General features: G+C 38.3%; 1 long non-coding RNA gene across 1 annotated transcript; it reads left to right on the top strand.

The window, feature by feature from the left end:
• The first annotated feature begins 22519 nt into the window (after positions 1 to 22519).
• LOC108585838 lies at positions 22520 to 29404 on the top strand. The gene is made up of 4 exons (XR_001902339.3): positions 22520 to 22597; positions 24136 to 24314; positions 26692 to 26734; positions 29336 to 29404. It is a non-coding gene; the product is annotated as an uncharacterized LOC108585838 (long non-coding RNA).
• The last annotated feature ends 42685 nt before the right edge of the window (positions 29405 to 72089 follow it).

The following is a 72089-nucleotide window of genomic DNA, read 5'->3' as shown; positions in this document are numbered from 1 at the left end:
TGGTGTATATGTGCCACGTTTTCTTAATCCAGTCTATCAATGATAAGCATTTGGGTTGGTTCCAAGTCTTTGCTATTGTAAATAGTGCTGCAATAAACATGCGTGGGCATGTGTCATTATAGTAGAATGGTTTATAATCCTTTGGGGATATACCCAGTAATGGGATTGTTGGTCAGGGCAGGCCACCAGGTGCCATTGTGTCAGTTGTCACTAGTTTGCTTGCTTCCCTTGTTACCATGGAGCAATAGCTGGGTCCACAGATCCTCTTTCCTTCTGCCCTGCTGAATTCAGTCCCAGCACCAGATCCAGAAGCAACAGTATGTGTAAACTGTATGGCCAGTTTACCCAATTACCTAACATCACATTTCAATGACAAACATTATATTCTGTGTTATTTCTAGTAGTTCATTTTATACTGAAGAAACTAACAATGACACATGAATTCCTGATGTTGAAGCAGACTGAATGTTTCTTACTAAAATTAAAAAAATAGGCTGGGGTGGTGGCTTATGCCTGCAATCCCAACACTTTGGGAGGCTGAGGTAGGCAGATCACAGGGTCAGGAGTTCGAAACCAGCCGGACCAACATGGTGAAACCCCGTCTTTACTAAAAAATATAAAAATTAGCTGGGTATGGTGGCACGCACCTGTAATCCCGGCTACTCAGGAGGCTGAGGCAGGAGAATCACTTGAACCCAGCAGGTGGAGGTTGCAGTGAGCCGAGATCATGCCACTGCACTCCAGCCTGGGCAACAGAGCGGGACTTTGTAAAAAAGAAAAAAAAAAAAAAAATATATATATATATATATATATCTTCTGATAATTAGTCAGCATGGAAAAGAACAAAGAGCATAGTTAGTGCAGTCAGGGAATTGGTTTATATCCCAAATCTGCAATATTATAAAAGTTTGACCTTGTGCAATGCATCCTCTTGAAGACTGTATTTTCTTATTTGTATGGCAAAACTAATTGTACACATACCTTTCAGAGTTCTTGTGACATTTACTAATAATACATATAAAAGGCCCAGCATTCTATTTAGCAAAAAATAGATGTTCCAATAAGTGATGTCTGTGAATGCAGGGCCCTTTCCATTATACCAGGAGGAAATAAATAAAAGTATATTTTTAACATTGCGACAGAAAGAGCAATACTCCATAAATGTAGGAAACAAATAATTAATTGTATTAGATGATAAGGGCACGATAAAAGCAGGAAATTACCTAAAGATGAATAGTTTAAGAAAGAACATTTCTCTTTCTCTCTCCCCTCTCCCTTACCCATCCACTCACAACTACCACTATTATAACTATCCCAGTGTGGGAGTTTAACAACTATATTCCAGCTTTTCATTTAAGGCCATTTAATTGCCTTAAAGGTGTTTTTAAAAATCTTTAAAACCAATCAATAAATAGACAAATATCTTAATGAAAAAATAAGCAAATAAAAAATGAAAAAACTCTCAGAAAAACAGTAATACAAGAGCTACATATTAAAATATGTTCATTCTGGGCAGGATATATGAAAGAAGAGCCTGGAGCACTTTGTAGTGTCAGCAAATAAAAACATGCTGAGAAGGAAGGAAGGACCAGGCAAATCCCAATGAAGAGATATTCTGCAAACATCCGACAAATATGCCTCAAAAGTGTCAGGGTCATCAAAAACAACAAAAGTCTGAGAAACTCTTAAGATGAGGAGGACCCTAAGGAGACATGACTACTGAGAGTAATATGGTGTCCTGGACAGAAAATGGGCCCTAGGTAAAAACTAAGAACATCTGAAAAAAGCACGGGCTTTAGTTAATAATAATGTATCAGTGGTGGTTCATTAGTTTTAGCAACTGTGCCATACTAATATCAGATGTTAATAATAGGAGAAATAAGTGTCTAGGAATTTTCTATTTTCAAATTTTTTCTATAAATCTAAAATTGTTCTAAAATAAAAAGCATGTTTTTAAAAGATATTCATTCTCATTGTGCTAAGTAAATAGTTTGTTTAAAGTTATAATTTTTCCCATATTATACTGGCAAAAGGTTTTTAAAGGTACAGAAACTTAGTGTTAATAGAAAATGGATACTTAGTATACATTCACATAATTTTTCTAGAGTGCATTTTGTGTTAATAGTTCAATGAGGCATACACATTGATTCAGACATCTCATTTCCAAGATTTATTCCTGTGATGCTTAACATGCAAGTAAGAAAATATATAAGAATGTTTCTTGCAGTTAAAGGTTTATCAATTTGATAGTCATTAAATGAGGAGTGCTCCATCCATATATCCAATATTGTCTAGCCATTAAAATTATGCATTTGGAAATATTACATCTATATCACAGTTTTTATAAAATTGTAATGTGATTCTACTTGTGTAAATACACGCACACACACACAGGCATCTACATATATAGAGAGGGTAGTTAGTGGGAAAATATTAGGGTTCGATAGTGGAAAAAAGTGGAAAATTAGGTTATTATTATGTTTTTCTTTTTAGTTAACTTTATGAAATATTACAATCTAATTTTATAGTTTGTGTTTGTTTTTTAATTTTTAGATTCTTAAGGAATATCTTATCCTGGTGAATCAGTCAGTAATCATGAACTTCCTTTTTGCCTCTTAAGTTTAATGCCCAGAGTTAAAGGCGCCTAGATACAGCCCCATACTCAGGGTAAAGCTTTTTGGAGCTTTTTTTTTTTTTTCTTTTGAGATGGAGTCTCGCTCTGTCGCCCAGGCTGGAGTGCAGTGGTGCAATCTTGGCTCACTGCAAGCTCTACCTCCCCAGTTCAAGCAATTCTTCTGCCTCAGCCTCCCAAGTAGCTGGGATTACAGGTGCCCACCACCACACCTAGCTAAGTTATATTTTTAGTAGAGACAGAGTTTTACCATGTTGCCCAGGCTGGTCTTGAACTCCTGACCTCAAGTGATCTGCCTACCTTGACCTTCCAAAGTGCTGGAATTACAGGCGTCAGCAACCACACTCAGCTTAGCTTTTTGAGTCTTAACCAGCTGATTGGGGAACAAATGAATGCAAATGTAAACAGGAGAAAACTAGTCTTGAGTGGTTGAACAGCTTGGACCAAGGTCACACTGTTGGTGAGTAGACTCACCAGGATTCATGTACTGATCTGTTTAATTTCGAACCCAGCTTTACAACCACTCAACGTTGTTCTGGAAACAGACACACTGTAATTGCCTGTACTTGTTCAAGTCTCGATTCTGCTGTGTCCTACCTGTGTGAATATCGAGCAACTTAAGTAATCTCTCAGATGTTCACTTTCATCATCTGTAAAACCGAGGAGGCCGGGTGCGGTGGCTCATACCTGTAATCCCAGCACTTTGGGAGGATGAGGCGGGTGGATCATTTGAGGTCAGGAGTTCGAGACCAGCCTGGCCAACATATAGTGAAACCCCATCTCTACTAAAAATACAAAAGTTAGCCAGGCGTGGTGGTACACCCCTGTAATCCTAGCTACTCAGGAGGCTGAGGCAGGAGGATCACTTGAACCTGGGAGGCGGAGGTTGCAGTGAGCTGAGATTACACCATTGCACTCCAGCCTGGGCAACAGAGCAAGACTCTATCAAAAACAAATGAACAAACAAACCTGAGGTAACAACACCTACTTTCCAAAATCATGCAAGAAGAAAATACTGCCAGAATTTAGAATAGGTGCTTAATAAATATTTTTTGAATAAGTAGATGAACAAATGTAGGAACAATAAATGTTACTAAACAGAGTGTAACAACCAGTTTGTCAACACACTAGTTCCTAATTATGAAACATCTTTTATAAGGATTATTCACCATAAGATCTAGGACTCTATACATTTTGCTCACTACTAAGTGTTCCTTTCTTATCAGTTTAATCTCCCTCAAAAATGTTCATTCTGTCTCAAATGCATATTGTAAACTATTTTAAAAGTTGGATTTTCTTCCTTGGGAAAGATACTATTTCTTCTACTTGCCAAAATAATACATATATTATATGGGTAGTTAAAAAAAATATTTTTTAAATTTTATTAAAGGAGTTTTACTGATTTCATAACTGAAATATAAGACATTAACAATAAGGATGTTTTGACAGTAAGAGTCTGTCAACATTATATCTAGAAGTATATATAAATCTAATATCTAGAAAATCCAGAAAAAATAATCATAGCAAAACTACAGTCCAAACACTGGTGTGTCTTGTCAGCTGATTGAATATGATACATACTAAGAGAATGTCTGAAAGTCAGTTATTTTCTTATTTTTTAAGGCCGGTATCTGTCAATTACGCAAATGCAGCACAAGTAAATGCATAAAGATTAGTCTTTTTCATCAATTTAAAAATTATGAGAAAATAAAATTTTTAATTCAGTAGGGTCTCCAAAGATCTATTTCTTAAAACTAAATATAACCTGCTTTTAAAAGGGAACACAAAGATGTGAAACAAGAAAATGAATTAAAATTCCTTAACATTTAAACTTTCCTAAGTGAAGACTTTTCACAGGCCTGATAGTGAGGGATGAGCTGGAACTCTGTGGTGGGAAGAGTGCTGGGGGTTTATCTACAACGACGATGGTTAAAATCCGGGACCTTCTTGACCTGTTCAGTGGTGGGTTTACATTGAAACTGTTATAAATTATTACAGAGGTGAAACCAAGCCAAACAGTCCAACATAAATATATCTGCAGACATACTGGCTACTATATATTCTAAACACTGTCGGTAAATGAATAAACAGAGCTTTCTAAATCATTTAAGAAAATATATTTATTCACAAAATCAATAATTTTCAGTTTTCAGTTTGAGCCTCTCAAAAAAAGAGAGACCTATTATAACTAATTTTTTGGAATCCGTAAATATCATGGATTCCCAAGCTGCTCCCTTCCTGCGATAATGGCCAGAACCTCACACTTCTCTAAGTGATGTGTGAATGTTTTTCAGTGTGGATACTTGACTAATCTCTACCTGTTGAAATTGTTCCACTGCATTACACAAGTTAAATATTTGAGCTCCACAATTTCAACAGACTGACTCTGCATCTGTATAAAGGGACAAAGAAGTATAATATGACAGTCTGATTTTCCTAGGGTTGTTGGATAGCAGCAAGCCTGCTGCTGGCTTGCCCATATGGGTGAATCATAGCCAACCAGGGTAGACCAAATTCTGCGGTCTGGTTTTATTTGCCTAGTCATATAACTCAGGGCTTTAAGTCTGCACATTGTTGACCAAAACATTAATTGTGGCAAAATAGTTTGTGTCTGTACTGAAAGAGTAATACCAGGGTAACCCACATGTAGTGACCATGAATTAGTTAAAAAAAAAAAAAAGGAGGAAAAAAAAAGGCATGAGGCTGTGTTTTGTTGCAGGGGAGAGCTCCTAACCTCTGAAACTAAAGTCATTGGGAGGTCTCATGTTGAAGACAGTTTCAATAGAAAGGAGGTTGTTTTATGGGAAGGAGGAGGGGCTGCCGGTTAAAGCAATAGGTGCTTTTCTGGATAGTATTTATTTTCTCTTTGTGCTCCAGTATTAATCAATGTAAACATCTTTCTCTGTCACTTGAGTCTCCCTATCTATTAAACACAGCCAGCTGGTGATAATCTGCAGCCCACTTTTCCTAAGGGACATTTGCCTTCGCTGGTCCCTTTAGTGATTGGTAAATTGATAGATTGATTTTGATATCATCAATGAATGTTAGACACAGGGGAGAAAACCAAACCCCAAAATGTCAAACTGAATGTGACAAAATATGGAAGATTTCTAGGGAGAATATAAAAAGAGATCTCCTGAGGCAAACATATGAGTTCAGGATGAAGGTCTCAGCACAAGGATGAAAGTGAATGCTATTTTTTTTCTTCCTGCCTTAAGCATTATTCAGAATATCCACTTTGAAGCTAGGCTACAGAGAAAACATGCTTCAGACCCTATGTGTTGGTCCCATTCTATCCAGGCAGCCATCAAGAGAACATCAGTAAACTAATTTAGGTTTCTGTGAGCAAGGGAGGGCTGTTTTTCCTTTTAAACGGCCTCAGGACTCCAAAGAGTGAAACAATTCCCAGGGCCCTGGCAATGGTAACATCTGGTGGTGGAAGCCCAAGAGCTGCTGGGTAACGAGGATGGACTTCCAGACCCTGAATGTCTATCTCACCTATGGCTCTTTAGGGCAAGCTAATTGTGTTCTAATTGTATTAGTTTCCTAGTGTTGTTACAACAAAGCACCAGCAACTCATTGGTTTAAAACAACAGAGGTTCATTGTCTTGAAGTTCTGGAGACCAGAGGCTGAATCCCGGGTTGGCAGAGTTGGTTAGTTCCTACTGAGGGTTCTGAGGAGTCTGTTACATGCCACTCTCCTAGTATCTGGTGATGGATGGCCATCTTTGGCATTCTTTGGCTTGCAGCTAAAACCCTGCAATCTCTGTCTCCGTTGTCACATGACAATCTTTTTACAGTATGATTTTCTCCTCTTCATCTAAGGACACCAAACATATCAGAGTAGGCTCACCCCATTCTAGTATGACTTCCTCTTAACTAATTATATAGGCAATGACTCTATTTCCAAATAAGGCTGCATTTTGGGGTACTAGGGGTAGGAATTCAGCGTATCTTTTGGAGAGGGATAAAATGCAATTAATAGCACTGATCAATTCATATATTATGTTTCTTTCTGTCTATGAAAATACTTCAACCTTAAATGCTAGTAATACTTTCAAACAAAATGTAATCACATGTTCTGTAACACCCTTTCAGGAGACCTGTAAGGCCAAAACTATTTTTGTAGTACTATTAAGTTATTTGACCTTTTTATTCTCACTTCTGGGCAACTATACAGTGATCCTTTTCAAATTCTTCATAATATGTAATAATGTCATCACTCTGAGGACTAATGGAATGTGCATTTGTGTATTATATTTTCTAGAATTTTCTGATGTAGTGCTACAGAATAAATTTGTATATTTTCAGAGATAACTAGATTTATTCCTAGAACCTCTACTGTGCTCCTATTAGCTGTACTTGGTTGTAACTGCTAAAATCATTGTAACCTCACTATTGTCAAAAAAATCATTTGCTGAAAATTCCAAAATTTTTCTTATGATTATGTAAAACACAAGAAATAGTACACAGTTGTGTACTTACTTACACTTGTATTTGAAGATAGATCCTTTGCTTAAAAAGGGAGATTAGAAGACTATTTCAATCCACATCTAAACATTCTGAAAAAAAAATAAAATGATTTTTCAGAGTTCTCTGACCAATGCAAGAGAGGAATCTACACCAAAGAAACTGAGAAAACTATAATATAAAAAAAAGTTTAAAAAACTAAAATAAAAAGTGATATTATCACAAAAAGTATTTTACTTTATTGTGTCTTATGCAACACATACTTTTTAAATAGTATTATGGTGCCAGTTAAATTGAGGTGCCATTTAGAGATCAATCATTCGGAATTTAAGAAAACCAAATATTTTCAATGAATGCACGATGAGCTCCTTATGACAACAACTGTCTGTTACAGTTTTTCAAACTAACATGAAACAGCCGAGCCAGGTGCAGTAATGTGTGCCTGTGGTCCCACCTACTCTACTTGGGAGGATTCACTTAAGCCCAGGAGATCGAGACCAGTCTGGCCACACAGAACGACTTCATCTCAGAAACAGACAAACAAACAAACAAAGCTATTGAAGCATCTTACAGGATAAATTATATATTGCATTGGCTAAAGGAGGACACCCAATAACTAAGAGCTTAATAAAACTATGTAGAGTTGACATTTACAAATGCCTGCTGAATGAAAAGTCAGTAAAATAAATCATAGCACTATCACTTTCACAAGTTACAGTAACTTGTGAAATTAAAAATGTAGCTGCAAATATGAAAACTACGTTAGTCCGGGAGTGGTAGCTCACACCTGTAATCCCAGACCTTTGGAATGCCAAGGCAGGCGGATCACCTGAGGTCAGGGGTTTGATACTAGCCTGGCCAACATGGTGAAACCCCACCTCTACTAAAAATACAAAAATTAGTCAGGCATGGTGGCATGCGCCTGTAATTCCAGTTATTCAGGAGGCTGAGGCAGGAGAATCACTTGAGCCGGGTGACAGAGGTTGCAGTGAGCCGAGATCAAGCCACTGCACTCCAGCCTGGGTGACAGAGTGAGACTCTGTCTCAAAATAAAATAAAACAACATAAAATAAAATAAAATAAAATAAAATAAAATAAAATAAAATAAAATTGAGTGAATATCTTTATTACATAGCTGAGTAGCAATTTTTCACCATTATATATTTGCAAGAAATTTTAAAAGAGGAAAAGAAGCCAGTGTCACTTAAGAATAACCTAGAAAAAACACTAAAACATTAATTTTATTAAATCTCAATTTTTGATTATTAGCCATGTTTTAATATTTTGTGTGGTAAAATGTGAAGTATGCATAAAACACTTTGGCTACAGAAAGTCTGATGATTGTCTCCAGGACAAACACTGGTGCAGTTATTTGAGTTGCAAGCTGAGCTACTGCTTTTTTGGTTTTGTTTTTGTTTTTCACAGAATGCCATTTCTATTCCAAATAAAAACTGACAAACTATATTTAATCAAACTTGGGTATTTGGCAAACATTTTCCTGCAAGTGAATGAAGTGAATCTATCAAGTCAAGGTAAACAAATGACACTATTTGTTGTCAATAATAAAATTCAAGCTTTCCAGTCAAAATTAGAATTTTGGAAACCCTGTATCCTCCACCATGAGATTGACAGCTTCTAAATACTTACAGACTTTTCTGATGAGGTTGGTGATGATATTAACAAATATAAATCTTAGTGTTAATTTAGAAAATCTAAATAATTCAAATAACCAAATTTTCAAGTATTGAACAATATTAAAAAATCAAATACGGGTAAAAGACCCATTCAAAAGTCAAGATAAACGATGGCTTTTAGTATAATAGAAAATCAAAAGTTTATCAATATCATTTAAGATTACACACTCATCTTTTACAAATGATCCTTGGCAAGTTTGATATAGTACAAAAGAAGAACATCAATAATTTTTTGAAAAGCTGATTTTAAGTTCAACTATGTGTGTGTGTTTGTGTAGAGAGATTGAATTTTCTACATATATTTCAACTAAAACAATTTATCACACTGACTGAATGAAGCAGCAGATAGGAGAGGAGCTGTCTTCCATTAAATCAACCATTACAAATGTTTGCAATGAAAAAAAATAAAGTAAAAGGCTTGCAAAAATATAAAACGATGATTTTTAATAGAACTATGACCATACTTGTTGGTTTTGAATGTGTTAATAAGCTTTCAAAAACTCTCACTTTATATAGCAAATAAAGATAAAAAACATCTTTTTAAGGTCCTCAATATTTTCTAAAATTAAAAGGAATCTTGAGATCAAACAGTTTGAGAGCTATTGATCTGAAAATCATTGATAATCCTTTTATGCTCCTTTCCCCTGCTCTTTGAATCCAGCTTGCTTTAAGTTAGGCTCATATTATTTATTTCAAGATCATAGCTGGAAGTCCCTGCTAGTATAGTCCATGTGTGGGAGAACCATACTCTCACTCTCCAGAATGCTTGATTAGAAGGCAACGGGAAGTAGAGAAAAAAGAACAGACAGGATAAGAGGAGCAGGGAGGGGAGCAAAGAGAGAAGATTGGCCCAGTACGCATACTCTCCTTCTCACCCTAATTCTCTCCTCCACAGTCCAGACACAATAGGGCTAGTATCTGCTGTGGCACGGAACTTCCAGGACCCAGACCCAGCACTAAGGCAACATTTATTTTCACCCATTGATGCTATCTATGTTCTACTTGCTCTTAAATATTTTAAATATCATTCTGGCATGTGGCATCATTAGGAGGATTAATTACTACAGCACACGTAAAGTGCTAGCACAGTGCCTGGTGCATAAATATACTCAGTGAATGTTACATATTATTATCACCATGATTTCTTCACCTCATTTTTATGTCCCTGTCTTCCTTGACCTATCTCTTGTGTCATGACTGTATTTTACCCTATCTTTTCACACTGGGGCACTACCAGTCCTGAATTATGCAGTGAAGACCGAAAACAACTTCAGCATATTCCAAAACAGTGGTTTGCTTTGAGATGCAACCCAACACCTTTCAAAGGAGCCCAACAAAGTGTGCGGGGCATATGCATACCTTCTAAGCATTGGCTTTTGTTGCCCTTTGCCAATTGCAAAAGGAAAAAGAGCAAACTTGCAAAAATATCCCCAAGAGACTACTTGGTATTTGAACCTGGCTCAAGGCAAAAACTATGAAAAGCCCTGTGTGAAAATCGGTCTTTGGTGAGAGACTTCTGGCCAGCAAAGACTGCCTCAATACTCTTCATAAAGCAAACAAGCCTCTGCAAACCTGGCCACTCACTACTGAAGCAACTCAAATTCCAACACTAGGAATTTGACTTATTACTAATACAATTTCCTTCGTGAGCAGATGTTGGACACAGAGAATATCCCAACCAGGGCAATTCAGATTCCCAATCCTTCCTATTTTACTTAAGCTGTAGGTGTATTTACACAAAAGTTTGGGCAGCATTAAACCACAGCTAGTCAGAGAGGTCCTGGATGCTCAGGAGTAACTCATCCTTCCCCACTTGAAAGGCATCTTTTGCCCAAGAATCAGCCAAAGGAGTTTCCGGTTCATTTGGAATCCAGGTCTCCAGCACAACATGGCTTTTTGCTTTTTAAATTTTTTTTCCCTACCTGTTCAACCAACAAGCAAGCTGAGACATTAAGTATTTTTCCACGGTTCTCCACAAATGCAAAATGTTGCTTCTGCTCGCATATAAATGAGGCCTTACCATTTACAAAGAGCTCTCTTACCTGTTTCCTTATTTCATCTTTGCAGGAACCCCTGAAAGTGAGGTGGATGAAGGTTCCAGTTTCCATAGGGTAAAATAAAAACAACTGAATTTGGAATCAAAAGAACTGACCTTACGTGCAGCTCTACTGTTAACTAGTTGTGTGGTCTCAAATCAGTTAGGATTTAGGTCAACTCTGAGAGACAAAAAATAAATCTAAAATAATAGTGGCTCAGATGAAATAGAAGTCTCTTTATTTCTCATATAACAGAGTCCAGAAGTAAGCTGTCCAATGTAAGGTGACTGAACGATCATAAGAGATCCAGCTTCTCACATTTTCTTAGATAATATCTTAGCAGAGATGTGGAAGGGATTTTGTGAAAGAGCATTTGTATTTTTAATTCATAGAATATTTGCATCACTATTATACTGATCCTCAACATGCAGCCTCCACCTCATGTCTTAAGATAGTTGCTTGGACTCCAGGCCACCCTGTCCACATTCTAACCCTCAGAAAGGAAGAAGAGTGTGCAGGGCAGCTGTTCTCTGTGTCACCACATCCACCTGCCACTTAACAAAGTAGTCCTTAGAACTTAGCCATGTGACCACAACTAACTTCAAGGGAGGCTGGGTCTTATTTCAGGCAGGTGCCCAGCTAAAAAATCACAAGTCATATAATAAAGAATAATAAAAACAACAACAACAAAACCGGATTTCGAGAGAGAACCAACAAGGACAGCTACAATCTCAAGCAAGTTGCATGACCTTGCTGAGCCTGTTTCTTCATCTGTGAATGCATGAATTTTCACCCCACAAGCTGGTCCTCGACTGGGGCTGAGGCTGGCCTGACTGATCACCAGCCTTGGGACAGATGGTGCCTGAATCAGGGACTTTATTCTTTTCATATGTGAGCTTCGGAGGCACAAAGTACAGATGCAACTAAAACCCGGGCAGGAGAGTGGAGGTCCAAATGCTAAACACTGAGTCAGGAAAAGACGTATTTTTGGATGGGATGGAGATGGAATAAAAGTAAGCACTAAGAAGGTAAAAATCAAACCACAGGTGATGTGAGGAGTTGGGAAAGAGAAGAAAGGAACAAAGTTATTGCCTCAAACTGCAGACATTTAGTAGCATTGAATATTTGTTTGTAACGGATGTTTGTTTACAGAGGTATGTTTCTCAAAGAATCAACCCAATGTTAAAGTCCAGGGTCAGTGCAGGCAATGACAAAGATTAAATGAAAATATTTGCAAAACATCTTGTGAACTGTAAAGTGCCACTCATGTGTAATAAAAGTAGTAGTATTAATAACTAATGTTATCTTATCTTTTTTGCAATTATAAGTGAAGACAGTACCTTACAAAATCTCAAGTATCCCAAATGATTGTTTCTGATGATGAGAAGTATTTTTCAGGTGCTCTCCCATCCCAGGCAAGGGAGGCAGCTCTGTACTGGAGTTGAGGAAACCTGATTTCCTGGCACAGCTCCACAAATTACTATATCTGTGGTCTTTCTGAATTATTTAGGCAAACTGAGCCTCAGTGTACCCAGTTATAAAATGAAGCAATGTGTGCTTATCTCAAAAGATTACCTTCACCATAGATCCTGGATCCACATGTTAAATAAATATTAACAGAGTAATTTCTTTGTGTCATGTATTTTGCTAGAAGGCACTATCCAAACATAAAATGGTATGAAGTAGCGACTAGGAGTGTACATATGAAGGCAGGGTGCCCTAAATCCTGGCTCTGCCATTTGCTAGGTGTCTGAAACTGGCCAAGTTCCCTAACCTCACCTTGCTGCAGTTTTCCCATCTGCAAAAGAATGATGATTATAATGTATACTGCATAGAACTGTCATGAAAGTGAAATGGGTCAATGCATGTAACGTGCTTAGAACAGTACCTGGCATGCATCAGGTGTTCAATACATATTTATCTAATATTATTACTAAGGTAATTGTTGTTGTCACAATAAAAGCAATTATCTAGCCTGCATGCATGTCATTCTTACCCTTGGCTCCACCACCATATAGATCCTTCAGTGGATGTAATTCGGGGGCAACTGTTACTTGCCAGGCAATAAACAAGGACTTGGGTATCTATCATTTATTTCTTACAAATAACACTGGAATTGTTGTTGTTGTTATTAGAAGAAACTGATGCTTTGTCTAAGCTCACACCTGGGATCTGAACCAGGTCTCTCTGACTGTAATAATTTTGTTCTTTCTACCTCAACCTTTTATATTTTTATTTCTCCACCTGATCTTTGCTGATTATTTGTTTTTCTGCCTCGGTGATTAGGAGGAAAGTTCTATTAATAGGAATTAATAGTTGACCAGTAGGTGTTATCTATAGGATAAGGCCAGGCTCTTAAATATAACACTGAGTGCCTCTGTGGTCTGATTTTTGCCAATCAGATTGGCAAGATTCTTCCAATCTTTTCTCTTTTCCTCACTCTCTGCCACCACTTTGTCATCCATATACTCCCTTTGCCTCATCGAGCTCTTCACTGCTCTTCAAAAGACTCTTCCCCTCCTACAGCCAAATTTTTTTCTGACCTTGCCATCTATTTTGCCATTAATGTTCTGCTTTTCTTCTCTTCATCCTAAATGATAACTCAGGTTCCTTTAAGACCTATGTCAGAACGGAACCATCATGAATTACAGAGGCAAGGTGCAGTAAGCAGTGACTTTGTAGAAACCCATTCCAGCTTAAGTATTAAGGAATAAAATAAAGATGGTTTATTGATAGCCTCTCTATACTCTGTAGAATGAGGGTAGGATTTCCATTCCTACCTTTCCTACAATGTAGAAGCCTTCCGCCAAAATTTCCAATTGAAGTCTCATTCTTCAAATATTTGTTGACCCTGGACTCTGTTCCAAGCTTATACTAGAAAGAGCTGACTCTCTAGAGGGGCAGTGAATACAGACCACATCCCTAAAAATGTGCTATTATTCCTCTCCCCAAATGTAGTTTGAGTATTTATCAAGAAATTTGCATTTGGAACCATAGCCATAGATATGATTGAATATAGCAGTTCAAATCATTATAAATCAATGCTGCCAAAGATCTTCTATGCATCCTACTTCCTAGTTTCAGTTCAGTTTTCTCAAATTGTTCTGCTACAAATATGATGTTCTACTTTGTCACACGTTAACTCCAAATAACCACATGTAGCTGACCTCATGCCTGCTCTGGGAAAATGGGACAACTGGGCTTGGTACATTTGCATTATGTGTCTTGGAAGTGAAATAGACAAGTGGAGGTAGTTTTGCTAGTCCTTTTGACAAAGGATGTCTCTGAACTTTTGAAGAACAATTTTTAAGATCCCACACTAGAGTAATATCTTAGCAGAGTTATAGAAGGGACTTTGTAAAAAAATCATTTGTACTTTAAGGAATATTTGCACCACTAGACACAGAAACAGGATCTCAGTAAAATGTAAGCTTCATAGGTGCTGCAGAAAGATCACAAGGATGGAGCTAGACCTGAAGATAAATTCCAGCTTTGCGACATGCTGTGCAGCTTTGGACAAGTACCTAAACTCCACTAAGCCTCAGTTCAATCAGCTAGAGAATAGTAATAATTTCTAGAATTTGTAGATGTTAGAGAAGCTATAATTATTCAAAGACATTATCTAAGCTACTTGCCTTGGAAACCAGATCCTTAGAGATAATCGAACATATAAGTATAAGGAACTATGACAGAGAGAAGAGAGCCTATACTGTGAATGGCAGACAGTCTAGCCAAGGGTGAGTTGGACCTCAAATCCTGGATCTAGGCCCCTGCTCTGAAAGCCAAGTGATCTAGTCTATGACAGCCCTAGAGGTGATCACTTTATGAAAAACACACCAAAACATACAGAAGATGGAGGCAGACAACAGAATGCTACTGTAACTGGAAATCTGATCTTGAACCATATCTCAAAACTGTGCTGTAAAAGAGGACCTATTTTGAAAATATCCTCATTGGTAGATATTTCAAAACTTCAGTTGGGTTCTAGGTAGGTGCTGGAGAAAGCTAAAATATCTTCTCAAGAAAATGGGAAAGTGTGTGTGCCTGTGTGTGTGTGCTGGTGTGTGTGTCTCTCCAGGTAGGTATGTGGGCAGGTCTAAGACTGAAGGAGTAAAGAATGGGGGAAGCGGATTTCAAAGAAGATACCACTAGGATAATGAAAGGAAACAAGGATACCTAAGGCTCAGTTTAATGTTATTTGCTCCACCCTAAAGTCCCAATATCTCAAAACTTCAGGGAAGATCACATGGCTACTCTTGCCTTATATATATTGGATATTTTTTGTGTGTTTATGAAGAAAAGAGGTTGATTTTCCTGGATCAATGGCTGAGAAGATGTAAAGGAACAACTAGAAGATCCAAAGGGGGGAAATTTAGCAAATTAGAACCAAAGGTAATCCTATGAATGTAAACCTGCCCTCTCTGCCTCAGCATGAACTCATGGAAATATTAGAAACAGCATTAAACTTTAAATGAAGCATGATATGGGAGGCTGAAACAATCTTATCTAGATTCTAAGGGGTAGATGTAAGTGTAAAACTTTAATCAGGAAAAAAAATGTATTCCAGGCATTCAATTATTTGAAATCTTCATGATGAATGCCTACTTTCAGCCATCACTTTCCTTACAAAGCTAAGTCCTAATCAGAATTTTACTTAGGTGAGTGGAAAGTCAGAATTATAGAAATGTAATAATCTTGGGAAAAGGTATCCTCTAAGATATTTTCTGTTTATAAAATGGGGGTGACTTTGGCAATTTAAGAATGACCTACCCAACCTCTGTTGACCAAGATTCCCTGTCTTCCAGGCAGTGCTAGAACAAATTGACCAGGTCCTTATCTACATTCTCTTGAATGTACTAACTACACATATTCAGACCAACCTCAGATGGTATGTTTTCTCTCTTGGAGTTTATTAGTATCATCGCCTGTGATTCAACCTTATTGGGCAGGTGTAGCCTAGTCTTTGTTAGGTCCAGAGCTACCTCAAGATTGAATAACCTCCTGAGGCATTTCCACTCTGTTATTTTAGCCTGGTTCTTTTAGGGCTAATTTCCTCCATCATGTGCTGACTTTGTAGTTGACCCTTCAGAAGGTAATCTTGTGTTCCTTGTTCTGAAGTCCTTAGAAGACAACTTGCTGTAGCCTTGAGGATGGAAAATAAGTGTAACAAACTTGGCACCTAGTTGATGTTCAATAAATGTTAATTCCCTCTTTTACCTTGGGGTACAGAAGACCTTTGCAATCTATTTATGAACAAGTATTTAATAAGGGCTGGCAGAAAGTAGTGAGTTAATAACAGCGGCTGCTATGTAAAATGTATTGGCAAAGTGAGTTGAGAACTTTTATGCATTTTTTTGCAGAACACTAATAATGTGGATATAACTTGGTTTAATTGAGAGGAATGCAAAGGATGTTGATTATAATGGCAGCATATCTATGCAAAAGGCTTTAGATTCCAAAAGTTATCTGGAATCTAAACTCTTGAGTTAGTATGAACCTATGGAAATAAAGACTTGTTAAAACTACTCACACCACCAATATAATATATTCCTATCATACATTTACCTTTACATTTGTAAAATCCTTGAAGTGAGAAACCGTGTCTATTCCAAGCATTCAGCAGTGCCTGCTACACAGTGATATTCAATAGGTGTTCATGAAGTGTGTGTTGAATGCACAACTGATCTTTCCATTGAAAAAAATCACCTTGTCAATCAAACAATGATATCCACTTTATTTTATTACTATGTAAATATTCATCCCTCTTGCTGCATTTCTTTCTAGTGGCCATTATTTATCATCTTTAAGTTTGAATCTTTTGTAAAATAATGAGGAAATAAGGTGTGGTTGGCATGGGTAGAGGTTTATCCTTTGGGTTGAGGTTTTAAAATTTGTTTTATTTGGGGAGATCTATTTGAGATTTTAATACTAAAATATTTTCTAATTGTCAAAACAACCCCAGCAAACATAGTATACAAAACACAAAGTAAGTGTAGACATTTGCCTAAGATAAAATTCTACTGAACTCAGGTAATCTCTGTTTCACTTACTGTGCATGCTGATGCTGCCTGAACTTCATCCATGTTCACTGAAGAGAAAGGGCAGGGTCTTCCCATGAGTTATGGAGTGGTGCTAAGCAGCTAGCACAGAAAGGAAAACAGAAAACAAACACCAGGTTCCTGGTAGAGTGAAAGGAAAACAAATGTGTATTGAATGTCTACTTTATGTCATGGGTTGTCCGCAGGATGCTTTTCTATGACTTAAATCAATCCTATAAGAAAGGGATTTATGATTTTCATTCTAGAGAAATATAAACTGCTTTAGTTAAAGTCACGTAGCTACTAAGTGGCTGAGATTTTTATTTGGTCTGTCTGGCTCCAAACCTCTGTCTTTTTCTATTAAAGCAGTATTTCCTATGTATTTCTGATTCACAAAATCACCTGAAGCACTTGATAAAAATATACATTTGCAGGCCTCTGTCTAAGAGATCTCATCCGGAAAAGTCTGGGTTAAGTTTGTGAAATTTTAACAATCACACCAGGTGGTTTTTGTGAGCCAGCGAGGTCTGAATCCTCCACCTCACTATTCTACCTTCCAGAGATATCCAAAGTGTCAAAATATACAAGAGCTTCAAAATAGCCCCAAGAGAGACAAAGCGCTAAAAGACTTTAAATATCCTCACCATCATCTCCCTTCCCCTTCATCCTTTCATCTCTCCATTTCATTTTATGAACAGTAGACATATATTCACAGCATGTAACCTCAGCTTAAACCACCCCTTTCAACAGATTTATCCCACGAAGCCTCTCCTATATGAAAATTATGAAATCTGCTCTGGAAAGAGCTCAGTGTTGGTTAATCTCATTCTAGAAAGTCTAGGCAAAAAAACAAAACCAAAACCAAAACAAAACAAAACTAGTCAAATGATTTTCCAGATTAACATGGTTTGAATGAACCTGAAAGTTCTCTCTCCTAGCTCCCTCTCCCCATTTCTCTTTTGAGTTCTCAGTGTCTGTTAATGCATCTCTGTTTCTCTGTAAGTTGTAGGCATACTCTAAAATACCTGCATCTTGCCACTAAACTTTGTATGAGTCCTCACTTACGAAGACGAGGCTTCCAGGATTCCCCCTCTATAAATAGATTGTTTTTAAGGAGTTAATTCTTAAGCCAGTATTTGTAAACCGTTTTCGTTCAACTCTAATGACAGAAAAAAGTTACTTGTGCCCTTGGAAGTTGTGGAAACATAACCATAGCATCCTACAAAAAGCATGGAATTCATTTAAGCTTTTTTTTTAATCTTAAAATTTCATGTGAATTTGTTTTTTAAATGATGGACATAATTTAAAATTTGTCCATATTGATTTTAATATAAGAATTTTATTTTTCAATATCTATGAATTAAATTAAATATGTGCATATGTATGGACATCTATGGATGTATGTGTATGCGTGTGTGTGTGTATAGCTTTTCTGAAGCTTTGCCATCCCTGTGTACAGATGAAAATGCATAGCAGTCAATAACCACCATGCATTAACACTTCAGCTTAAATAAGTTTACTTGATTAGTTAACTTCCCCAAAACAATGTGACCCAAGCTGGAAATTTCTTAAATAGGAAATGGAAAAGAAAAGGCCCAAGCAATGGTATGAATTTGCACATTCCCTGAGGCTGATTATCAAATGAAAGATACCGTATTGTTGACTAGCCAATTTGAGTAGAAATATCACTTCGAATCAGATCCTGCTTCCCAAGTCTCTCTCTTTCTCTCTCAACTTCAGAGTGAATAAGCCCAAATTATTTATCAAACAGCATGTCACTTCCACATTCACTGTCATATGTGATCTTTACATTAACTTTATAGAACTAACAAGGCAGAAATTGTTCTCTGAATCTGACAGAAAATAAAGAAGGAACAGCAAGATTATAAGATTTACCTAGAATCACACAGATCATTGTAGTTTCCATTTCTCCATATTTCTGCTATGACATATCCAGTAATATCTTAGACATTTTCAGAAATATTAGACATATTCAATAAGTTATGGCTGAACTGAATTTATTATTCTAACATAAGATTGGGAGTGCAAAGCTTATATTTGCAGCTCAATTCTTTCACTCTTCTTAATCTGGTGTCATTATAAAAACATAAGTTGCATTGCAAAAAATGCCAGTAATTTGATAAATAATATTTATGTACCTCCTTGCAAACCAGCTTTCAAAGTAAAAATACGAAATTGTGCACTGCCCAACTAAAAAATACAAAAAACAAAAAACAAAAAAAAAAACCCTCCTGTGTTATCACTGAGAAATCAAGAGACTATTTTTTCTAAGTTTCAAAGGGCTCAACAGAAGTCAATATTTGTAAATATTAACCTTGTGAGCAAGCAAGGTTTGAATCTCCTGCTGCACCATTTTTGAGCAGTCCAACCTGATAAGAAGAATTCAAATTGGATTGTGATCTGTCTTAAATGAAACTCTCCATTTACATCAAATGTGCTCTTTAGTCAGAATAGAGGAGAGGGTAATAAAAAAAGAGTACAGTTTAGCTCAAAGAGGCCTTGACTCTTTATCATCCATCAGGCAAGGTGAAAAGCTCGCTGAAAACTCCAGTGAGATTACATTTAACATAAACTTCCTGAGCTGAATTCCATTATTGCTAAAATAACTAGAAGGGAACCATTTAAATATTTTCCTGAATGCCAGTATGGGGTCTTCCTCAGCTTCTGACTAACAACATTTTGAGAAGAGTTCATCCTCCCTCAAAGTGTGAAGAATTGCTTAAGTTTTATATATAGAAAAAAAAAAATTTAAGTATTATTTTAATCTTCCTGCTAATGAAAGATATCCTGATAGAAGTGAACCACTGCTGCTTCAGACATCCAGCAATAGACATCAGTACTTCCAAGGAAGTTCATTTCATTGTTGGACATAAAATTATGTTGGAAAGATACAAACCAGGGTGAAGTGAAAAACTGTGAGAGCATACTGCAGCCCCCAGCCAGAGAAAAGAAATGGGTGAGAAATTTCTCGGAGGCTTCTTGCAGTCAGGTTTGATAGGGTCATGGCAAAAACTGTTAACAGTCCAAACATCTGCTAGAAATCTCATTCATTTAAGAGAAAAGCATGCAATGAATTCTTAACTCATTCACTGATAATTTTCGCTTTCAGAATAGAGAGGAAAAGTCAGAATATTTGGGCATTATTCTTACAAAATTATTACTGGTCGTATGGAAATAATTTAAACTTGAAGAAAAAAGAGTGTATTAAATTAAATTTCATGTAATTGACAAAATCAGCATGGTGCAGAATTGGATATAAGACAACTCTCAAAAAGACAAGATCAAAACAATTGTGCCACTTTGTAGTATTCGTTTGTTTATTTGCTTATTCTATTACCTTATTACTATTTGATATTTATTGAACACCTACTGTATGCCAGGCTCTGTGAGGTCTCAGAGCATAAAGATAAATAATAAAGTCTCTGCCCAAAGGAGTTTGTAATATGGCAGACAAGACAAGACAAATGAAACAAGGATTCAGGCCAGTGATGATAAATTTAAAAAGAAGGTTGCGATCTCTTGACTACTCTTTTCCTGTGTACATTACAGGATTTGGGTAAGAGTACTACATGCCACTCAGAGTCAAAGCAGAGGGAGAAAGGAAAATCACGGGCAAGTACCTTTATGGTGCTTTCCATGGAAAGAAACAGGCAATACAGAGTACACGGGCTCCAAATTAGTGAGTCTGAATACCTTCAGCAGGCTCTGAGGCACAGGATCATCCCTGATTGTCTGGTACCTGGCCCTGGGGCAATTAGGCTGGTGGATAGTGTTCAGGCAGGTGAAAGCCTGATAAGGAAGTGGTTGGGGGTATGGAGTTAATTAACTGTTCAAAAAAAGAAACTGACCAGCCTCCAGCTGGGACTTCAAAACTAAATCAAGAGAGAATTTTATAAAACCATGTTACACTCTTATGCCATCTCAGAGCAGTATAGATAACTCATCACAAAGTGCATGCTGCGCTGCAGTTGCTTATTACGTCTCCTCTATTTTCTACCTGATTAAACTAGCTCTATGAGGGCAGGGACATCCCTAGCATCTGGCACATACAAGATGTCTGATGAATGTTTTGAATGAAACAGAAGGGCATTTAAGTTATGTTTCAAACAACGAACAGGAGTTCCCTAAAAGCAGCTGACTGGGGTAAGAAACCAAAGAAGAAAAAAAGGTAGACCAGTGCTAGAAAATGTTTTGGAATGGCAAACAGTTTTAGGTTTCTTAGCTTACCGTTTAGGGAGAAATATCAAGATATAATGAGATTAGAAAAAAAAATTGAGGCAAAATGAAGGAAAACGTGTTAGTGTAAGAAATTTTAATTTTATCCTATATGAAATGGTGAGGCAGGAAGTTCTAGCACAAGAAGATGGCCAGACAAGTGAGTGCCATGGGTTGCTTTTCAACATGGAAAATAAATAGGAAAGATAAGATTTTTCTTACCATAAGCGATGTCCCATGTTAACTGGCACCATTCTCTCTAAGCACAAATGCTTTCACCTCTAGAGCCAGCCTTCATGTTTTGTTTATGGCTGGGTCCCTGATGAAACACAATGATATGTAGTTATGACCTACACAATATGCTACAAAAAAATCCCTCAGCTATTATCACCAATAGATTTCATCTTCTTTTTCACATTTTTCCCCTTGTAACATGAGCAGATGAATTTTTTAAAAACCATATAGAAGTATACGCTTTTCCAAGAATATGTAATGCCTAAAATATAATTGCTAAAGTCATAAAAGATCTGGTCTCCAAACAAGTTATATTTATCTAATGACTGCCCAACTGTCTTTAAATTACTGTTTAATAACTACCCTGTGCTCTTATTAAGGAAAAACCATACACGGTGTGATATTGTGTTATGGTTTATTATTTTTATTCAGACACAGACATGACACCATAACATTAAGAAGTCATGTCTTTGGCCGTATTCAAATAAATAATATACACTAAAAGCCACAATCTGTGAAGGATCGCAGGGTTTCCATAAGAAAATGAAAATGTAGATGCAGACATCTGATTTGCTCAGTTCCTTCACAAGATCCTTGCAGCCTGTTCCATGTGGGACATAAAGAGCTTTTGTGACGCACATGCTGTGCATCACAAATGGAGAGGCTGGCCAAGAAAAATATACAGTAACCAGAAGAATAAACCCAGGATGAAAAGCACAGAGGTAGCATCAATAGATGTCTAATATGCCATTGGCCCCATCTGGTTAGAATCACATCATCAGAATCAGAGCTGGAGTAGACCTTCCAGGTCATCCCTTCCATCCTCTTACCAACACAACAATCATCTTTTTGAGGACCAAGTCCAGTTCAATTTCACATGTCTCAAGAGACAAAAATTCCACAGATTCTGGAAGCAAGATATTTACCATATTTAAAGAGCCAAAAGTAGACATAGTAGAGATTTCAGTCAGTAAAAAAACTGTATTCGGCCTTTGAAACGTAAGTATAGGTTTTTTAAAGTAAAAGTTCTCTCAATAAAAGACAGCTTAAGGCAGAGGGAGAATCACAACTGAGATGGAAAGAAGAATTGCTGTGAGCTGTTCACAAAAATTTAAGGGAGCCTCAGAATTGTTTTCAAGGGAGCTTCGAGAATCAGTCTAGAAAAATTCTCTGTCAGGGTTCAAATCCTTCCTCCATGCTACAGAGGACAGTGGAACAGTTGTCACCAGGAACGAGCTAAGGTGTGGAAAAAAAGAGGTAAGCTGAAAATCAAAGCTGTAGGGTTTTTTTGTTTGTTTTCTTTGTTTGTTTGTTTGTTTTTTGACGGTCTCACTCTGTAGCCCAGTCTGGCGTGCAGTGGTGTGATCTCTCTGCAACCTCTGCCTCCCAGGTTCAAGAGATTCTCATGCCTCAGCCTCCCCAGTAGCTGGGACCACAGGCGTGCACCACCATGCCTGGCTTTTTTTTCTTTTTCTTTTTCTTTTTTTTTGTATTTTTAATATAGACAGGGTTTTGCCATGTTGGTCAGGCTGGTCTCAAACTCCTGATCTCAAGTGATCCACCCATCCTGGCCTCTCAAACTGTTGGGATTATAGGTGTAAGCCACCATGCCCAGCCTCTGTAGGTTATTATAGATAACAGAAGACATTTGGCCTTTGGGAGGTGGTAGGGAGAGGAGGACGATGGCCTACTAAGAGAAAGCCTATGTGAAGAGCCAAGGGGCAGAATCAGAACATGTATTAAATTGTTAAGAGTCTGTCTGAAAGTAAGATCAAAGGTAGCCTATGGAGACAAGAGTTTGGGAGTGAGAAAATAAGATATAGAACAAACAGGTTTAGGCCAAGAGGAATGAGGAACTCCTAAATGGTTGTCTTTAAGAGTCATTTTTTGTTCAAAAGAAGTATGATGTGGTAGTCTAATTATATGCAGATAATTAGCCATATGTATACACGACAGATAAAGCAGAGATATTCTGGGTGAAACATGAGACAGGATTGAATGCGTGGGGAATGCTCTAGGCCTCCTGCTCAAATCCACCTATTTCTATGGAGGCCCTTGCTGCAATGCTGTGGAACTTCCAGGAAAAACACCAATTCTCAACTGTAGAATTAAGATTCCATTATATGAGTATTCTGTGGTGGAGCATGTCAAAAGGGAGATGTTAAAGCTCCTGAATGAGGAATTCTACCTGCAGAACTCTGAGCTTGTTTTATTGAAGGCAACGTTCTATCACCTTTCACATCCATGTGACTCGGTATTCTTCACAAATCCCACAATCATGTCTGTCTCAGCAGAGTATGGGATGTGCGGTCTGTGAACACTTTCTGTGGCTTCCTTTTCTGTACCAGTAAAGTGAGACAGCCCAGTCTAAAGAGTTCAAGGCAGGAAGTACAGCAAGGAGATAGAAGGTAAATAGTGTGAAAAAGAGATAGGAGAGAATCGCCAAACCACAATACAGGAAAGGAGTAGAAAATAAAGCCAGAGTAGGTAATGAGACCCTCAAGGATGAAACTGGGTATTGATGGTATAACCAACAGTGCTATTTTCTAAACCAAAGGTGCATACCATCATTTTTTCTTGTTAAGAGAAATGTTTTGTCTGGAAAATACACTCTCCTCTATCCAGCCTTGCATTTAACCAGACCAGTCATAGGAATTCCATCCCCCTTGCAATATTGATTAGGAATATGATGCCATCGTGGCCAAAGAAGAAATGTGAAAGGGGGCTTCTGTAGAGAATTTTCCTGCTCCGATAATGGCGCAGCTCTGATGAGATGGCCTTTCTTCTTATCTTAGGTATTCTGTCTAGACACCTCGAGTTAAAGAAGTCATCTGTGACTCACAAGGAACATATGGGGTGACAATGTTGACACAAACATCTTCCATCCTTGATGTCAAAGTTGCATCACTGAATTGCCCAAGTCCTACTTTGGGCTCCTCTTTAGAGAAAATATCAGTTTTTGCTTACTTCCTGGGTAAGTTAAGAAAAAAGTTTTCTTTAGTGGTAAACTAAGCATCCTAATTGATACTGGAAGGTAGAAAGAAGCCTTACACCCTAAGTCACGATTGCTATCCCCTGAGTATTTCTTATACATAGTGCTTTGTACCTGTCACTGAATTGAAACTTTTTTTTTTTTTTTTTTGGTTGCCCAGGCTGAAATGCAGTGGCGCAATCTCGGCTCACTGCAAGCTCCGCCTCCCGAGTTCACCCCATTCTCCTTCCTCAGTCTCCCGAGTAGCTGGGACACAGGCGCCTGTCACCACGCCCGGTTAATTTTTTTGTATTTTTAGTAAAGACGGAGTTTCACCATGTTAGCCAGGACGGTCTCGATCTGCTGACCTCATGATCCACCCACCTCAGCCTCCCGAAGTGCTGGGATTACAGGCGTGAGCCACCAAGCCGGGCGGAAACTTTTTTTTCTTCAAGCAACGGGTATTCATTGGGTAGAGAAAGACCAAGAAATATGATGGAAGAGAAACATGGGCTGGTTTTGTAAGACAAAGTTAAACCCTTCTTCCCCAATTTTAAGTGAAAAGTTTAAATATTTATGCATAGCGGGCAATATGGGAGAAAGAAAAATTTTTCCCTGGGGAAAGCAAAGTAAATGAAACAATGACTGTGAGCTTCTTGAGACCAGGTACCACGGTTTCCCCACTTTGGGGTATCCAATACTAGCAACATGCCTGCCACATGGTAGGTACTCTGTAAATGCAGAACTAATTAATTGAAAGACATCAGAGATCTAGAAATTAATATTTATTCTCAGATTCATCCAGGCGTTTCCCAGTTGCTTATAGTATGTTCGTGTATAGGCCTACATTGGTACCAGGAACTAAATCTAAATGTGAGAACTTGTTAAGCAATAGCTGCAAATGTGGTATAGCCATGGAAATTTTAAAGCAGACACTGATGACTGTTCATTAAAATTAAAAGCTATATTCAGCTTCCCAGGATAGTAGGAAGAGTCACAATGAATGAACCTAAAGCCTACGTGCATGACCATTACAACTCAAAATAGTTTGATGTGTCCCCCTTCCTATGGTCCTTCCAAAAGTTCTGAACACATATTAGGACAGATTCTTCCCTTGTATGGTTTAGCGAGATGGCTGAATTCTAGCCAACAGATGTCAGTGAACTTATGGGGATCATTTATATGTCTAGCTTTTGAGAAGCATTCCATTTCGATATTGTCTTTTCACTGTCCTACCAGCAGTGATGAGAGCAGTGAAACTGTAGGGAATGTCAGAGCCAAAAACTAGAAAGTTTCAAAGACACAGTATTTCATAGACAATCTTTGGGCCTATGAATTACTGCAATAAATAATCAATGCCAACCAGAAATACCTGCATTGGGATTGATCTGTTATATATTATGTCATTATTTTGTTGTCATAATTTAGCCTATTTTAAGTAATACAACTTGTATCCACCAGTTTGGCTTATGAGCACAATACAAGCTTTGTCAACATCTTAGGATGATAGGCAGAATGGTGTCAACAAAAATCTGCAATTAACATGAGTGTGCTTTGCAGTTCACAATGCTTTGACATACACTAGTTTGTATGGTCCTTCCCACAGCCCCAAGAGACAGGCAGGGTAAACATTAATATCTTCATTTCAGAGGTGAGAAGATCAATGATCAGGGAAATTAAACAAATTGTCCAAATATAGTGAGTGCTAGACTTAGAATTAAAGCATGAGTCTTTTGATTCCAAATCCTTTGCTTTTCTCATTGTAATATTATGAATGTCTGCCTCTGTATAAAATATTTTCATGATTGATGATTTTTTGCAGAAATTTATCCAAGGGATTAATACTGGAAGGTATTAAGTTCTTGGAAAACTCAATTCGCTTGAGTTCTAAATATGAAGGATTTATTAATCCAGAGGATTTAGCAATGAGGCTGGATCTAGCATGGATTGGTTTTCTTTGTAGGCGCTCTCAGTGTCTCAGACTTGGATGGTGCCTGCAGAAGTTGTTGAGCTCACTCTCCTTCATTGAAACAAAGACTTCTCTGACACATCCCTGAGAACTGATCAGTCAGCCTCTGCTTGAACACCTCTAGTGAGGGCGCACTCACTATTTTAAAAGCTTTCTCCATCTGTTGTTACAGTAGCCAATGCGGCCTGATACCCCCGGAAATTTTCTGGTTTTAAAGCTGAAAATCCCACATCCTGGGGATGCCCCGAGTCCTGGGTAAACAAGTAGTGTTGGCTACTCTACCATTGTTGAACAATGGAAATTAATGAAACCTTTTAATTGAAATGAAGCATGCCTTGCTGCAACTTTGTTCAAGGTTACTGTTCGGCCCTCACCAGTATCTATCATTCAACCAGCACTTGTTTCTTGTAGATTTCTGGATTCTCTGGTTTTGTCTAGCTACCACAAGCCGGAGGTAAGACTTTATTTTCAGCTTTACCCTACTTTATGTCTCAAAGATAGACCCTGATGACACACTAGCAATCATCTGGATCACCTAAGTAAATTATTCTCCCTATAAGACTAAAGAATAATCCTCTGGAAATGATTTTTCTGTTTCCCCGGCCTGATCTTTATGATGGCATTAATAACAATAAAAAACATATGTAATACTATTATAATCAATCAAGGGTAAGGCTAATGTATTAATTAATAGTCATTGATTCTTAAACAGAAAGTAATTATTTTCTCACTGCATGCTCTTAAGAAAAACAATATTATGTCTTCTAAGGTTTCACCACTGAACTAAATTTGCCTCTGAGATTTGAATTCTTTTTTCTTCTTCTTCTTCTTTTTTTTTTTTTTTTCTTAAATACAAGTGCACCACTTACTCTTTGGGGAAAAAGGAACAGTTTCTAAATTATTGGGTACTGAGGGACTACCAAAACCAGGAAATTCATGTTTTATGAGTTTTCCCCAAATCAAAGCAACAGGGTTATGGTCAACATCATCCTTTCACTCCCACTGGGTCCTTTCTGAGAGGTGCTTTCAGAGGCAAAAGAAACTTTTTGCAGTGAAAGTCACATCCACTTTATGGCTTTGTTTCCTGCTGAAAATCTAGATTTGATTGTTCAAAAGCTGACTGTGATTCAAACTTCCTACATAAATTTAGGAAAAACTACTTAAGGTGGCTTTATTTCAGTTTCAGCTACATACACACATAGACCTCTATTACTTAGCTATAGTATTTATCTTTCATAAAACAATAGTAAATGTCTGTGCTCTTTCCTATACTAATGAATTTCTATGTATGCTAATGAATTTCTGTGCTTACATCCAATAGTGTAAGTTGGGTTTTATTATACACAATTTACAGGTAAAAAGAATAGCATCCCAGAAAGATCTAAACATTCCCAAAGTCATCACCTCATGCAGCAGCTCTCTAATCAGGGCAATCGTACCCTTTCCACCCACCAACCCCCACCTCCCACCACTCCAAGCCAGGAGCTATTTAGTAATGTCTGAAGACATTGTGAATTGTTGTAACTGGGCAGGTGCTATTCTCATTTAGAAGGTAGAAACCCAGGATCCTACCATATATCCTACAGTATGTAAGACAGGCCCCTCTCCCCCACAACATAGAACTAAGTGTCCCAAAATGTCAATCCTGCTGAGGTTGAGAAATACTAAGCTAACATACGGCAGACTAAGGATTCAATCTCAAATAATATAATTCCAGAGTGCACATTCAATATTTGCTCTTGAAATGCATATTTAGTATTATATACTTTACCCAGGCATGGTTGCTCGTGCCTGTAGTACTAGCTGCACAGGGGGCTAAGGCAGGAGAATTGCTTGAGCCCAGAAGTTGAAGTGCAGCCTGGACAATGTAGCAAGGCATCATCTCTAAAAAGAAAGAAATACATACATACACACAAAAACACACAAATAAAATATTATCCATTTTATCAAAATACTAATGATAATAGAAATCCATCATTTTGCAAAATATTGTTGTACTCCTTTGTGATTTATAACTCATTGTTTTTAGGGTCTAAGATAAGGGACCTGAGTAACTCTTGGTAGACTATGGCAAAGGTATTTGCATATATATTATACATGATGAAAGCTAATGAGAAAGATGGAGTCCACCTAAGAAAATCTCAAGGGCTAGGTCCATTCTAAAAGAGTATTAATGCCTAAAGTGTTTTGAAGATCATAGTGGGGTCACATTTTATTGATGGAAGTGCCTTACTAAGATTGGTAGAACTACAATTGAGATAGACCCGTGTGCTTAATATTGAATTATTTTTCACAAGCAACCTTTGCACAATGAGCTGGGATGGTGTGGCTATGAAAGTGGTAACTCAAGGTCTGTACCCAGAATAATGCCACTGAGGCTGGCATGGACTTTAGCTAAGTCCAGATCATAAGCTCCATGCTGTGCCCTGGGCAGAGAGCAAGACTCAGTCTCCTGTCATGGTCCACCCTTTTTCTTGCAGGCACAAAGCATGCATCCTGGGGCCAGAGGAGAGATCAAGACTTTGTGTAGACAGAGTAGATTCAGGAGAGAGCAATCCTTGGCTGTGATGCAGACAGCCTTTGAACAGGGGATGACTTCTATAATTACAATTTCTGTTAGCTTCTGAGCACAAAAGGAAACCATGAGAGTCTTGGCAATTGCCAGCACTCAGGCAGGCATGGATCCCAGACCCTACTTAGTGTTTCGGTTAAGCCAATAGCTTATTGGAGTAAGGCTTTAATGGGGAATAGGACCTGATATTTCTTTTTTTGCACCAGATATTCATTTTATATTCATCTCACAAGTATTTCTGAACATTTGATATTAATTGTACAATTTTTCAAGTACACACACTGGTAAAACCAAGAAGGATACAAGAACATCCTTGTGCTCTTGGGAGTTTCACTTTAGTTAGTAAATATTCAATGTGATCATTAAGAAAAGAAAATAAGTTATTTCCTTATTTACCATACATTTGATAAATATCTACTATGTGCAAAATATGGTGTAGGTATGAAAGGAAAACATAACTGAATATATGAGCCCTCTCTTCAGAAATCTTCTAATGTGGTGCAAGAAGCAGACGGATGATGTGGCAAGAAGAGGAAAGGAAGAGAAGAAAGGGAAGGGAAGTGAAGGGAAATGAAGGGGAGGGGAGGAAGGAAGGAAGCTCAGATGTAAATATGGCCTCTGATTTCATTGTTGGATTACCTTGGGACAGCTACTGAACTCTCTCAGGCTCAGTTTTCACATCCATAAAATAGGCACAATAATACCTATTTTGTGAACAGAACAGAAATTTGTAAGTGCTTTAATAAAAGTATAATTGTGGGTATTCACCTGCTCTCAGGTACAGAGATGGCCAAAATAGATGCCCCTGGCTTCTGTGCCAGTCCTAAAGAAATTGATGAATGAGCAATCTCCTTTGCTCCCCACCAGTGATGCTCTAACCCAGAAGGACCAAGAGAATTCAGGCCCAGAGACTAGGGAAAGAGAAAATGAAAAGTGGTTTAAGTCAGTCACACAGTAATCAAAAAGACAGATGCAAATTAGGGGAATATACTTTTTTAGAATACCCTAGAGTGTTTTATAGGGAATAGGCTTTGAAAACATGGCTTGGGTTGTTAGAACATTGACAATGAACTCTGTATCTCCTGTTTCTGTTCTTCAGTCATAGCTGTGCACTCCTATCACCTTGTGTATAAATGTAGATGTCAAGAACACACACGAAACCACTGAATCAGAATCTCTGGGGGCACAGCCCAGAAGCTGTACATTGAAGAATCACAGCCAGGAATGGAAAACACTGCAGTAGAGCATCACTGAGTTTGGGTTGAGGGGTTGGGGGGTGGGGAATAAAACCTTTTCACTTCTGGTTTAGGCTCCTCAGTATGCAAAAGTGACTCTAAGATGATTTGATATCATGCATGAGAAGGTAGATCCTTTCTTTGACTGTATGATTATTACTTTGTCAGTCCACCTGGATAGTGTCACACACCATCCCTCCAGCCAGTGCATCATCTTTAGGAATGACACTGACATTTCTTCTCCCTTAACTTCCACATTCCTTCACACCCCAAATCTGGTCAACCCAACTTTCTTAGTGTTTTTCAATCCTTGTCATCATCTCCCTCTTCATTTATACCGCCTTCTTCCAAGCCTTCATAATCTTTTACTTTCTTATTTAAATGCCTATTTTATTTGGATAAAAAGTGTTAAATATTAACAATTAAAAAGGAAAGAAAAAGACAGGAGCTAACACATAAAGCAACTACTGGGTATGAACCCTGGATGGGAATCTTCATATATCATCTGATTTTGATTGCTGTAACAGCCTCATTAGTTTAGTCTCCATCTCAAACCACTCTACAGAGGAGAAGATGAAGTAGTCAGTGATTTTTCTAAATGCTATACTGTTAATATAGGCAGAGCAGATTCTTAAATCTGGTCTCCTTACAGCAACCGAAAGTTTTTCAACGAGTTTCATAATCATTGTCAGTATATCCTTCCTAATGGCTGATCCACATTCCAACTGCTTTATATAAATCTCTTTTTATTGTTTTCTTTGCCTGAATGAACACAGGGACCAACTGTTCCCCATCACTCATCTATTACACTTTCAGACACTTGAAGCCTGAGAACTGCTTCTAATTTTCTAATTAATCAATCATACTTTTATATATACTAAATTTAGTTTCCATTGATGGAACAGCCACAGATTGCTGGCACCATCCTTGGCACTGGCGGGCAGTGGTCAGGAGGGAGGAAGATGACAAAGTCATTGGAATTGGGGCACCTGAATCCAATAGAAGCATGACAGATGACAACCAGGCAGACTAGTTAAGTGCATTCTCTGAAGCGAAGTCCTGAAATAAATAGGAAGACTGTGTGTAAAATAAGGCAATAATCCAACAGCCCTCTTACCCAGCTGGGCAACCTCCTTAGAGAAATAAACAGCATCCTTTTAACCATCTACACAGGCTCACAGTTGAGCCAATTTATCTGTATCATCTACAAACAATATTTAACTTAATCTAAGGCAGAACAGCAGCACAAACATTGAGGTCTGAGTCTGTAACCATTTCTCCAACACTGAAATGTTTATGGGAACATTCAAGGCCAAGAAAGAAAGAACATGTGAGTCCTCAGTGGACACTGCTATCCTTGCTGGGTACAGTTTCTCACTTATTCATATATGATGTGCTACAGAGGACCAGCATTAGCCAGTCATCCTTCAGTGAGTATCAAGTCAAGAGCTTTTGGTTCTTAGCTGAGCTGTGTTTTTCACTAGTTGTGTGATGTTAGGGAAGCCACTTGAGTTCACTCAGTATCAGTGTATTAGTCCGTTTTCATGCTGCTAATAAATACATACCCAAGACTGGGTAATATATACAGGAAAAAAGGCTTAATGGATTTACAGTTCCACATGGTTGGGGAGCAATCATGGCAGAAAGCCACGAGCAAGTCACATCTTATGTGGATAGCGGCAGGCAAAGAGAGAGAGCTTGTGCAGGGAAACTTCAATTTTTAAAACCATTAGATCTCATAGGACTTATTCACTATGAGGAGAACAGCACAGAAAAGACCCGACCCTATGATTCAATTACCTCCCATGGGTTCCCCATGTGACATGTGGAAACTGTGGGAGTCACAATTCAAGATGAGATTTGGGTGGGGACACAGCCAAACTATATCACTCAGTTTGGTCAAAAATCCAAACAGTGAGTTAAGCTAGGTCTCTCTATAGGGCTCTTCCAACTTAATGTCTCTAAAGCTTCACTTGAATAAGGATTTCTAACAGAGAAAATAGGATCAGTGCTTTTTACCTGGAGATATTCAGTAGTCTGAACAGAAAGATTATCTTCACTCTTCCTCAATTTCTATGTCACCTGTATGAGTAACTGTCATTGCTCAACAATACCAGCTAGGAATGTATGATGCTTAATGTTTCTCCTACTCTACCATGTTGGCCTTGCCTTCCCACTAGTCCATCTACAGGAATCTTTCTTATGCTTGGCATATCAACATTTGCAGACACTATACTGTGTGTGAGTAAGGAGGCATCAAGTAGCAAGCACTATGCCAAAATAAGAGCCATGGACTCTGCCTCTGAGATGTCAAGAGGAAATTTCAAGATGGAGGCCAAGCAAGGAAGTAACTTGAATGACATCCTCACATAAATTTGTACCTTCACAGGCATGGGGGAACATCTGTTGTTTTTGTTCATCCACCATTCACACCCACTTCCTCCAGAAACAGCAGTCCAACTTTACTTTGGGGAATAATTTCTCCTTTACACGTGGTACACATAGTTTTGGAGTGAATAGGGTAGTCAAGCCTCAATCAACCATATGGTCTTTCCTCTGAATATAGTGACTGGCTCAGTGATGGGGGCATGACCCATTTGAGGCTGGTAAGAATTAGCTCAAGGTTGGAGAGAGACTTCTCTTGGTACTACCCATAGCAAGGATGATGTAAACCTAGAACTGCTAGGAGCCATCATATGGAACATGAAAACAAGCCAACACAAAGGAAGGCATGAACCCTGATGATATGGACTGAGTCCTTTGATTCAGCCAGGCCTGAAGTGACTTCTTCATGTCTAGTAAAGCCAGCTTCTATTGGGATTCTACTACTTGAAACCAGATGATCCATGAGTTATACACTAAAGGCAAGCATTGGCCCTTGAATTTGCTTTTCAAGAAATTTTAGTGGGTGTTTTGACAGACTTAACAATCTCTAAGATAGATTCCAGTTTTATCATTCTGTGTATCTTTAAAACTAACTCGACCAACCAAAAAAGGAAACTTAAAAAAGAAGATAAAACTAATCTGGCCAAGAAAAGCCACATAGTAGATCAGCGACTGTGTTAATCAGGCTGACCTGAGTTTGAATCGCAACTTATCTACTGCCTCATTCTAACAACCTAGTCACTTGGCCTCAGTGAGCTTGTGTGTTTCTCTATAATGGGTGTAATGATATGTAGCTTGAAGAATTGCCTTCCAAGATTAAATTAAAACATTGTGTACCAGGTCAGTTTCCTGACACACAATATGCAGTGAATGGATGAGAGCTATTATTACTTTATAATTTTATTTGTCCATGGAACTAGAAGCCACATCTAACATTGTCTTAGATGAGTGTAATAATGGTCTTTCCTTACAACTGCAAACTCAATACACTTTCAAAATATTTTCATACCCATTAGCTCATTTTCCCATTTCCCCATTGCTCAAGAGTAGTCAAAGTTGGTGTGACAACTATCACTTTAAAGAATAAATCAAGGTCTTACAGCCACAAAGTAGAGTGAGGACCAAAACCACAGCCCTCTAACCCCAAGCTCAGAGCTCTATTTTCCCCACCTCGCAGACCTGATGCCCAGAACCTGTGTCATCTCTCAGGGTCTCCACTGATAGAGTTCTGTATATTACCAAGTCATAGAGTTACGAAGTTAGAACAGTCACTGGAAATCCCAACCTCTACCCCTCCAGAATTTCTACCAATATTGTGGTTAAAAGCATAGAATGGAAGTTCAGAGAGATTTGGATTAAAATCTATCAATTTTGGGCTTTGTGGTCACAAGCAAATGAAAAATCTTGCTGATTTTCATTTTCATATCTGTGTTATAGAGGTCCTGGAAGTGCCTACCTCTTCTGCTTATAAAGAGAATGAAGTGTTGTAAAGCAATTAGCATAGTTTCTATCACATGGAAACCTCAGTGTGCATGGCACATATTATGGAATTATTTATTGTTGTGATTACTATTATTATAACCTCGGGATTCTAAACTTCCAGTGTTTTTTTCACTCCTGCCTGCCTTTTCATACTATAAACTTAAAATACATACACACGCACACACACTCACATCCATGTGCCACTGAGACCAGGGACTCTCTCTCTTGTCTTTACAGCCACAAATCAATTCATATTTCCTGGATGTCTCAATAACAAATAATTGTTATTCTAAGGCATTAATCTGAAATACTATCCTAAGGGAATAATTGCCTTTGAGTTCTTATGTGGGCTTCTCTCCTCTCTCACTGGGAAAGAGACTCCCGCAGCTGATGAAGGTGAGGAAGATTTAATCACACATTCCTACTCCATTGAGAGCTGAGGCTTCTTGCGTTTTTTTTTTTTTTTTTCCTCTGTGCTTACCCCTTATTTCTTTCACACACCTACTTCAGGCACAGCCAAGAGTAAAGGATAGTGGTGCTGGGTGTGGGTCCCATTAGGGAAGATTTAGGCTTTATCTTTTGTTTGTGTTCTCCACTTGTGATTTGTATTGAATTCACTTTGGGACACACACTACAAGGTACAAGAGGCCTTTTTGATTGAAAAGTGAAAGGGGCCTATTAGAAATGTGAAATCATAATTTCTGGAGGTTTGGGGATTTAAAAAATGTGGACAGCTGCTGGCTAAAGAACTGAGAAACGTTTAAGTCAGAAAAATATTCTAGGCAACGGAGCCAGAGAACCTAAATCAGTGGCAAATACTGCTAAGCCATCATTACACACTAAATAGTTATTAGTCATCTCCTCGTTTTAAACAGAAAGCTTAAGGGTCTGAAGTCCAAAGCTTAGACTCCATTCTTTCTAACAAATCAAAAATCCCATCCCTTCCAATAACAGAAATCTGCCAAGAGAACATTAAAGGTCACGCTAAACCCACAAATGCAAAGCAATGCAGATTTCAAAGACCTCGAGTGGAAAAATACAATTAAAAGTCACCAGCTCATTCTGAGCAGAAGAAAAGCCTGAGAGCTTGATTTAAGGTCAGGAGCCCAAGGAGCATTAAAGAAGAGAAGCAGGAACCATAAGCCAAATCATAAGCAAAGTGGCCTGGAAACCCTCAAGCTCGGTGTGAGCCTTCCGCTTTCCACCCCCCTCGTGGGTGAGTGGGTCACAGCAGGGTTGGGATGCTGAGCTATCCCACGGGGCCTATATTGGGAACTACATGTGAGGACCTGGCTTCCAGCGGATGGGCCTGGGCTGCTGGCTCTCACCCAGCTCCACAGCGATTTTCCTGTATTACCCTAAACAAGTCATTCACCCTGCCCAACCCTATTTTTGCCTAATTACAAAATAATTTCTTTTAATGAGGCCAAGCTTACTAGTAAGCCTGTATTCTGTGGTTCTGAGAGTTGCTAAGACGGCACCACTGGGACTTTAGGTCCAGTTCCATGATATTTACATCATCCCATTCTACTTTGCACCAACAGCTGAAACACCACCATTCCCAAGTATATTTAATCTACAAGCATGCTTTGTGTGCCTGCTTTATGCCAGACACAGTACTAGGAATTAAGTATACAGGGGTGGGTAAAACAAGCATAGACCCTATGCAGAATATAACTGGCAGAAGCACACTAAATTAAATAGGTAAGTATATGTATGTGTATATATACATATGTGTATATATGTGTGTGTGTGTATATATACACACACACACGCATGCACACATACATGCACTGTAAGGTTAGTGAACAAAGCACTCTAAGAAATGAGAAGTCTGAGTCTTAATTAAGGTCATTAGAAAAGCCACCAAAAAGATAATCTTTAAGCAGAGATCTGCAAAGACCCAGGAACACAGTATTCTAAGCTGGAAACTAGCATGTGCTACCCTCTAGGCTAGACGGGAGCTTGATGGATTCTAGAAGTTGAAAAGGAGCTCATTGTAGCTGGGGCACAGTATGTGAGATGGAAAGGGGCTGAGATCAGGTGAGAGCTGCTTGAGCGGAGATCACATGGGGTTTGGTAGGTCCAGAAAAGGGATCTGGACTTTTATTCACTCGCAATATGAAGCCATTAAAGAGTCTAAGCAACACTCTTCTCTCACTATGAAAATTACTCTGGCTTCAGTGAGGTAGATAGAATGGTGGAAGGCACAAGAGGAAACAAGAAACATAGGTAAAATATTTTGCTCCCTTGCCTAGATTATAAGCTCCATGAAGGCAAAGAGTTGCATCAGTTTTATTCAAAATATCTCTGTGGTTCTTAAAACAAAGATGTCCCAAGAAATTAGCATATTCTGATAGTGAATAAAGGCAAAGCCTTACTTAGGATCAACAAGAAAAGTACTCTATGTGGCACTGAAAAGACACTCTATCAATAAATATTTATTGATGAAAACAGAATGAGTGAAGATAACTGTACTCCAGAAGAAAATATTACAGTAGCTTGGATATAGTAAAGTGGAGAGAGCAGGATAAGCAGGCAGATTTGAGATGTATTTTGGAGGCAAAAATAAAGGACTTACAGAGCAAATGGATGCAAAGATGGAGAGAGAAGGACAAATGAAGATCAATGTCCTCATTTCCAGCTTGAGCAACAAGGTAATTGGTAAAGGCATTTCCTGGGAAAAGAAAACTTCTTGGAGGACAGGTGAGTTCGACTATTGGTCTGTAACTGGAATCACAATGACTCAGCCTCTACAGACCTGTGCATGTCAGAATAAATGTGTACTGTTACTAAATTTGGGGGCAGTTTATCATGAAGCCTTATCATGGCCATAGCTGACTTCTGTGGTTTGGATATTTGATCATTCCAAATATCATGTTGAAATTTAATCACCAATGTAGCAGTGTTGGGAGGTGGGTCCAGTGGGATATGTGTGGGCCACTGGGGCAAATTTCAAATGAATGGCGTGATGCCATCCTTGCATTAATGAATGAATTATTGCTCTATTAGTTCCTGCAATAGCTGGTGGTTAAAAAGAGCCTGGCATCTCCCCGTTTGCTCTCTTGCTTCCTCCCCCACAACATTATATCTGCACACAGTCTCCCCTTCAACTTCTGCCATCAGTGCAAGCAGAGGCCTCACCAGAAAGAGATGTGGGTGCCATGGTTCTTGTACAGTCTGCAGAACCATAAGCCAAATAAACCTCTTTTTTCTCATAAATTACTCAGCCTCAGGTATTCCTTTAGAACAACACTAAATGAAGTGAGACACTAACTGAGGCAGGAATCAAAAGATTCAAAATAAATACGTATGTCCAATATCCAAATGTCAAATTTAGGAGAACTGTGAAACACCCAAGTGAGGATATCAGGTAAGCAATTGGATACACAATTCCATAAATGTACAGATGAGGGCTCAACTCATAATACATTATACTTAAAACCAAGGGTACCAATGAAATCATCTAGGAAGAGTACATAGAAAGAAAGATACAAAAGTGCGTCTATCCCAATTATGAAACTCTTCAACTTTTACAGGTTATGAGAAGGAAATTTCAAAAACAAAGAAGGATGAATTAGAAATGAGGCAAGAAAACAGAAAGACATGGGAGCATAGCATCCAAGAAAGGAGATTTTTTAAAACTACGTAGCGAATACTCAACTGGGTGAAACACTGATAGAAGACTATATTAGTTTTCTACTGCTGCTATAAGAAATTACCATGAACTTAAGGACTTTAAAACTACAAGAATGTATTTTACAGTTTTGGAGATCGTAAGTCTGATTTAGGCCTCAATAAGCTAAAGTTAAAGTATCAACAAGAATGTATTTCTTCTGGAAGCTTTAAGGGAATGCCAGTTTTCTAATTTTTCTCAGCTTGCAGAAACCACCCTCATTTCTTGCCTCATGGTGCCTTCTTAAATCTTCAAAGTCAACAGTGTAGCAATTTCAAATATGGTTTGGCTCTGTGCCCCCACCCAAATCTCATCTTGTAGGTCCCATAATTCCCATGTGTTATGGGAAGGAACCAGTGGGAGATAAGTAAATCATGGGTGTGGGTCTTTCCCACAATGTTCTCATGATAGTGAATAAGTCTCATGAGATCTGATGGTTTTAAAAATGGGAGTTTCACTGCACAGGCTCTCTCTTCGCCTATTGCCATCCATGTAAGACATGACTTGTTCCTCCTTTCCTTCCACCATGATTGTGTGGCTTCCCCAGTCACATGAAACTGTAAGTCCATTAAACCTCTTTCTTTTGTAAATAGCCCAGTCTAAGTATATCTACAGACTAACACAGGCATTAACACTAACTTTCCTACTTTCCTCTTTCACATGTAGGGATGCTTATGATTATAATGGGCCCACCAGGATACCCCAGGAAAATCTCACTATCTCAAGGTCAGCAGATTAGCAATCTCACTTCTATCTGCTCACTTAATTTCCACCTTGCCCCATGGAACATGACATATTCACAAGAGATTAGAAAGCAACCATCTTTGGAAGACCATTATTCTGCCTACCACTGACACCAAATAAGATGAACTTTGCTCTTGGGGACAAGGATAGATGTTTTAGGGAAAAGTTAAGGCTCCTTTGTTATTTTCACAGAATATTCAGAGAAGAGCTCAGGCTAACTTTCTGCTTTATATAACTGTGTTTTCTTTTTCCAGCTCCAACCAATTCAATTCTCCCACACCAGTTGGGGATTGTGTCAAAAAATGCAATTATGACACTAACTACCCAAAGTTAACACAGACCCCACAAGTTATGGATTCGGTCTCACAAGACATTTTAATGGAGTCTAAGCTTTGGACTTCAGACCCTTAAGCTTTCTGTTTAAAACGAAGAGATGACTAATAACTACTTAGTGCATAATGATGGCTTAGCAGTATTTGCCACTGATTTAGGTTCTTATCCCAGTTGTAAGAGCTCTTCAGCAAGAACCTGGGGCAAACACCAAACATATTTTTTCTTACATCACTAGGTCTATACTGTACAAAAAGCCTTAGTACTGAAAAATGTCTCCCTTATATGTATAAGAATTGTATAAGGAACATTTAAGATATCAGAAGAGCAGGCTTAAACCATAAAGAAAGTTCATTTAAGTTACTTCTTTTAATCATCTGTCTCCAAACATTTGACAGAAAAAGAGGACAGGATAGAAAAATCAATATAGACATGCACACACAAAACGCCTGATACTGGAATACATAGATAATCTACAGAATATGAGATCTCCCAAAACTTTTTTTTTTTTTTTTCTGAGTCTCACTCCGTCACCTAGGCTAGAGTGCAGTGGCACAATCTCTGCCTCCTGAGTTCAAGCAATTCTTGTTCTCAGCCTCCTGAGTAGCTGGGATTATAGGTGCACGCCACCATGCCCAGCAAATTTCTGTGATTTTAGTAGAGATAGTTTCACCATGTTGGCCAGGCTGATCTCCAACTCCTGACACAAGTGATCTGCCCACTTCGACCTCCCAAAGTGCTGTGAATACAAGTGTGAGCCATTGTGCCTGGTTCTCTCAAAACTATTTTAATAAGACTTCTCAGAGACTTTTGGAACAGATTAAATCAATAAAATAATATTAATGGGTTGATATAAAAGGACTAGGACACAAGAACGTATTAATGGAAATTAAAAATATGATAGCTGAAATTTCTTTAAAAATTGGTAGCATGGCCTGAGAAAAATACCACAGAACATAAGACAGAGAAAAAGAAAATATAAAAGTAAAGTTTTAAAGGATCATTCCAGAAGGATTGTTACCAAAATGTCAGGGATTTTGTCTAGGTCCTGCTGCTCACTACACAGAAAGCCAATCACCGAGACATTGAGTATTGCCAGGGAAGAAGGCTTAAATCGGGTGCTGCAGCTGAAGAGAATGAGAGACAAAGTCTCAAATCCATGTCCCCAACTGACAAAAACTAAGGGGGCATAGCAGAGAAGGCAGGAAAATAAGAATTAAAGAGGGGTAACGAAGCAATCATGATGGATGAAGGGTCTAGCATCTCATTGTCTGGATGTTGTGATCTGAAGAGTTTCAGTTGCTTTCTTGAGGGTTAGTTTCCTGAGGAAGGAACTCAGATGAGACAAAAATGGGTTTCAAGTTTTAAAACCAGGAGTTTCAATTTGTATGTGTATTCAAAAAATGTAAATATTAGTTCTATGAATGATTGGGCCAGTTTCAGAGTCATCATCTAGCCAAAGGAGTTTTAGAGAAGAGAACAGAATATGAAGGAAATTCTTCAAGACAGCAGGGCAATAACTATAACATTTTAAGGAAAATATTCTCTTTAACCCATATTTCCACACCCAGACACAATACTAAGTGTAAGAGTTCCCAGACAGGAAAAGACTCAGGCCATTTGTCTTCATGCAGCCTTCTGAGGAAAAAAAATTCTTAATAATGTACTCCAACACAACCAAAGAAAATACAAAAAGAGCAACCCATGGGACTAACTCAGGAGTATGAGTACAGCCTGTGGTCTTTATCTCTTTTGAGGCAAACAGTGGATCCGTTTTCTGTCATCTCTCCAACAAGGTAGACCATGTGACTGCTCTTGACAATGGAATATGATCAGAAGTCACGAGTGCCACTTCTGGCCCAAGAAAATTAAGAGCATATGTGCTTTCTTCATTGCCTCTCTTTTTCACTGGCTGATTGCAGAGGAGAAGGCAGACTTAGAAGATAGCTCACTCACCTGATGGAAATCTCCGCTTCGGAGTGTCTCAATGGAGTGAAACTCCCTTCTGGTTCTAGGTGGATTGGGATAGGAGTGAAAAAAAAAAGCAGACTTCTTAAAAAATTAAGCATCTGAAATTTGGAGATGCTACAACATTTAAACTAGGCTGATTAATAAAGAATTAAATGGGAAGAAATTCTGGAAAAATAGCTCTGCAGCAGGCTCATAAAACACTAAATCCAAATTTGAATGTAATTTGGAGCACTCTAAAGGTTTAATCTCTAAGAAAGAATAAGACTATTAAATATTTAATAATAGAATTGAAAAGTCAGGAAATCCTATGGACTTGGTAGAAAAAGTGTGTATTTCTTTTGTCAGCAAGTGAAAAATAGCAATCAGAATCAACAAGAAAAATTAAAGGATGTATAAGAACATCATTGTTCAAGTAGAAAGCGAACTAAAATGTGATATGATATTGAGCAATTAGAAGAAAGGAGAATCCATTTAAATTTATTAACATTGGAAACATTCTCTGTCAATCCTAAAGAACATAGGATTATATTTCTTTCACTGTGATTACAAACCTACCACTTGCTCCTAAAGCATCTTTATAATTATTACATTGACAACATCATAATATTATAAAGACTGTTTACTTTCAAACTTTTAGCATCATTTTTCTAAAAAGCAAAAAATAAAACAAATATAATCACAAAACAGAATTTAAATATTAAGACTCTGATACAGGATAAATAATTGTATAGCTGAAACAACTTGGGAAATACAAAGGAGAAGAGAGGTCAGTAGTAGTGCTATGGCCCTAATTTCCCTATTGGAAGTAATGAGGAATCAAGATATACTCTATACATTTGATGAAACAAGAAACACAATTTTAAATATACTATTTAACAAAACTGGGAAGTACTGTATGTGAACCCAGTCCTATTTGTCAAAGCAAAGAGTCAACAGATACTTCAAGAAATATGCAATAATATACTGTTTAATATTATCTTAGCAACCATTAGTAGAAATAAAAGCATATGTAATCCTACTAAGAAATGGGACTCACAAAGGAGAGTATAAATAGGGAATGAAGAAATGTTAATTTTTTACTTACTACTGACTTTCAATTATTCAAAGAATGTGCATATATTATTTTTATAGTGCCATCAACTAATACTCTAAAAAGAGGAGGCAAAACAGATGTGTATAAGCGGGGGGGTAAAGATTTTAGTTTAAACTTTTCAAATGTTGAATCATTTACTCGAAATCTGGGTTTTTTTTTTTTTTTTTTTTTTTTTTGAGACAGGGTTTCGCTTTTGTCACCCAGGCTGGAGTGCAATGGTGTGATCCCAGATCACTGCAACCTCTGCCTGTGAGGTTCAAGTGATTCTCCTGTTTCAACTTCCTGAGTAGCTGGAATTACAGGCACCTGACACCACGCCCTGCTAATTTTTGTATTTTTTAGTAAAGATGGGGTTTCACCATGTTGGCCAGGCTGGTCTCAAACTCCTGACCTCAGATGATACGCCCACCTTGGCCTCCCAAAGTACTGGGATTACAGGCGTAAGCCACCACACCTGGCCTACTTGAAATCTTTAGAACAAACAGAAGCATTTACTATAAGCTCGCTGATAGTAGGATTATAGAAATATACTTCATACACAATGGAAGACTTCAGTGTACTCACATTAAAATTTGCATTTCTATTTTGAAAGGAACTTTGTGTTCCAATTTTTTATTGTTTGTTCTCAACTGTATCCACTTCTTTGACTTAGAGCAATTATGTTTAATAAAAACCAAAGCATGAGCAATTTTTCCATTGTTCATCATAAAAATCTCATTTTACTTAATGTTTTCCAGTGTATTCTCAAGTGCTTACGTTACTGAAATATTTATTTAAAAAAAAAACAATGCGGAGTTTTTGGATTGGTAAGTTTCCTTGAGTCCTTGAAGTAATGTATCAAGAACGTGGTTTGTCATTCAATTAATAGGCTCATTCCCAAGCCCTGTCTTCATAAGCAGTACAGCATGTGAGAATTCAGTGGTCTTATCCAAGGGAAAATGCACAACAGAGAGATGGAAACACAGGTCCAGACCTTGGCAAAGACAGAGAGGTCAGGATTAAAGGAGTATTTTGGATAGTGATTAAAAGGCTGATAATGTAAACCATGGAAGTGGAATTAAATTGCCTAAGCAGACAGTAGAGGGAAAGGAGATGAGAGAGAATGACAAAAATTCAGGTGATGCTCATACACAAAGATGCAAATGTAAGAAGAATAAAGCACGAAAGTATAGTCTGGGGGAATAAGATGCAAACTCACTAGATTATGAATTACTTGACCAAAACTGTCATTGACTTTTAATCTAATCCTTCTCTCCCCAGTCCCATTATATTTAATTCTCTAACCTTCCTCTCTCCAACACTTGGAAAATGGTTGTTACATGAGATAGAAGGGGAGGAATACATAATGCAGGAAAAAATAAAAGAAATTTCTAATAGAGTCAAGAGAAAATAATCATACTGAATAAAACTGTCTCCAAAAGACAAGACTTTGTCCCTTCAGAACCTAGCAGTTTAGGTGGTAAATGCTCAACAGAGGTGAGAGGGAATGAATGAAGTATAAGCTGGGATGGGCACACAATGGAAGACAAGGAAAGATCGTAGAGGGGAATTGGGAACTAAGATTAATTTAGGAGCCCAGCGTTCGTATTTCTGTGGCTGGACTAAAATCCAAAAACCATAATCATACATATTACACAAAATGGCATATGTAATAACCAAGATGGCTCCAATAAAACAGGTCCGATAGGAATGACCCCAGGCCATATCAGTTTCTCATGTCACACTTTCTTTTAAAGTACCGCCATTCATGTTAGAATCTGTATCCCACATCACAGTCCCTAGACAGAAATTTCTAGAGACTCACCACTGTCTTCAGAACAACCCCACACTGGGATGTTGAACAAAAACAAGACATAGAGCTGTTCTTTAGTTTAAGTAAAGGGAGTTATGTCATCCAATTGGAAAGTGATGAAGAATTGGCATGAATGCAATAATTTTACCTCTTAGGTGCAAAAGCCAATTTAAGAGTGTGTAGGCAAAATTTGCTTTCATTTTCCCTAGACCTCCAACACAAGTCATGAGTGTGGATCAGACTATATAAACATTAGGAAAGCAGCATAACATCAGTACTGGGTGAACTGCAAACCTATGTGATACACTTATTTTCAGGAGAAATGGGCTGATTTCTGACCACAGATAGGGGCCAGAAGGAACAGCTGCTGGTCAGAACTCACTGATCTCTATCTTATCAAGATGATGATACTTCTCCCCTTCAGATATGTGTCATTTACAGGCAGGAAGAATTTTTATATTCTGAAGCCTTCTGTGGGTTTCTGCCTCCCATTGGTTCTCAGAATGCAGACACACACACACACACACACACACACACACACACACACACCCCAGAGAAAGAGAGAGAGAGAGAGAGATTGAGAGATCACTCTTGACTGGGTGCAGTGGCTCACACCTGTAATCCCAGCACTTTGGGAGGCTGAGGCAGGCAGATCACTTGAGGTCAGGAGTTCGTGATCAGCCTGACCAACGTGGTAAAACCACATCTCTACTAAAACTACAATAATGAGTTGGGCGTGGTGGTGGGCGCCTACAGTCCCAGCTACTTGAGAGGCTGAGGCACAAGAATTGCTTGAACCTGGGAGGTGGTGGTTGCAGTGAGCCTGCATTGTGCCATTACACTCCAGCCTCAGTGACAGAACATGACTCCATCTCAAAAAGAGTGAGAAAGAGAGAGAGAGAGAGAGAGAGAGATACCACTCTTACATCTTTCTCATTCTCTAAACCTCAACCACAAAATCATTTTCGTGAGAGGACAGACATCAAAGTACTGTTGATTCCCAATGTTTGTGGTTGTTGTGTTCTATAAAGTCATTACAAAGGCTGAATTAGCAAATATTGAACCAATGCTTTTAGAGAAACTATGGGATTTGTTTTCTTCAAGCCTCTGGTTACAACATTTTCATCAACTGATCAACACTCAACTTTGTTTTATATCGTTTAAGGACAAGTTATTTGTTTTCTATTGTTGATTGATTAACATTGAACTCATGGCTCACAGCACTGTAACTCATGCTAGAAAAAAGCTTAGCTACAATGTGTACAGTTATGCATTGTACAACAACATTTCAGTCAATGATGGACTGCATATACAGCAGTGGTCTGGTAAAATTATACCATATTTTTACTGTATCATTTGTGTGTTTGGATACACAGATACTTACCATTATTTTGAAGTATCCTGCAGTATTTAATACAGTAAAGTATGGTCCAAGTTTGTAGCCTAGGGAAAACAGGCTAGACCATGTAGCCTAGTTGTTCAGTAGGCTATACCATCTAGTTTTATGTAAGCATACTCTGTAATGTTCACACAACAACAAAATTGTTTCACAATGTGTGTCTCAGAATATATCCCTATTGTTAAATGACACCATGACTGTGTTTTCTTTGTGAGGCACATTACAGTCCTCTTGTCTTTGGAAACGCTAGGTGCACTTCAGCACAACACTTCAGGGTCATTTAAATAGCTAAAGTAACAAAAAGGCACAAAAATGCAAAAACATAACATTCAATAGACCATGAAAGGATACTTGTTCACAAGTATCCTTACTCTGATTTCAGCTGGAAATGTGTGTGTCAGGCAACTCCTATTTTTCACCCCTCTGCACATGTCCACAAATGACTACGAAAGTGCCATGAGTATCAATTTGAAGATTATGATAAATTTTCACAAGTAGGTGAGACTTTCAGCTTCTGTTGAGGCCCTCAGGCTGCTTCCACTCATGGCAGAGGCATAGGGGACCAAGCATGAGCAGATATCACAAGGTGTGAGAGGAGTGTGTAAGGGGAGAGACTCTTTTAAACAACCAGCTCTTATGAAAACCACTGTGGCATTCTTCCCCTAGCCCCCTAAATCTCATGTCCTTCTTACATGCAAAATACAACCATCCCTTCCCAACAGTCTTCCAAGTCTTAACTTGTTCCAGTACCAACTTGAAAGTCCAAAGTCTCATCTGAGACCCAAGGCAAGTTTCTTCCAGCTATGAGACTATAAAATTCTAAAAAGAAGTTATATAATTCCAAGATATAAGGATTGTACAGGAATTGGGTAAACATTCCCATTTGAAATGGAGATTTACTATCTTCTTCTGAGCCCTCCAAATGCTTCCAACCTCTGAAATTTGGAAAACATTCCCATTTCATAGGGTATAATTACATTTGAAGTGGGAATGTTATACTTCACTCCTGGCCAAAAGAAAGGGGTAGCAGGCCCCACACAAGTCTGAAATCCAGCAAGACATACGTTACATCTTAAAGCTCCAAAATCATCTTTCTTAACTCTGGGCTCCACATTCTGGGCACACTGATGTGAAAGGTGAGTTCCCAAGGCCTTGAGCAGCCCCAGCCTCCTGGTTTTCCTAGGCACAGACCACATAGCTACTCTCACAGGTTGGAGTCAAATGACAGAGGCTTTGTCAGGCTGTAGTTTCATGCTACTGGTGGCTCTATAATACTGAGGTCTTGAGGGTAGCAGTCTTGCTCCTATGACTCCACTAGACACTGCCCTGATTGTGGTAGCTCCACATCTGTTGCAGACTTTTGCCTGGGTTCTCAGGCTTTCCAGTATATCCTCTGAAATCCAAGTGGAAACTGAAAAGCCTCCATGACTTTTGTATTCTGTGCACCTGCAGACTTAACACCATATAGAAGCTGCCAAGGCTTACCACTTGCACCATTTGGAGACAGAGCAGTACCTGGGGCCCTTTCAGCCACAGATGGAGCTGAAGTGGCTAGGATGTGGGGAGCATCATTCCCAGATGGCACAGGGCATAAGTGCCCTAGATGTGTCCCCCAAACCATTGTGTGCTCCTAGGCCTCTGGGCCTGTGAAGGGAAGGGCAGTCTTGAAGATTTTGGAAACACTTTCAGGGCCTTTTCCCCATTGTCCTGACTATTAGCACTTGGCTCCCTTTTAGTCATGCTAATCTCTTTAGCAAGTGGTTTCTCAGCAGCAACCTTTTTTTCCTCTCCTCAAAACCCTTTCCTTCTCTATCATATGGACAGGCTGCAAATTTTTCAAATTTCCATACTCTGCTCCTTTTTAATTATTAATTTCATCTTTAGGTCATTCCTTTGCTGCCATATCTGATTGTAGGCTATCAGAAGCAGCCATGCCACTTCTTGAGCATTTTGCTGCTTATTAATTTCTTCCACCAGATACCCTAGGTCATCACCCTTCAGCCTTCCATAAAGCCCTAAGGTATGGACAGAATGTAGCCACGCTCTTTACTAGGGAGTAAAGAAGGATGACCTTTGCTCCAGTTTACAATCAGTTTGTCATTTTCATCTGAGACCTTGTCAGCATGGTCTTTACTGTCAATATTTCTATCAACATTTTGGTCACAACTACTTAAGCAGTCTCTAATAAATTCCAGACTTTACTTCATCTTCCTATCCTCTCTTTGCCCTCCAAATTCTTTCAACCTCTGACCATTACCCAGTTCCAAAGCTACTTCTGTATTTTCAGGTATCCTTTATAGCAACACTTCATTCCTCAGTACCAATTTCCTATCTTAGTCCATTTGTGTTGCTATAAAGGAATACCTGAGACTGAGAAATTTATAAAGAAAATAGGTTAATTGGCTCATGATTTTTCGGGCTGTACAAGAAGCATGTCACAGGTGTCTGCTTGACTGCCTGCTTCCATTCATGGCAGAAGGCAAAAGAGAGCCAGCATATGCAGAGATTACATGGTGAGAGAGGAAGCAAGAGAGAGAGAAAGAGAGAGAGAGAGAGAGAAAGGAGGGAGGTGCTAGGCTCTTTTAATCATTCAGCCCTCACAGGAACAAATAGTCTAAGAACTCACTCATTTCTGCAAAGACAGCTCTCAAGCCATTCATGAGGGATCCACCCCATGACCCAAACACATCCAATTAGGTCTCACCTGCAACACTGGGTATCAAATTTCAACACAAGATATGGAGGAGTAACACAAACAAAAGTATAGCACAGGTGAATTCATAAATATAGAATCCATGAATAACGAGGATTGGCTATAATGACAATAATAATAGTTAACATCTACGGTTCAATCACTGCATGCCAAGCCCTATTCTACACTCTTTAGTGTAGATTCTCACAAGAACCCACAGAGGTAGGCACAATTCCCACTTCTATATTATAGATAAGGTGACTGCAGATGAAGAAAGTGCCTTGCTGCTCAGGGTGGCACCAGCAATTAATCCCCAGTGTTGTGATTCAAAGTCTTTGCTCTCAGCCACCTCCCTGGATACAGGACAGTCTGCAGGTCTTTTCCTGAGCCAGACCCACCCATCAATGTGTTTGCCTAAATAAAATAATCATATGCATGAGCATAAATTAATTCAAACACTCCCTAAGGGACAGAAAGAGACTAGAATCAGTTTTTTAAATGGCAGTTATTTCTTTCTTCTTGCCAAATACAGATGACAGTTACTATGTGCAAGGCACTGCCATGGTGGTGGCAGGGATGGAGACAGTTACCAGGCATGTGAGTAATTAGCAGCTGCACAAATGATGAAAGCGGCTGACTCCAAGACCCTCTTACACCGTATGTACTCCGTTGAAGAGAATCAAGTTTAATTAACTACATATACAAGCATCTGGGGATCTCTGTACCTCAGCAGTCCTATCAGTCCAATAAGAGGAAAAAGGCCTAACTCTTTCTGAGGATACTAACAGGGGTGCACTGGGCTAATGCCCACAGGGGCAGTGTCTGTGATTCCAGCCCAGACTTCCTTGAGGATTTCAAGTCACCTGAGCTTGTCGTCGTGCACAGGTCTTTGTAACAGCCTTCCAGAGCATATAAGAGAGTTAGGCACGGAGCTTGTGGGGAGGGTGTGACTACCTCTGACCATGCTAACTATACCTTTACCACCATCTTCCATCTCCCCTATATCCCTGCAGCTCTGGATATGGGACAGAAATGATTATTTTATATCCCCAAAGAGAAGAAAAACGTTTAGAAAAATTGAATAACATGATTCGTAAAGAGCAAAGGTCAGACTGAAGAGCTGATCGGCCTTGGGTTTGTGAACATGCAATGGTTCACAAGGGACTTTCATTTAATCCTCACAGCATCCCCACAGGAAAAGCATGCATATCTCCATTTTACAGACTAAGAGATGGAGGCTCAAAGGTCAGTGATTTCTTTCTAATCATGTGGCTAATACGCAGGGAAGTTGGACTAAAATCCACATTGTCTGCATTCTAGTCCAGCACCCTTCTTGCTGCCTCTAGACAAGACCAGAAAAGAAGCAGAGCATCCCTGGCGGGTGGCACAAGAATAGCACAAACCTGAGGCCTGCCACACTGTTACCAGGCACAACTGTTGGTTGTTTTTCTTCCCCTTGGCTGAATTTGTTGACTCCTGTAATGTGCCAGGATATAATACAGCAGTGAACAAAATAGAGACAACTTCTGATGCCACAGGACGAGACACTGGGCAAGCTACTGAAGGTTAGACAAGAGATATGCAGGTGTTAAGAGAACAGGTAACAGGAGTCCCCAGCACCACCAGGGAATTAGGGGAATACTCATCACGGAAGTGACATTCAGGCTGTCATCTAAAAGTGCAAGCAGGAAGCAGCTGCCAAGCAAAAGGAGGTACAGGTACAGAAACTCAAAGGTGGAAGAGACTTATTTAAAAATCTGAGAAGAAAAGAGCCCACAGAGGTGAAGGTAACCTAATGTGGAGGGGGCAGTGGACATGAGATGGACCTGGAACAACAGAGTCAGATATTGTAGGGCCTCCTACTTCAAGGACCCAGAGAACTCAATACAGTGGGCCAGCCAAGGCCCCTCTCAGTTGTCAGGGGTCCCTTTAGAGGGGAGGAAAGCAAGCTCATTAAGCTCTTTAATCTCTCCCCCCAGGTCATTTCCTCCAGCTATGAATGAATCATACAGTTTCCTCCTCCCTGTCCACATGGCCTGGGTACCGAGGCTTGGAACAGGGGCCTGTTTTCCAGGTGCGGTCTCACCAGTGTCGTATAAAGGGGGATTATTCCCTTTCCTGCAGCTTCACTCCTTGCACAGGCCAACCCCAGCCGGGTCGGCTTTCCTCACGGCCAGATCACATTACGAGTTAATATCTAATTTGTAAGTTCTATATCACACCTCAGTTTCACAGCATTGTGGCTTCCAAGTGAACAGTCACTTCTTCCTCTTTCAAAATTAGCTGGGTACTCTATGATGAGAGTGGGAGAATGGAATGTACAATTGGCCAACTAAAACAGAGAGGCCCTGAATTGCTGTCCGACCACAAGGATGTAACTTCATCTCTTAGTTAACAATCTGTAAAATGGGGTCTTAATTTGCTCTGCCGTTACATAGCTGCATAAATTCTATGGATTGGAATTCAACTTCTAATACCAGTTTTTATCACTAAACATCTCTCCTGTACTCATTTCCCTTTCTGTAACATAAACAAATAGGAATAAATTATCTCAAAGCACCCCTTTAAATATAACATTTTTTACTTTTCCATATGATTAGTAGCTAGAGGATTATTCTGAGAATTTTCATGTCCTAAAAATTAATATCACAGTAGTTGCATTGCTAATTTTTTGTGTGTCGAAATTACTAAGACTTTTTGGAGATAAAGGCAGTGGCTACCTAAAAGTAAACACTCTTTTGGAAGAGTAGCATAATGGTCCCAATTCTTCCCACTCCCAGACCTATGCCATGTAACTTTATAGTCTGTCCCACTCTGACTCAAGTCTTGCTTGGGGACAACGTGATGTTGGTGAACGTGATACAAGTAGAGATTCAAAAACTCTTCCATGATTAGAGTTGTCTTGCCCTCTACCAAAACCACACAAAAGACATGTCCAAGTTATCCCAGGAGCCTCAGAAGAGAATGTGGGACATGTGGAGCAGAGTCAACCCACAGACACACGAGCAAACTCAGCCACACTGCAGACACATGAGTGAGCCCAGCCAAGACCTGCCAAGCCCAGCCTAGATGATCTGATCCCTGCTGATGTGCTAGAAATACATATTTATTGTTTTATACCACTGAGTTTTGGGGTGATTTGTTACACAGCATTATTTTAGCAGCTGATACAAATCTGAACCTATGTACAGTATTTTATCATTTGTTTAGTCCAACCAAAATAATTACACGAAATGTAATACCTAGCTTGTCTCTCTGCCTCATTGTTCTATATCTCCATTTTTCCTCCATCTTCCCTCCTATCTTAGATAAAGAAATGTCCCTCCTTTGTACCAACACTAACCCTATCTTCTCTACTCCAATTCTCACCCTTCCAACCTTCTCTGTGATGTCACTCCATCTATCATTCCCTCCTTCAGAAAGGTTAATGCACCCTGACATCTTTAAGGGTGGTTTCTCTCAGAAAGGTAGATTTAAGAGCAAAATAGCTTATTGTCTAGAAGAGAGGGCTATAACAAGTCCCATTTTGATTTGATGATTTAAAATAAAAGTGCCCATCCTCTAGCACTCACCAGGGCGATAAGGAGGGATAGGTTTCCTCCCACTGGGAAGTGGCTGAGTGGGAGGGCTGAGTAATAACTACCACATCTTGTGGGAAAGGGTAAAGGGTAGAGTTGGGGGCAAAGGTGGAACCTCCTTAGCAGGGCTTTGCATGGAGGGAAGGTCAGGGTCTTTCTTTACAAATCAGACGCCCTCTTTTCTACTCTCCCTTTCTTTTCCCCAAGCCCTGCCAACCACATAATATATTTTTTCTATTCTTACTGTCATCTTTCCTATTCTTTTCATAGCCAAGTTTATATTCATGCATAGTATTGACATAACTTTTTTTCAATGGCAAAATTTTCTTCCTTGTTTTTTGGAGACTCATGCATTAAGTGCATATGTAAATTTTCAAGACCTTCTTTAATTTTTGTTTAATTTATTACATGGCATACAGTGAAGAAAGGAGCATTTATCTTTATTGTAGAGTGAAATGCTAACGGGACAACTGAAAGAAAAAGATCTTAAGCATTTTCAAAGCCTCTGTTCTGAAAGGGCAGCAGGTTGACATTGATTAAAATACCACATATTGTAGAATGTGTGAAAGAAGGTTAACTGGGGCCAGCAAAAATATTTTTCCTCTCAGGTGTGTAAAATCTTGGATTACATGGTTTACATGTATCCTAGACCTACTTGGAGGCAATCTGAATGTGAATAAGACGTCATCTTTTCACTCTGAAACTGGCATTTATTTGTATAGTTCTTGTCAGAACTGCCAAGAACAGTATTGGATGATCTTGGTAGAGGGCAAGATCATCAATTTCAATTGTGCAAGAGTCTTTAAGTCTCTGCTTATATCACACTCAACAATATCACATTGTCCCAAAGCAAGACCTGAGTTAGAAAGTAGGACACACTCTAAAGTTACATAACATGGATCTGGGGGTAAGAAAAATTAGACTGTTATGCTACTTTACTAAAAGATTGTTTACTTTCACCTAGCCTTTCTCTCGTCTCCAGAAAGTCTTAGTAATTTCAACACTTTACAAATTAATATCAACTACTATGATATTAATTCTTGATATCTGAAAATTCTCAGAAGAATCCTCTAGACACTAGTCATATAGCAAAGCAAAAAATGTTACCTTGAAATGAATCCTTAGAAATCATTAATTCCTATCTGTTTATGTTACAGATGGGGAAACTGAAGACAGGAAAGATGGTTAGTGAAACAGCTGGTATTAGAAGCTAAATTTAGTTCATTTAATATTCTACTTTAATTAGGACTTTATACAGCTATGTAATGGCAGAGAGAATTAAGACCCCATGTTACAGGTTGTTAACTAAGGGATAGGGTTGCATCCTTGTGGTCAGATCACAGTACAAATGGTCTTTTTTTAAACTACATCACTGAGCTCTCCAGGGTCATGTGCTTCAGGAAATCACTTGCCTAAACAGCTCTGCTCTTTGCTAGGGAAAGGAACAAATATTTGTTAATACTTTCTGTTGTCCAAACTCAATCCACAGTTTATCACAGTCATGAGATAATAAAAATTAGGTATATGGCTTCTTTCGGTTCTCTAGACAATTTTCATTACTTTCATTTATTCTTTCAATTTTTCAATGAGTATCAATACCGTAAAATTTATGACAACAGATGTACACATTGGATCTCTTTCTTCCTGCCTACTGTTGAGCACAGTTTCTGATGTGTAATGCTTATCCCGCAAACATTAAATGATTTATGAATGAATGAATTCAAGGCAACATAGTTTTCAATTCAGCATATGAAAAGGAATATGAGATATCATTTCATTAAGATTATAATACATAAGAAAGACAAACATTACAAAAAAAAAAGTTACATTGACATAGATACAATGCCACAAGATGGCAATGATAAAACCTGTGAGCTGAGGCTGGGCACAGTGGCTCAAGCCTGTAATCCCAGAACTTTGGGAAGCCAAGGTGGGTGGATCATGAGGTCAGAAGATCGAGACCATCCTGGCTAACATGGTGAAACTTCGTCTCTACTAAAAAAAAGTACAAAAAAATTAGCCAGGTGTGGTGGCGGGCACCTGTAATCCCAGCTACTCGGGAGGCTGAGGCAGGAGAATGGAGTGAACCCAGGAGGCGGAGCTTGCAGTGAGCGCCACTGCACTCCAGCCTGGGCAACAGAGTGAGACTCTGTCTCAAAAACAAAACAAAATAAACAAAAAACGAAACAAAATAAAATCCCTGGGAGTTGAGTTGGAGTTGGAGGCTGAGAGAGGGAGTTATGTGTGCTACCTGCAAGGCTGGGTTTCCCCATCATGGACACTAGGAGAGCGAAGCAAGACCATCTCCCTTTGGAGGTGGCTTCTTCATATCGTCTATAAGCAAGACACGACTGGTATTATTATTATATCTCATCCTTTTAAAAATTAATTAGTTAATTTTTAACTGAAACATTGTAACCATACATATTTATGGGGAACAATTTGATGTTTTGATACTTACATGTGTGTACAATGAACAAATGAGTGTGTTTTGCATGTCTATCACTTCATGCATGTATCATTTCTTTGTGATGAGAACATTCAACAGCATCTCTTCTAGCTATTTTAAAATATACAATACTTTTTTAAGGCAAAAATCAACTCTCCTGGGTGACGTATAGAGTAAGATTGAGATAATGTAGTAACATGAGTTGCTACCTCTGCAATGTATATTACGTGTCAAGTACTAGCATAAATGCTTTCTATGAATCATAATTTAACTCTCACAATAACCCTAAGTGCTAGGTAATATTATCTTCTTCTGTCGCTGAGATACATAAGACTGAGGCGTGTGTAAGACATTCAGATAGACATAGAACCCAACCAGAGATCCTTAGATAGATTCTACCCACTGCCCACCCCAACATATCATGGTTTTTCCTAGGTCATTTTTCTTCTCCTAAATAATTCCTTTAATACATGCTATTTCTAATATTGTTTCTGAAGAGCAATTCAGTGAAGGAAAAGGAAAATGAATGCTAATTCTATTAGCAAGGGCTTAGGAAGTTGCAAAACGTGGGTTCATATCTTGGCTTCATCACTTTCCCTGCATTCCTTTGGGTAGCACTTAGGTCTTCAGCCTCTTATCTGTACAATGGGCATGACACTAACGTTTTTCAAAAGTTCTTCTAAAGATTAAATGAGATTTACAGATAAACTGCCTCGCAGTTTATTAGGCTAACTTATTCTCTTTTAATAATTTTATTTGCTAATTTTGCAAAGATGCATATTCATTAACATTTACTACATTCCAGACACTTTTCGAAGCACCATGCAGGTATTATCTATTTAAATCTTAAAGCAAGCCTATGAAATAATATTATCTTATTCTCTATTGTATGGATGAAGAAACTAAGACTGAATTAGAAACATGTCTAATTCAGCTAATGATTTTCTTTTCCTGGATCCCACTCATTATTCCCTAACTGAGTGGTTTCTCTATTAAAAGAGCAAAGTACATCTCCAGCATGTATTTGGCAGATCATGGAACTTTCCAGCTTCCATAATGCTGTGATCCTTTTAAAGTATTGTATGGATGAAGAAACTAAGACTGAATTAGAAACATGTCTAATTCAGCTAATGATTTTCTTTTCCTGGATCCCACTTATTATTCCCTAACTGGATGGTTTCTCTATTAAAAGAGCAAAGTAAGTAAAAACAAGTGCAAAGAAGATGATATGAGGCTAATTGTGATGGGTAATTTTATTTCAACTTAACTGGATCATAAGATGCCCAGATATCTAGGTAAACATTATTTCTGGTTTCATCTGTGTGGGAGTTTCTGGAAGAGATTCACATTTGAAGACTAAGTACTAAAGAAGATCCTCTCTAACCAATCTGAGCGGATATCATCCAATTTGCTGGGGGCCTGACTATACAAAAAGGCAGAGCTAGATTGAATTTGCTTTCTACCTTGCTCTTGGTCCTCAGGACATCAAACACAGATTGGCAACTATACGAACTCTCTGCTTTCAGATCTTCAACTACCACCGACTTTCCTAAATCTCCAGCATGTATTTGGCAGATCATGGAACTTCCCAAATACTCTATAATAATCTCATTTTGTACATCTATATAATACACACACACGCATGCACACACATCACACACACACATATACACACATACATAAATATGCATAAACACACACACACAGACACATTTCCTATTGGTTCTGTTTCTCCAGTGTACTCTGAGTAATACACCAATCGAATAAAACATGGGAGTACCTACTGCTTACAGTATAAATATCTGCCTCCCGTCTCATCTTTTTTCTTAGCATCTTTATTGAGATTTAATTCTGTAAAAATCATTCTTTTAAAGTATACAATTCAGTGATTTTTAGTATATTCAGAGTTGTACACCCATCATCAAAGCTAAGTTTAGAACATTTTTATAACTCCCAAAAGAAACTTCATTCCTACTAGCAGTCACTCCCTCCCTGACCCCAGCTCCTAGGAACCACTAATATACTTTGTGTCTCTATAGATTTGCCCATCCTGGATGTTACTTGTCAATGGAATTGTACAGTTGTGGTCTTGTGTGACCGGCGTCCTTCACTCGGTATAATGTTTTCAAGATTCTTCCATCTTTTCGCATTTATCAGTACTCCATTCCTTTTTATTCCTAATGTCTCATCATATGTATAAAACATATTTTGCTTATCCATTCATCAGTTGTGGTACATGTGGGTTGTTTCACATTTGAGTAATTATTAATAATGCTGGTATAAACACTTGTGTGCAAGTTTTTGTGAGAGTATATGTTTTTATCTCTTTTTCCCATAAACCTAGGAGTAGAATTGGGGGGTTCACTCTCTTTTATTTTTGAGCAAAGGGAAAACCTATGGGGTGCTGAGGAAGAGGACAATCCATACAGTGTGTACTGAAACCACTGACAGTGTCATATGGGAGTACATTCGTTTCCCATTGCTACTGCAACAAATTACTACAAATTTACAAGTTTAAAACAGTGCATTTTTAAAAAAATGTACTGTTGCAGAGGTCTAAAGTCCAAAATAAGTCAACAGAGCTGATTTCCTACTGGGGACTCAAGGGGAATCCCCTTCCTTGACTTTCCCAGCTTCTTGAGGCCGCCTGCAATCCCTTAACTTGTGTCTCCTTCATTCATTCCTCCATCTCCAAAGTTAGCAGCATAGCATCTTCAGCTCACTGTCATTCTCTCTCTCTCTCTCTCTCTCTCTCTCTCTCTCCCCCCCCTCTTCTCTCTCTCCAACCCTGCCGCCCTGTTTCTGTCCTCACAGCTCTTTTTCTGGCTTTCCTGCCTCCTTCCTATTATAATCCTTGTGATGACATTGTGAATGCCTGAATAATTTAGAACTATCATCTCATCTCAATGTTCTTAACTTAATATCTGCCAAGTCCCTTTTGACATGCAAAGTAACATCCACAGATTCTGGGGATTATGACAGCAAGATGTGAACATCTTTATATGTGTGTGAGGGGGAGGGGGGTATCATTCAGGCTACTATATGGAGAATATCACAAATTACGAGATTCTTTAGACTAGACACTATGGGGAAAGTGTGTCCAGTCCACTAAAAACTTGATTTATCCAACCATAAAAAAATGGACTTAATTTCGATTTTATATAAAAGAAAGGCCTGTCTGTTATCTCCATTTGGATAAATATGAATCACAGTGTTACAGAAACAGTTAGAGTAGGTGTATGAATTGGTTTTGGGGTCAGACATTGGGGAATCAAATCCTAGCTCTCCCATTTATCAGCTGAGTGACTTTGGCAAGTTATTCAGACCAACTGTACCTTAGTTTCTTCATCCATACAATAGAGAATATGATAATATTACTTCATAGGCTTGCTTTAAGATTTAAATAGACAATACATGCATGGTCCTTCGAAAAGTGTCTGGAATGTAGTAAATGTTAATGAATATGCATCTTTGCAAAATTAGCAAATAAAATTATTAAAAGAGAATAAGTTAGCCTAGTTCCACATAAAGATTTGAAAATATGTTTCTATAGGAAAGCTTAAGTGATTTACCAGGAAAATCTGCAGCTTTGTTTCTTTGTAGAATATTGTTTTCAGGTGCTGAGCTCTAAGATTTTGAGTCAAGCAGCCTGTCCTGGTTCTAAAATGTTTGGGTATTCCTAAAGATTCTTAGTTTTATAACAGAGAGTGGGACTAGAGGACTTTATCTAATGCCATATTGTCACTTTAACTCCCTTGCATAACTCAACATAATAATCACTCTGATGGTTGACATTTATTGAGCACATGCTCTGTGCTAGAAAATGCTCTAAACATTTCATAGGAATTAAATCATTTGATCTTCACCTAAGCCCTAAGAAGTAGATAGTATGTAATCTTCATTTTATATAGAAGGAACTAAGACCCAGGAAGCTGAAGCACCTTGTCCAGTGCTGCACAAACTATTAAGAAGCAAATCAGAGAGTCTAAGCCTTATCTCCTGATCTCAAGTTCACTGATGTTTCCACTAGGTAGGCTGTGAACATGGTGGTTGAGAGCAGTCCCTGGAGCCAGGCTGCTTTGGTTCAGAGTCTGGCTCTATGATGTGTACAACACAGGTAGCTTAGGCAAATCACTTTACTTCCCTGTGCCTCATCTCTAGATTGGTGATGCAGAAGGTGGGAACCGAGGGATAATGTCTACCTCATGGAGCCATTGTGGGGATCAATAAGACCCTATGCAACATTTCAGCACATTGCTTCGCCTCCAGCAAATGCGCAAGAAGAGTTTCAAAACTGGAATTGGTTTCTTTGGTAATAGGTTCTGCCTTTTAAATATCTTCGAGAATAACAGAAAATTAATTCTAGCTGTTATGTGCCATCGTGTTCCCTGATGTTGGCTCATAAACTCATGTTTGGTCCTCCACAGCCTTTCCATGCATTTTCTTATTCACTCATTCATTCATTTGTTCATTGTCTTATGTCTTCAATAAAATGCGTTGAGCCTCAGGCATGAGATAAATTCTGTCTCATAAATTCCTACAACTGAACATCTGATCCCTATAAAACCCTTCCATGCAAATGGCACTATTGTTTCCATTTTCTGATGAGAAAATTGAGAGTCAGTGACTCTAGATGACAATGGTAGTAGATATGGTCCCAGGAAACAGGATATTCTGTCATCCAGTGAACATTCACACCACCCTTTCTGCTGTTGAATTGTGGAATGAGCATAGACTAAGCAAGCATAATGCATGGCAAGATTTGCTTTAGGCATCTGCCAGCCATTGACCTTCGAAGGGATATTCACTCTAAGTCTCAGTTCCCTCATCTGTTAAGATAAAAACAATTGCATCTCCTTCTATGGCTGTTGTGTGAATAATAATATATTTGTATGCCTAGATGAGATTAGATGTCTAATAAATAGTTATTTCTGTGGTTATTATTTGTATTTATTTGTTAATTCCTTTGTAAATTTTAATGTGTTCTTTCTAATGAAGCACTAATATGCCCTTTGTACAGAAAGCATCAGGGGAAACTTTTTGTATAGATATTTTTATTTTAATATAAATGATGAAAAGGTAGCCTGGAACATTTTATACATATGTTACAAAACCCTTGGGAATTTTCTGGAAAAAAAAAAAAAAAAGACTTGAATCCAAAGCAGGTGGCTAGGCAGGACATATTAGTCTGTCTGAAGGGCTGGACTTCCCTCAAAAGCTCACAAACTGAGGGAAAAGTCCAAGGGAACTGTGAGAAAACAGTAATTAATGACTACAAACTCTGTGCTCCCAGTCCTCGTCTTCTGTGGAGAGCCATAAAGAGATCAATTCCACATTTTAAATTCTTCACCTAATTCCAAACCAACAGGAGCAAGGCCCCAATAGCACAGAGCTCCAGCTATAAGTCAAGAGTAGAAGACATTTTGTGTGCATTACCTCATCTTTTATCCACAAACAACTATTGTGGGTTGAATTGTTTCTTCTAAAAATTCATATATTGAAGCTCAGTACCTCAGAAGGTGACCTTATTTGGATACAGAATTCTTGTAGATGTAATTAGATTAAGATTAGGGCATTAGGGTGGACGTTAATCCAATATGACTGGTGTCCTTTAAAAAAGGGAAATTTGGACAGACATGCCTACAGGAAGAACGTCATGTGACAGTGAAGACAGAGATCCAGGTGACGCTTCTACAAGCCAAAGAATGCCAGAAATTGCCAGCAACCACCAAATCTAGGAGAAAGGCATGGAGCAAATTCTCCCTCATAGCCCATGAAGGAAGCAACCCTGCTGACAATCTGACCTTAGACTTCCAACTTCCAAAACTGTGAGACAATACATTGTCTTTATTTAAGCCACCGAGTTGATGGTACTTTCTTATGACACATCTAGCAGACTAATATAATAACCCAAAGAGTGAGGTATTCCACACTTGTAAAAACTCATCATTAGAAAATCTGATTTTCTTGCCTAAGGAGCCACAGCTAGTGATTGGAGAATTTAGTGGAACAGACTTACTCCAAAGTTCATGGTGCTGGGCTATGTAGGTTCCATTTTCCACTTTCTTTCTAATTTTTATGAGGAGAAAGGAGGGCCCTCATAATGATTTTGTACTGCGTAGCTGAACTTCCTCAGAAACCATGTCTACTTTATGGGATGCTCATTTATGCCAAGAAAGACTATTGGCTTGCCCAGTAAAAAACAACATGACACTTCAATAATAATGACAGATATTTAAATTGTATTTCATAGCACTTACTGACATTTGTTCAGGTTTTCACAGGAGCCCCTGTGAACAGGCATTGCTTTCTCAGATGAGGAACACCACAGAAGAGGCTGCGGGATTTGCCAAGTTCAAACAGTTAGCATATGGGCACACCAGAACTGGAACCAAGAGTTCCCAGTCCACTGTGTTGTTCTCCTGTCATAAATACAAGACTTACTTGCTTCTTCTGCATCTGATACATCTGTTCCTTACCTGGAACACAGAAAAAGCCCTCGATAGTCACAGGATCCTATTAGAAAAAGCGTGGCTTTAGGAGTTGAGCTGATATGCGTTCAATTCTCAGAATTTATCAGACCCTAAGTTTATTTCACTGTAGGTTGTTGTGAGTATTACTGATATAAACTATAAAGAGTGACCCACAGAAAATTCTGCTAAATTAGTTGTATTATTATTATTATCTTTTTCTTTTTTTTTTTTTTTTTTGGAGACGGAGTCTCGCTCTGTCGCCCAGGCTGGAGTGCAGTGGCCAGATCTCAGCTCACTGCAAGCTCCGCCTCCCAGGTTTAGCCATTCTCCTGCCTCAGCCTCCCAAGTAGCTGGGACTACAGACGCCCGCCACCTCGCCCGGCTAGTTTTTTGTATATTTTAGTAGAGACGGGGTTTCACCATGTTAGCCAGGATGGTCTCGATCTCCTGACCTCGTGATCCGCCCGTCTCACCTGGCCTAATTCTACCTCCACCATTTATTAGGGTGCCATTTTGAGCTTACTAAACCTTCCTTTGCTTACTTGTTAATTAAGGTTGTTATACAGCAATGAATGCAATAACACTTTCAAGATTTCCAGTTCTACAAATGCAAGGAATTAATTGTAAGGAATGTGAAGATATATAAATAGTTACCATAACATAGAAGGCATTAAATGACGATTTTCTTGCTGAATAAGAATGGCTATACCCTACACCACTCCCCAAATTTAAAAGAACCCAGTCATAATGGATACAAAAAGATGTTACCCAGACAGTGTTTGCAAGTGTGAGAAAAGGGAGAGCGTGAGTCCACTTGCTCTGGAAAACTAGAAATCACAACCACCACCTTGATGAAGAAGAGCATCTCATGCCTGAGGTTTAAGTTTACCTAAAATCCAAATGTTTCATTGAAAAAAAAAAAAAAACCCTCTGGGCAATTCCTTTTAAGTTAACTGTGAATTTCATTTTAAATCCCTTCGTCCCCAGGCTTAATATTATTACAAATAAAACATGTTTTAACCCATGTTTCTATAAAATATTTTTTAGAAATATATATATGGATTTGTCTTAGAGGAATTCTAATAAACATATTGAAATCTACATCAAAGCTTGGTTTGATATCTGATAACCAGGGATGCAAGGAAGACCTATCTCAAAGTTTCCCTTTGGAAATCAACCTCAAATAACCACTCAGTGTTCAAAGTCAATTCCTATTAATGCTTGTACATATGGTATTAATTCCACATTAATTCTGTCAAAAGTGATATCATAGTTAGAAGTTCCAAATGATGACATCACTAAAACAACTTGGTTTTCATGAGTGTGGGACCAGTCAGTGCCAAAATCCAATTCAATCTATTCATCTGTCTATTCTGACAAGTTCACTTTAATTAGTTCATGGCCTCATAACGAACAAGAGACTGACTTTCTGTCCAATTTCCAGAGCCATTTCTATTCTCTTCAACTTAAGTGCCAAATGCTTACGCTGGTTTGCCCAATTTATACCTTTGCCTATAATTACTGGTCCCCAAGGTGTGATTGTCCTTTTTCATAAGAGTTTGTGCAGCTGCCAACATGAAGTTGTAAATAAATTGTAATACCGTTGCTATGAGGTGTAAAAATCCCACAGCTCATATCCAGAGCCTTGTATAATAAACTCAAGTAAACATTCCATTTCCTGCAAGTGATTGTGGTCTGTGACTAGATTTAGAAAACAGGGCAGTAAGTCATCTTTCTTTAATGAGTCGTTGAAAACAAAGTCGTATCCCATGAAACCAAAACCTGTCCTTGACAAAAACAAATAGCTTATTTGTAAAAGACCCTCCGAGGGGGGAGGGGTTCAGGTTTTTCTGCAGTTTATGATCTGAGATTCATTTTTGCCATCACAAAGTGCCGAAACAATAGCAACCCCACTCTCCCAACAGCACCCACTTCCAATGAAGTGCGAGAGACTGGTTTTCTAACTAGAGAGGCAAGGAGCTATTGGAGGAAAACATTAGAAAATCAAATGTAGAGAGATCAGGTCTGAGGACTTGGTCTTCTATTTACTAGCTATTTATAACCACTGTGTCTCAGTTTCTTCAGTTGTATCTTAGGGAGAATGATGCCTACCAAACAGGATTGGTGTGATCACAAAACAGGATAATTAAATACAAAGCACCCAGCAACAGTGCTTTCCAATAGTAGACAACACAGAAAATAGTCACTTCTCCCTCCTTTATCTTTGTGATAGACAGCAAATCTGCATTTTTTGGTTTCCACAGCTCTGAGCCTACTGTGTGGCATGTGCTTCACTAAAGAGCAAGCCATACTTTTTCTTGCGTCACTGTTCTTACAACCCTTAATAATGCTATCTTTTTAAATGGCCTCATCTATGAAAGGTGATTGAAACTTCTAAAATGATATCTTTACAGACTCCAGTAACTCCTCTAATTTCATTAAGACCAGTGGAATTTTTCTCATCTCATTTATTTTTATCAAAATTATTCAATGATTATTTTCTTAAGTTGAATTTAAGAAAATTAAAAGCTTCATGTCAGCCTTTTAGATACACCATGAGTTCAACTTCTCTTTTTCTTTGTAGGCACAAGTTCTCACAAGGTTGCCTGGGCTGCTCTTGACCTCCTGGCTTCAAGAAATCCTCCTACCTCAGCCTCCCAGAATGTTGGGGTTAGAGGGGTGAGCCACTGTGCCAGGCCTCAATTTAATATAAAGTTGCGCAATTTTACGCTTGAACCAATTAGGTCAAGAAGTAATCATTGTGTGCCCAACAGCAGCCCAGGTCTTATTGTGGAAAATTAAATCAATCAAGATCAACAATTCATGCCTGTATGTGGCAAAGACCATTAATCCTACCAAATATACATGGTTTCTCCAGCATCTCCGAGCATCCCTTGCAGTTCTCTTGGCGCCATTTGACTGGCTCTGGTCAGTGGACCCTAATCAGAGGTGATGTGTATTACTTTCAGTTAAAGGAAGTTGAGAGTCTACATGCTTCCTTCATCTCTCTCTTCTCCAACTACAGAGAACCTGGAAAACATGTACTAGGTGATATAATACCAGATGGAGTAGAGCAAGTTCACCTTCAAAGAATTATGTGCCAGTAAGAGATTAAATATTGCAATACAATATTAATATTAAGGATGTGGGGGTTGTCTCCTACAAAGTCTTTTGTGTTCATGACCTGTACCTTTCTATGAGACCACACTTCAGAGTTCGCTTTGCTTTGTGTTCTAAAAAGGTTTTCCCCAGATTTCTAGCCTTCGTCAATCCCTTGGTCTAATTGGGGAAACATTCACAGTCCTCACTTGAACAGAGGTCCCTCCCACCTCCCCATTAGGTTGTGCTTGGGCTACAAACAAGTAGTTTCCATTTATAATTGCCATGAAATATTCACTAGAAAAGTCATCGTTTTGGTGACCATAGCCTCCTCAAGTGAGCACCACTTTCACTTCTACTGGGTCTCTCCCATATCTACTGGGCACCACGTTTGCCCACGGCCTTGATGTCTATATTAACTTCCTATGGCTGCTGTAAAAACATGACCATAAATTGGGTGGCTTAAAACAACCAGAATTTAAGTTCTCACAATTTTGGAGGGTAGAAGTCGAGGGTAGTCCAAAATCAAGGCACCCTTGGGGCTGTGCTCCCTCTGGGGGTTCTAGAGAAGAATCCTTCCTTGCCTTTTCAGCTCTAGTAGCTACTGGAATTCCTCCACTTCCTCGCCTTCTGTCTCTGTTCTCATCCTCACATTGCCTTCTCCTTTATATGTGTTTTTGTAAAAAACTTCGTCTTTGGATTTGGGGACAATCCTGATAATTCAGGATGATGTCTTGATTTCAAGATCCTTAACATAGTTACATTTGCAAGAACCTTTGCCCAAATAAGGCAACATTCACAGGTTCCAGGAATTAGAACTTAAACATATCTTTTTGGAGATTATTTTTAGACATGGTACAATGTCCTCTTCTAATGTAACAACCAGAATTCTCCTCGCATTTATGTTACCCTCTAATAGCAGGTTCTAAAGCAGAGTTGCCTTGTTCTCCAGTGCCTCAGAGTTTTAGTTACAGATGGGATGAAAAGGTTCTTTTAATTTCTTACGAGCAGCTTCCATTTCCCTAAGATTCAGAAATAGGCCACGAACAGACTGATCTGCAGAACTTCATTAGACTCTGATTGCTGTGGATTTGCTATAGAGCCAAAATTTTCTATGGGAAGAACATTTCCTTCCCTTGAAGATAACTTAGTCCCTCATTTATGAAGATTTCTGGCCATCTCACCTAGAAGTTCCCTAGCATATCACCAGGACTTTGATTTACAAAAATATTCAAATATAGGGTCAAACCTGGACTCAAGGTAGAGCTAGATATTTTGTACCTCTCAGTCCCGTAACACTCAGATCCTTGTAAACAGAGAGTTACTTATCATTCTTTTCTTACACTGAATTGCCAAGCTAGTCATGTAACATATCAAAACAAAACCACACATTAAATCATCATCAATAAGACCATCCTGAATTAGGAGCAGGTCTATAACTATAATTGTAGTAAATTAAAACAGAGAAAAACTCAAATCATGTCATTAAGCCTCTTATTTTATAGAAGGGAAAACGGAGATCCCCCAAAAGATGTTACTTATTCAAGATCACCCAGTGATTCAATGATGACTCACAAGTAATATTTAATTTGTTGGAAATGTTCAACAACATTGACTCCTGATTAGAAAAGCTAGATTTTAACCCTGACACTAACTGCTGGAAAATCTTCTAAGTCATATGGCTTCTTTCAGCCTTAGTTTCCTCCCTTAGAAATAATACCAAAAACCTAATGTAAATGACGAGTTAATGGGTGCAGCACACCAACATGGCACATGTATACATATGTAACAAATCTGCATGTTGTGCACATGTACCCTAGAACTTAAAGTATAGTAAAAAAATAAAAAATAAATAAATTCAGTTAAAAGGAAAAAAAAAAAGAAATAATACCAAACAGGAAATCGATACCACCGTCTGACCACCTGTGCAGCTCATGTAACATAGTATAGGTAAAAAATATCTTGTAAACATTTTCTTACATGCCTAGCTAGAATGAGCTCCTTGAGAACAGACAGCATGACTTGCCCCTGGTCCAACCTATAGCTCAGTAACTGACACATGAATGGTGTTCAGGGAATGCTGAGCCGATGATCACATTAATCAATTAATTAATGAAAGCAGAAAGTGTTATTAACCTCAAATAAAGTCAGAATGTATAGAAATAGCGATTAAGAGCATAGGCTCTGGAACATGACTTCCTGGGTTCAAATCCTAGCTCCAACACTCACGATCTATGACACATAGGACAAATTACCTAACCTGTCAGTGTCTCAGTTTTTCTTCTCTAAAGGGGAAAGAATACAGGTACTCACCACACAGAGTTAAGATGACAATCAAATGATACAAAGTCCGACACAAAGAGACTATCAATATATTTTTTATAACTTTAATGTCTGTACTTTTTCTGAATTATGTTCTTGTCTAGCTTCCCTTTGTTTGTATTTTCAATTTGATTCTGGCACTGCCATTATCATGAGTTTCCATATGTTTTATCTCTTTTCAAATTATTGAAGAGAGTGAAGATCATATAAGTCTCTATATTAACTTATGAATGCTCACAGTAACCAAAGGCACACAGAAAGCCAAGGATAATACATCAGATTACATCATGTTGTATCAAAGCAGTGCTCTGATACTGCAGAAAACTTCAGCTTTGAAAGAAGATGCCAAAGTATCAGGCACATCACAAACGAGATTTTTGTAAACCTACCCAGGAGTGATATGATTTAACCTGTGGTTCTCACTTGGTCCCCTTTAGGAATAGCATTGTCTATTTTATCTGCCCTGAATGCTAATAATACCTTCATTTTATTGGCAGCAAAGTATTATATGTTTATAACCTAAAGCTACTACTATGACTGGAGAGGGCGACTCATATTTCCCCACCTTTCTCTTGCTTGCCCCTTTCCTGGCATGTTCTGCACCCACATCTTCATCCATCTAACTTAGACATACCTTCAAAACTCAACACGGGTTCCCTGTCACTTCAGAAAAGTCTTCTCTAGTCATGTCTCCACCATACACTCAGTTATGGTATCCCTAAAGAAAGAAGTCAAGTCTTATGCATGCTTGTAATCTGCAGTCAAATATCACAGTGTTGCTATGTTGCAGGCACTCAGAAATGTCTTATAGAATAAAACACAGACCCACAAAAACAAGACTTTCAGTTAGCCTTGATTGGCTGTTTTAAGAAGTCCTTATTATTATTATTATTATTATTATTATTATTATTATTATTGAGACAGAGTCTCACTCTGTCACAAAGGCTGGAGTGCAGTGGCGCAATCTTGGCTCACTGCAACTTCCGCCTCCCGGGTTCAAGCAATTCTCTGCCTCAGCCTCCTGAGTAGCAAGGATTACAGGCACCCACCACCAAGCCCAGCTAATTTTTGTATTTTTAGTAGAGATGGTGTTTTGCCATCTTGGCCAGGCTGGTCTTGAACTTCTGACCTCGTGATCCACCCACCTTGGCCTCTCAAAGGTGCTGGGATTAGAGTTGTGAGCCACCGTGCCCGGCCTGAGGTCCCAAATTTCTTAAAGAAAAATACATAACATAAGAACTTGAAATTTTTAAAAAATATCTTTATTTGGGCAAGATAGGTGTATCAGTCCATTTTCACACCACAATAAAGAACTGCCTGAGACCGTGTAATTTATAAAGGAAAGAGGTTTAATTGACTCACAATTCAGCATAGCTGGGAGGCCTCAGGAAACTTACAATCATGGTGGAAGGTGAAGGGGAAGCAAGGCACCTTCTTCACAAAGTGGCAGGAAGGATAATGAACGCAGGAGGAACTATCACTTTTCACATCTCCTGAGAACTCACTATCACGAGAACAGCATGGGGCAAACCGCCTCCATGATTCAATTACCTCCACCTGGTCTCTCCCTTGACATGTGGGGATTATGGGGATTATAATTCAAGATGAGATTTTGGTTTGGGACACAGCCAAACCATATCAGTGGTGGAGCAGGAGATCCCAGCCTTTGACAGCCATAAGGAAGATCTCAGGAACCCAGTTAAGAAGCTGTAGTAACACAATAGAGCCAAACACCCCAGGGTAACCACGCAAAAAAATGATAGAAAGTAAAGTTTAGTTTTGCCTGCATCATTCAGTCCCCCAGGTCAGAGCTGCTCAGCAGTAAGAGAGAACTCCCCTGCCCTTGATTTCTCCTGGCAGGGAGAAGGAGAGCAGGGTGAACAATCAGTTTCCCCAGCCTTTCAGGAACTGCCCAAGGTTCCCCTTCTGTTTCATGTCACGCAGAACACCAAGACTAATGGCATAGCTGAGGTGTCTGGAGAAAGGTTGGAACAAAGAAGAAGGGAGGCAGCCGTCACTATTAACCAGTGGTGGAAACCATAGTGGTCTCCAATGACCTGCTCTACAGAGGACCCCTGAAACCTTTTCTGTCCCCAACAGTCTGTGCAACCACAGTGGACCCCCTACGGCTTTCACTGTTGATGATCCCACAGTGTTTTCAGCCATGGACCCCAGTAGCCTGCTCCACAGAGGACCCTAGCAGCATTCTCACTGAGGAAACCAGCAGCCAGCACACTTGCCATGGACTCCTCACAATCTCACTGCTAAGAGTCCCACAGTTTTTCATCTTCACAGACTCCAGTTGCCTGAGTCACCACCCACTCTCCCTCCTCCTACTAGAGTCATCCTAGTTGTCACCAAAAATGATGGCCCCACCCCAGGAGTGAGCTCAGTCATTGTGGACATGATTGCAGATGGCTCAAACCCCTGCCACTGGCTCCAACACCCACTGCTGCATGTACACCCATAGCTGACCCCACAGCCATGGGCATGCATGCAGTTAACTGCAGCCCGTGCTGCCAGCTCCCACTGCCTCACATCAGTGACATCAAAAACGTAAAATGCTGGAAAGGAGGAGCAAGTAGTTGAAGTGCAGTTTTTGTATGTAATCGGAGCTAAAGTTGTTATCAGCTTTAAATAGACTGTTATGTCTGTAAAATATTTTATGTAAACCTCATGATCACCATAAAGCAAAAGTTTATTATAGATAAACAAAAGATAAAGAAATCAAAACATGTCACTACAGAAAATTATCAAATCACAAAAGACAACAGTAAGACAGGAAGAAAGAAACAAAGGATCTACAAAACAGTGACAGAATACATTAACAGAATGGCAATAATAAGTCCTTGCCTATCAATAGTTCCTTTAAATGCAAGCAGACTAAATTATTAAACAAAAGACATAGAGTGGCTGAATGAATACAAGAAATAAACAAGACCCAACTTCATTCTGCCTGCATGAGGACACACATTAACTCAAAGTGGAGGAATGGAAAAAGATGTATCACTAAAATAAAAACCAAAAGATAACAGCAATAACTGTGCTCATATTACATAAATAGACTTTAAGTCAAAAGCTGTAACGACTAAAAAAGAAGTTTATTACGTAATGATAAAGGGGCCAATTAATCAAGAGGCTATAACAATTGTATTTCTATTCACCCAACATCAGAGCACTTAATATAAATGTAAAGGAAGCATCAACAGATCAGAAGAGAGCAATATACAACAATACAATGATAGTAGGGACTTCAATACTACATTTTCAGCAATGAATAGATCATTCAGACAGAGTATCAAAGAGAATCCGTGGAATTGAAAAACCTATAGACCAAACGGACCTAAGCAATACACATAGAACATTCAATCTGAGAACAGCAAACTGCACATTTTTCTCAAACATACACAAAACATTCTCCAGAATACAGCATATGTTTGGCCACAAAACAAGCATTAATAAATTTTAAAAGATTATTACTATATCAAGCATCTTTTCTGACCACAGTGGTATGAAAGTAGAAATCAATAACAAGGGGAAAACTCAAAAATTCACAAATGCATGAAAAATAAACAACACCTTTCCAAACAATCAATGGGTCAAACAATAAAATCAAAAGGGAAATAAAAAAGCTTTAGACAAATAAAAATGATAATGCAACATACCAAAACTCATAAGATGCAGCAAAAACAGTTACAAGAAGTTTTAACAATAAATATCTACAGTTTTTAAAAACAAATATCCCAAAGAAGCAAGCTACCTTTATACCTCAAAGAACTAGGAAAAGAAGACCAAATTAAGCTGAATCTTAATAGAAGGAAGGAAATAATAAAGTTATAAAGATCGTAGCAAAAATAAATAAAATAGTGTCTAAAAAAATTTAAAAAGATCATTAAAATTAAGTTGGTTTTCTGAAAAGAAACAAAATTGACAAGTCTTTAGCTACTCTAAAAAAAGAGAGGAGACCCAAATAAAATCAGAAATGAAAGAGGAGGCATTGCAACTGATGTTACAGAAGTACAAAGGATTATAAGAGACTACTATGAACAGTTAGACACGAATTAGTTGGATAACCTAGAAGAAATAGATACATAAAACAGAAAACCTCTGAAGACTAAATTATGAACAAATAAACAATTGGAACAGATCAGTAATGAATAAGGAGATTCAATCAGGAATCCAAAATACCCCAATAAAGAAAGTTCCAGTACCAGATGACTTCACTGAAAAATTCTACCAAACAGGCAAAGAATAATTTGTATCAATCATTCTTTAACTCCTCCAAAAAAATGAAGAGGAAGAAACACTTCCAAACTCCTTTGACAAAGCCAGTACTACACACTGATCCAAAACCACCAGACAAGGATGATACATGAAAATGAAATTACAGGCCAATATCCCTGATGAAGACAGATGTAAAAATTCTCAACAAAATACTAGCAAATCAAATTCAATAGCACATTAAAAGGATTACACACCATAATAAGTGGAATTTTTGCTGGGATACAAAGATGGCTCAACGTATGCAAATCAATAAATATAATACAACATATTAACAAAATAAAGGATAAAAATCATATGATCATCTCAATAGATACAAAAAATTGACAAAATTTAACAACCTTTCATGACAAAAATTCTAAAAATATATATAGAGAGAAGAAATGAACCTCAACACAATAAAAGCCATATATGACAAGCCCATGGCTAACATTAATCTCAATGATGGAAAGCTGATGGCTTCTTTCTTTAAGACCAGGAACAAGATAAGGATGCCCACTCTCACCACTTTTATTTAATATAGTACTGGAAGTCCTAGCCAGACAAGTTAGGCAAAAAAAAAAAAAAAAAGAATTAAATGTCATCCAAATCAGAAAAAGGAAAATTGTCTCTCTTTGCAGATGACATAATTTTATGTACAGAAAATCCTTAATTTAAACCAAAATCCTTTATTTAAACAAAGTATTTAAATACTGTTTAAACTAATAAGCAAACTCAGTAAAGTTTTGGTATACAAAATCAACACACAAAAATCTGTTGTATTTGTATAGGCTAACAATAAACAGTCCAAAAAGGAAATTAAGAAAACCATCTCATTTAAAATACCATCAAAAATAATAAAATATGAGTAAATTTAACAAAAGATATGAAAGATCTGTAAACTAAAAATTACAAGATAATAATGAAATAAAGAAGACACAAAAAACATTTGACATTCATTGATTGGAAGAATTAATGTTGTTAAAATTTTCATACAACCTAAAGTCATCTACAGATTCCATAAATCTCTATCAAAATCCCAATGATATTTGTCAAAGAAATAGAAAAAATAATCCTAAACTTTGTACAGAACCACAAAAGACTCCAAACAGCCAAAGCAACCTTGAGCAAAAAAAACCAACCAAACAAACAAACAAACAAACAAACAAAAACACCTCTAAGTATCACACTTCCTGATACCAAATTATATCACAAAATTATAGTAATCAAAACACTGCAGTCCTGGCATAAAGTCAGACATACAGAGCAGTGGACATGAATAGAATAGAGAGCCCAGAAATAAAACTGTACATATATGGTCAAGTAATTTTCAACAAATGTACCAAGAATACACAATGAGGAAAAGATAGCCCCATTAATAAATGATGTAGGGAAACTGGAGATCCATGCAGGAAAATAAAATTAGACCTAATCTTACCCCATACACAAAAATCAACTCAAAAGAGATTAAAGGCTAATCACAAGACCTGGAACCATAAAACGCCTAGAAGAAAATAAGTAAAGCACAGGCAACAAAAGCAAAATAAACAACTAAGAGTACATCAAACTAAAAGGTTTCTGCATAGCAAAGGAAACAATAAACAAAATTAAAACACAGTTTACAGAATGGAAAAAAATGTTTGCAAACCATATGTCTGATAAAGGTTTAATATCCAAAATAAATAAAAAATTCCTACAACTCAACAGCAAAAGCAACACAACCAACAAATTAACCCAATTAGAAAATGGGCAAGAGACCTGAACAGACATTTCTCCAAAGACAACATACAAATGGATAATAGGCATAGGAAAAAATCTTCAACCTCACTATTAGGGAAATGTAAATTAAATCAAAATGAGGTATCACCTCAAATCTGTTAGAATGGGCATTACAGAAAAGACAAGGGATAACAATTGTCAGTGAGAATGTGGAGAAAAGGGAACCCTTGTCCACTGCTGGTGGAAATGTAAATAGGTACAGCCTTTATGGAAAACAGCATGGAGAGTTCAAAAAACAAACAAACAAAAACACTAAAAATACCATATAATCCAGCAGTTCAACTACAACTAGTCTATATGAAAAGGAAATAAAATCAATGTGTCAAAAAGATATCTAATCCCATGTTTACTGCAGTATTATTCACAATAGGCAACATATGGAAATCACCTCAGTGTCCATCAGTGGTTGAATGAATAAAGAAAATGCGATAAAAATTCACAATTAAATACTATTCAACCTTTAACAAAAAGAAAGAAA

Source organism: Papio anubis, chromosome 3, assembly GCF_008728515.1.
Source record: "Papio anubis isolate 15944 chromosome 3, Panubis1.0, whole genome shotgun sequence".
Classification (NCBI taxonomy): domain Eukaryota; kingdom Metazoa; phylum Chordata; class Mammalia; order Primates; family Cercopithecidae; genus Papio; species Papio anubis.
This window is presented reverse-complemented; position numbering and strand designations above follow the sequence as displayed.